Source organism: Maylandia zebra, linkage group LG9 (assembly GCF_041146795.1).
Source record: "Maylandia zebra isolate NMK-2024a linkage group LG9, Mzebra_GT3a, whole genome shotgun sequence".
Taxonomy (NCBI): Eukaryota; Metazoa; Chordata; class Actinopteri; order Cichliformes; family Cichlidae; genus Maylandia; species Maylandia zebra.
The window spans coordinates 1,059,562-1,131,650 of NC_135175.1; the positions used below are offsets into that span (position 1 = coordinate 1,059,562).

Sequence of the window (72,089 nt, forward strand, 5' to 3'; positions counted from 1 at the left end):
AGTCTGACCACCTGTGAAGGTAACGTGCTAACGTGGCTAACACTAGCATCACAGCACGTAGCCCTGTTATTTTAAGGTCATCTTAGCTTATGAAAATTTTACGTCGCAGCTGTACGAGCTAGCTACGTGTTTTGTAAGCTGCTGTGCTCTTCACAAATAAAGCTGGAAGCAGCTCAGACTATTAGAACCAACACTGAGTCCTGTTACATTTATACAGCGTTAGAGCAACGGCTGCAGCCTACAGCCTTTAAACTAGCAATTAAAATGCTGACAGTAAACTCGTCAGTCCAGATGTTACCACATTACTTTGTGATACTTAAGAGTTAAAACAACTGAGACAGGCTGATTAAAATAACAGCTGTCAGTTCTCTCATTCCTTATATCAAGACTGGAGATCACACTACTGATTTCAGTTCATTTAATATGTGAGTGCACAGATTCATTCTCAACTGGACATAAACGATGATCAAAGGTTGTATATATGATGAAGTCAAATCCCAGCCTCTAACACAGTGCGCTGAATCTTAGCTTTGAATGTCTAGTATATTCTAATCTGATTTTCACAGAGGTCTTAAAGTAGTTAAATCACTGCTGATAGTCTGGTTCTTTATATTTTCACGTTTTTGTGTCTGTAGGGCTGTTTGATGACGATTTGGACTCCTGGGAGATGAGGACACACCCACATCTGTTCCATACTGCAGCCATGGATGGTGTTACGGCTCTGAGTCAGCTTTGGGCCATCAGACGCACACACTGGAAAACCAGCACCTGGACTTCATGCAGGAGAGACGGCCTCAGTGATTTAGGTTCATAAGCAAGTTCAAACATTTCTGGCCTCTTATCAAACAGACATCAAGATGGCGCGGCCACGTCCAGACACCTTCCTGACCGCTCCGCTCCGACTATCCACTTTTCTTGTTTTTTACTTATTTTTTGCTCTGGTTTACATCCCAAAATCCTCTAGTCTTATAGTATACGACAGTGGATCACTTGTAAACATCGGTGCCAAGGTTGCACATCTAATCTTGGACACTTTTAAACCTGACCCTTCCTGGCCGCCACAGATTCTACGCGGCGCGGAGAACAACAAAGGACGGGCCGCTCATCCGAGGCGCAGAACAAAGAAGCGCCGGGGAAAACGCGCTGGTATTAGGAACAGACTGAGACAGCAGGCGCATCGCGCACCACTGCCCAGTATCCTACTGGCCAATGTACAATCCATGGAGAAAAAGCTCGATGACCTAAGAGCAAGGGTCACCTTCCAACGTGACATGAGGGACTGCAACATTCTGTGCTTCACGGAGACATGGCTGACCCCCACCGTGCCGGACCAGGCCGTAACTCCGTCGGATTCATTCTTTGTGCTCCGCGCGGACAGAACGGCAGAGTCGAACAAAACCAAAGGTGGAGGAGTGTGTTTCATGGTAAACAGAAAGTGGTGTGATGCCAGGAGCATTTCTACTCTCTCCAGCGGCTGCTCGCCACATCTGGAGTTCCTGAGCATTAAGTGCCGCCCTTTCTATCTGCCCCGTGAGTTCACCTCAGTCATCGCCACGGTGGTCTACATCCCACCCCAAGTGGACACAGGTATGGCTTTGTCCGAATTACATGATGTGCTGAGCTCGCTTCAAAACAAGGACCCGGGCGCAGCCCTCATTGTAGCAGGAAACAAAACCCCCAACAGAAAACACAGGAGCACAAGACACCAGTTCATAACAAACGTCAGGAGGCCGACCCAGGGCCCACAGGCACAAAAGTTCATGGGTCACACGGTCGGGGGGCCGACCAGACGGGCGGCACAAGAGACAGAGCTGGTCCGGAGGCCGGCCGCGTGGAAGACGGCGGCAGCAGCAGAGCGGGTCCGGAGGCCGGCCGCGTGGAAGACGGCGGCAGCAGCAGAGCATCGGGCGTACTGGTTGAGGCTTGGCGGGCACAGGACCAGACGACGCAGGACCAGACGAGGCAGGACCAGACGGCGGCATGGCAGCCACAGGCGAGGGAGCCGGACCAGGCGAAGGCGATGCGGGAGCCGGACCAGACGGTGGCGTGGCAGCCACAGGCGAGGGAGCCGGACCGGGCAACGGCTGAACGGGCCCCTCGGACCCTCCAGCGGAGACGAGGTGGTGCTGGCCGGGCTGACCTGAGCCGCCAGCGGAGACGAGGAGCGGCTGGAGAGGTTCCCCTGAACCCCTAGCGGAGACGAGGAGCGGCTGGAGAGGTTCCCCTGAACCCCTAGCGGAGACGAGGAGCGGCTGGAGAGGTTCCCCTGAACCCCCAGCGGAGACGAGGAGCGGCTGGAGAGGTTCCCCTGAACCCCCAGCGGAGACGAGGAGGTGCTGGCCGGGCTGGGCAGAGCCGCCAGCGGAGACGAGGAGCTGCTGGAGGGGTCCTCCTGAACCCCCAGCGGAGACGAGGAGCTGCTGGAGAGGTTCTCCTGAACCCCCAGCGGAGACGAGGAGCTGCTGGCCGGGCTGAGCAGAGCCGCCAGCGGAGACGAGGAGCGGCTGGAGAGGTCCTCCTGAACCCCCAGCGGAGACAGATACAGAGCCAGCAGGTGCAGAGACTTCTGGCTGAGGGGACGCCAACTGTAGCTGCACAGGGCACGCAGTCGGCTTAGGATGCAACGGCTGGGGCTGTGCAGGGCAAACAGTCTGTCCAACGTTTGTCAGCACCACGCAGTCCTCAGCTGGCGGAGAAAGCTCACATAGGCTTCCAGCTGAGGTTGGCAGTGTCTGAGCGGGTTGCTGTGCTATGAACTGAGCTGGTGACAGAGGTAATGACAGAGCTAATAGTGACTGAGCCGTTAACCAAACAGGCAATGGAGTAAGACACTGAGGTGGTAACAGAGCGGATGACTGAGTGGGTAATGGAGCCGCTAACTGTGCTAAAGACTGAACTGGTGACAAAACAGGAAACTGTGCTAATAACTGAGCTACTGACTGAGTTATGGACAGAAATGCCAGTTGAAGTGGTAGTTGCGCTTGTGGTTGAGCAGGTGTCTGACTCTTAGCTGCTCTCCTCCGGGGAACAGGAATGGGTGCTGGGCCTGGCCGAACACCAGCCATCCCCACCCGAGGAACAGATACGGGTGCAGGGACGAGCTGGGCTCTGGCTGCCTTTACCCTGGGGGCCGGTGTAGGTGCAGGAGCTAGCTGGACCTCTGTCGCTCCCACCCGAGGAACTGAGACGGGTGCAGGAGTCGGCAGGGTCACGGCTGACCTCACCCGGGGAACCGGAACAGGAGCAGGCAAAGGCTGGGTGTCCATCAACCCCACCCGAGGAGCAGGTACGGGTGCCGGGATGAACGGCGCCTCTGCCAGGCTGGGGACAGAAGCAGGGACCAGCTGGACCTCAGCCATCCTCTCCCGAGGAACTGGTACGGGAGCAAGGGAAAGCTGGGCCCGCGCTGCCCTGGTTACAGGAACTGGAGGCGGAGTGTGAAGCACAGGAACAGAAACAGACACAGGGAAAATCGAGTTAGTGGAGCTAGAAGCAGTGTTAGCGAACAGAGATTCATGGCGAGTCACTCCTGGCAACTCTGTAGGCCTTAAGCTGTCGATGTTAGGAGTAGCAGTCTCTAAAACAGTCATAGCACAGGAAGATCCAGGTTTAGCAGAGTCAGAGTCAGTAATACCGAGCACAAAGGGATCCGTTGCGGACACAGGAGCATTCACACAGACGGTTTCTAAAGATACAGGTTGGAGAGCAGCATAGTCTAGGAGTGGAGACACACCATTCACAGTCTCACACTCAGCAGGTACAGAGACCGCAGAACTGTTAACTTCACAGTGCTGTTCACAAGTATGCGGCTCAAAAACGGTCATTTGCTTCTCTACGGTCTGTGAGTTAAATGCAGCTGACCTGGGAGGAGCACAGGAAACATAGTCGCTCTCAAACACGGGCGTGAGGGTAGGCACTGCAGGACCAGAATTAACACACCCGGACTTTCCAGACACGGAGTTATTGGCCCCAGGGATGATGCGCACGGGGCTTACAGTGCCAGGATTCTTTAGTCCAGCATGAACAGCAGTCTCTAGAGGGGTGATGAACACAGTCTCGTGCGTAACAGATGCGGAGGCGAACGTAGAAACAGTATGAGGTCTAGAAACACACTCATATCCAAACTTCTTGTTTTTCTTTGGTGAGTTACGGACGTGAAAAACAGCGGACTCAGGAAACGAATACTGTCCGAGACGGTCGGACTCGGAACTCGCATGGAAAAAACAGTCAGATTCACTCACCACCGGAGCTCGCTCAGTAGCTTTAGCGTGGCGACGGCGTGAGCGTCGTGTTTCCCCGGGGACTGTGCCGTGAGTTCCCGAGGCAGTGGGTGCAGGCACTTCGGTGATGTCGGCTGGCTGAGCCGATGACGAACCAGGCTGCGCCGGAGAGACGGGGAGCTTGTGCAGCTCCGAGCGTGGAAGTCCCAGGAAGAGCGCAAAGGACTGCAGCGGAGATAGGCTGCTTGTTGGAGGCACAAGATCTCTCCTCGGCCGCCGAATAACCCTCTTCTTTGCGCGGGACGTGGGCGGTGACTGGAGAGGCGAACCAGAAGTCAAAAAGGCCGGAGGAGTTGTGGCAGGTGATAGGCTGACTCCTCCAACTCTTCTTACCGTGGGACGGTGTGGGGAAAAAGCAGCAGCGTTTGCAGTTTGGAGGCTGCGCGGCCCACCTAGAGCCAATCGAGTCCCATAGAAGGCAGACTCGCGCTCCTGGGCATGCCGAGCCTCCTGCCTTCTCCTCTCGTTAGGGAAGGCGGGGTCTGCTCGCTGCCGGTTCCGTAGGGAGTTTGCTGGGTCCATTACTGGTCGCGTTCTTCTGTCAAGGGTCGCTGTGTGGCAGGCAGGATGAGGACCCAAATGCAAAAACTCATAGACACGGGGATGAACTCGAGAAACACAGCTTTAATGCTGGCACGGCAGAATACAGGAAATACAGAACTAACTGGGAAAAAGTAAACTAACACTCGCAGGAAGACACAGGAAGATCCACACAACATGAGGGAGAACGCGACACAGAACTGAGGGAGACGCAGACATAAATACACAGAGGGTTAACGAGGGAAGTGGGAGCACACGGGGAACACAGGTGACACTGATAATAATCACGAGACATGGCAGGAGTGAACACAACACTGACGGGAGAGGTGAAACAGGAAGTACAGAGGTTCAGACAGGAGGAGAGAGAGCACGAGTAGAACACCAACATAACGGGCAGGGGAGACACGGAATAAACACGAAAGGGGACGAGGGCTCATGAATACACAGAGGGGCACACAGGGGGTAAAAGCCATGAAGGGAAAGCACTCAGGGAACAACACAACAGGGCAACTCAGGAAACAGAGCCTAAACAGGGAACTGAATACAAAGACACATGAGAACTAAGAATACTGGGCCAACATGGCCCAGGATCATGACACAGGGCTACAAAGCGGTCTCACACCCGGCTTTTGGGAAGTGTGACCACAACGCCATCTTCCTCATTCCCCAGTATAAACAAAGCATACGGAGGGAAGAAGTAACCACGAGGGAGGTAAAACGGTGGACTGCCCAATCAGAAGCTACGCTACAAGACGCACTCAACGACGTAGACTGGGACATGTTCAGAGCATGCGCAGTCGACATCAACGAGTTTACGGAAGTAGCAGTATGCTTCGTCAACATGCTAGCGGAGGAGATTATCCCCACTGCGAGAGTCACCACATTCCCAAACCAGAAACCGTGGATGGACAGATCGATCCGCACTGCAGTAAACGCCAGGACCGCCTCCTACAACGCGGGTCTCGCCACTGGCGATATGAGCGCCTACAAAGCGGCCTCATACGGCGTGCGGCGCGCGGTGAGAGATGCCAAACGCCGGTACCGGGAACGTGTGGAGTCCCGCTTCCACCAGGGCGACACACGGAGTATGTGGCACGGACTACGCACCATTACGGACTACAAAGCCAGGGACACTGCGCCGATCAACGCCGACTCTGCATTCACCAACGAGCTGAATCGGTTCTACGCCCGTTTCGAGGTTAGCCAGGCGGCTAATGCTATCTACCGCCTGACTACCGAGGACAGTGACGTCATCAGCGAGAGACCGGTGACCAGCATCGCGGAGCATGACGTCCGAGCGGCACTGAGGAGAGTGAACACAAGGAAAGCGGCGGGGCCAGACGGCATCACCGGCCGTCTGCTGCGCTGCTGTGCTGACCAGCTAGCAGGTGTGTTCACTTACATCTTCAACGAGTCCCTGGCGAAGTCTGTGGTCCCCACATGCTTCAAAAGATCCACCATCATCCCTGTGCCCAAAAACAGCAAACCCTCATCCCTGAACGATTACCGGCCAGTTGCACTGACCTCAGTAGTAATGAAGGTGTTTGAGAGGCTGCTGAAGAACATCATCTCCTCCTCCATCCCAGACACCACAGATCCGCTGCAGTTTGCCTACAGATCCAACAGATCCACAGAGGATGTCATCGCCCATGTCCTACACACCACTCTCAGCCATGTGGACAAGAAACAGGGTAACTATGTGCGAATGCTGTTTGTTGATTACAGTTCAGCGTTTAACACAATAGTGCCCTGCAGACTGTTCACAAAGCTGAGGGATCTGGGACTTAACAGCCGTCTGTGTGCATGGGTGTTGGACTTCCTCACTGGCAGAACTCAGGTGGTGAGGGTGGGCAGGTGCTTCTCCAACAGCATCACTATCAACACAGGAGCTGGTGGTGGACTTCAGAAGGGGTCAGCACAGAGACTACAAGCCCATCATCATCAATGGAGCTCCAGTGGAGAGGGTGCAGTCCTTCAAGTATCTTGGTGTCCACATCTCCTCAGACCTGACATGGGCTGCCCACATTCAGGTCCAGACCAAAAAGGCTAGGCAGCACCTGTATCACCTACGACAACTGAGGAAGTTCAGGGTCTCTCCAAAGATCCTCAGGATTTTCTATACAGGCGCTGTGGAGAGCATCCTCACACAGAACATGACATCGTGGTTCGGGAACAGCTGTGTGAAGGACCAAAAAGCTCTCCAGAGAGTGATCCGTACAGCAGAACGCTGCTGCAGGATTGCTCTCCCCCCGCTTCAGGACACCTACACCAGGAGATGCCGGACTAGAGCAGCGCAGATACTGAAGGACCCGTCCCATCCTGGCAACAAACTGTTCCAACTTCTGCAATCTGGTAGAAGGTTCCGCATCTTCTGGGCAAGGACAGAGAGACTCAAGAGGAGCTTCTATCCCCAAGCCATCCGTGCCCTAAACACACACACCCGCCCTCTCACATCATCTATAATTGACTGAGACAGGACTCTCTTCCAAACACTCTAAACCAAGGCACAATGTACATTTCAAATTCCTTTAATTTTAAATATGTTTATATTGTCTATCCTGTAAAATAGTCAGATGTCTATTCATATTAATGTACAGAATTCACCTGCTCGCTGCTACTACTGCACATTCACCCAGTGTATATACTATATGTAGATATATATAATGTTCTTCCTCTACACCCCCCCCCAATTTTTGCACATGTTGAGGAGCGTGTCGGGCTACATTTCACTGTGTGTTATACTTGTATAACTATGCATGTGACAAATAAAGAACCTTGAACCTTGAACCTTGAACTTAGATTTCTTAATCTTAAAAGTAAATGCATTTAAAGCAGGAACTGCACACCTAGCCGTCAAAAGTTTGGCAGCATGAGTATTGTAAAGTTTTGTAGGGTCCTTGTTTAAAAATTCCACAAGCACCACATTTGTCATATAAAGTTCCATTTTGTACAGTACATTGTTGAAATTATAAACTATATATTCTAGTTGTCCACTTGTCAGTAATTTTTGAGTAAATGGATGTCAGTGATAAATCAGTGGTGATTCACCTGCAAATGTTTTTAACAAACTTTATTTTTGTCATGGTCCGTGGTCCTGTGTCTGTGGAATGCGTGATGCTCGGGTAGCCACACCCCGGGCTGGGCCATCACCGGCACACCTGCTCTCCATCACGGTGACTACACAAGGATCTACTTAACCCAGCGCTGACGGATGCTCCACGCCAGTCCGTTAGTCACCCCCACAGTGGTAACTAGACTTCCACGAAAGCGTGCATTCACTTCTGGTTAGAACTGTGTTTAATCCGCCTACTTGTGTCCAGGTTTCGACTCGGCGTCTGCCACCTGCCTGTCCTCCGGCTCAACTGGATCACTCGGTGCATCTTCTGGCCCATTCGCTATCCCCACGGACTTCCTGCTCACGGACTGCCACACTTCCCTCCCGAGCTCCCACGGTCCGTTCTATCGTAAGCCCCCTACTCTAATTCCGTCCTGATGTGTTTCCCTTTCTATTGCAGCCTCCCACGGTCCCAATCCTGGCTTCCTCATGTCATTGTTTCCCCGGGTTTTTAGTTTCTTGTTTTTGCTCCCTAGTTTTCCCGGGTCGCCTTTCGTAATTACAATAAAGTGTCTTTTTCTGTTAGCGTGGAGTCTGCGTCTGGATCCTTTTGTGCACGCACACCGCGGCGCATGACAGTACGGACTGGCCAGAATGGATCCAGCAGACCCAATACGTTCAGCTATTAATAAGCAGGGTGCCATGCTCGGCCGACACGATCAGTTACTTTCATCGCTTCAGGATCAGTATCACGAGCTTAGCGAGAAACAGGGAGAGATGCGCGCTAAACAGCCCGACCCGGCATACCGCTGCGTGACGTCTCCACCGCCGGAACCCTTCCACGGCGAATTGGACCAGTGTGGGGGGTTCCTTTTTCAGTGTACCCTTTTCTTCAGTCGCTCGCCACTCGCCTTCCCCACTGACGCGGCCAAGATTTCCGACTTCGTGGGACTGCTGAGGGGAAGGGCGTTGGCGTGGGCTGAAGCCTATTTATCTTCTAACCCGATACAAAGCTGTGACTTCGATGACTTCCTCGAAGAATTCAAAGCAACTTTCTCTCCGCCGGTTTCCGAGGATGATGCCGCTCAAAAGCTACTGGCGCTCCGCCAGGGCTGGCGTAGCGTTGTTGAGTATTTAGTGGAGTTTCGCACCGCTGTTGGCTGTCCCGATTCGGTCCTAAGGGGAATTTTCCTGCGCTCCCTGAACGATCAAATGAAAGATCAGCTCGCGTTTCACGAGGCAGCTAAATCATTCGAGGATTTGATGTCACTCGCCGTAGAATTGATAAGCGTCTACGGGAGAGAGAGGCCGGATGGCGGTCCAAGCCACCGAAACCCGTGTTGCACCCAGAACTCCGCGTGTCACCGCCCCTGTCCCCATTTAGCTCTCCAGCGGCGTGCGCTCGCTCACCGTCTCCTCCTCCGCCGGAGCCCATGCAGATCGGGCGCTCTCGGCTCTCGCCGGAGGAAAGGGAACGCCGTTTTCGGGCTGGGGACTGCTTATACTGTGGGAAGCCGGGACACCGCATCGCCAGCTACCCGGTTCGCCCAAACGGACCAGCTCACCGGTAGGTTCGGGGATACGGGTGGGCAGCACATTGAATGCTATTAGACCCCGATTGGTTGTGTCCGTTGCCATAGTAACCAACAAAAAGACTGTTACATGCTGCGCATTAGTGGATTCTGGGGCGGAGCAGAATCTCATAGATGAGAAGCTGGCTAAAGAGCTGGAAGTACCACTCACTCTGTTGGAACCTCCCCTCCCTGCGTCAGCGCTGAATAAACAAGTGTTTGCTTACATCATTCATCAGACTGCGCCTGTGAAATTAGTCACTTCCGGGAATCATAACGAATCGCTTTCATTCTTTACCTTCCCGTCTCCCGACACCCCGCTCGTGTTAGGTTACACAAGCACCTGACCTTTCCTCCATCCCACCCGAGTACCATGACTTACAGGAAGTGTTTAACAAGGACAAGGCTTGTTCTCTGCCACCTCACCGCCCCTATGACTGCGCCATTGACCTGCTATCTGGAGCCCCGCTGCCCTCCGGCCGGTTGTACAACCTGTCTCGCCCCAAGAGGGAGTCGATGGAAAACTATATCCAAGAATCACTCGCGGCCGGTATCATTCGACCCTCTTCTTCCCCAGTAGCTGCAGGCTTCTTCTTCGTGGGGAAAAAGGACGGTTCGTTGCAGCCGTGCATTGACTACCGAGGCTTAAATGACATCACTGTAAAGAACAAATACCCTCTTCCTTTTTTTTTTTTTTTTTTTGCCTGTCCCGTTTGGCTCTTTTGCCATCAGAATTGTTGTCTAAAGGCAAAGAAAGATGCCCAACAGATTTAATTTACCAAATTGACCATCCCAGCCTTGCCGTAATGGTCCATTTGATTGACCTTTTATTGTTTATTTTATTTTCACTTACTGAATACGGGACAGACTTGACTGGGGGAAAGAAGGGGAGAAAGAAAGAGGGAAAGAGAAACAGCTGAGAAGAGGGACGGGGGAGAAGGGCAAAAAACATAAACCAACAGAATGAGCAGGAAAAAAAAAAAGAAATAAAAAATGCATATATCAATCACCTGGATCACCTGCTGAGAAAGAAAAAAGAAAACAAGCAGAAGAGAACAAGAGTAATAGAATAAACAGCATCACAATGATATATGGGAATATGACAGTAAATACTAAATATTAAACATTATTGTGCAGCACATAAGATCAACAGAACACAGTGTGCTTTGAGGTAGGAGCCAAAAAGGGTGTAGTTTGTGGGTGTGATCACCCGTGTGTACACCTGTGAGCATGGACGCAGCCGCGGAGCAGAAGCCAGGGGGAGTTGCAGTGACGCGCCCGTGAGCTCCGCCGGCAGCCAGCCGTGCCTGAGTGACCGAGCCCCAGGCCGAGAGGCCGGGGGCACCCCACCTCCGAAGTGGCCCGAGCGAGCCCCAGGCTCCAGGCCCCGATAAGCGGCCGTCAAGGAGTGAGCCGGTGTGTACCTGGACGCCCACCCCCGGACACAAAGAACCACCAACGCACCGATGTCTGAGGGAGTCCGCCACTGGCAGGGGAAGTGGTGGTAGGGGGAGATAGGCCTCCAAACCTTGGAGGGCCTGAGATGTCCCCAGAGAGGTGGCGCCTGACACCCAACCTGACATATAGACACAGAAATACAGGCACACACATATACAAACATCCATTCCCACCCTCATGCTCTCATATGGACTTACTCCACACTCAACCAACGTGGAGACAGACATAAAGAGACGCTGTACACACGATCACACTCTACAAACCGGGTCTAGGTACCCTTGCCCCTGGAGGGGTGAACTGCACCCAGACCCAGGTGGTGTTACCCTTTTCCCTGCGGTGGGGGGAGGCAGACCGCCCCGACTCCGCAGCAGCAGGGAGGCCCCACACTCCAGACCGCAGTCGGACGGCCAACTCCTCCTCCTAGCCCCCCCGCTCCAGCAGGTCGCAGAGAACGGGGGGGAGAGAAGACTCCAAACCTCCCTCCACCCGCTCATTGTAGTGTTGATGCATGTGTGTTCTAAGGTGCATTTAAAACCCAGGAGGGCATGGAGCTACCTGCCAGAGAGCAGCAGGTAAGCGCATAGTCCCTCCTGCTAGCCCTCAATGTCTACGTGTATTTAACCTTGAGAGGTGGGCAACGACGCCAGGGGTGGGGTGTACACCCTGATGGTACTTTGGATTCCGTGTATCGTGCCCACCCCCAAGATCCTATATGTATGTGTAATGAGAGTGTGAGTAATGTGAATGTCTAAGTTGTGGGATAAAATTGAGGCAGAGGCAGCCAGAAGGGGACAGGGGGGGGGGGGGGGGGGGGGGGGGGGAGGGTAGCCTCCTCTGCACCCTGGTGACATACCCCTACTCCAAGGTCCTGCATGTGTGGGTGGTTGTGGTGGAGCGGGAAGAGGGAGGCAGCTGGAGATGGGGAGGGAAGGAAGGGAGGGGCAGGTGACCCCTCCCTGGGGCCAGCTCCCCCGCTGACCCCAGTAGGCACCCCCATACTCCGCGACCCGCCAGGGAAAGGGGGCCCAGGCCCATCCAGACCGGGGCCCAGTGCAGCAGCGCCTCCTGGCCCCACAGAGCCCGGGACAGTCCACCCAACCCCACCACAGAGAAAACTGCACCCACCCCACCATCCACTCATCTTCCAGACTACATAAGACAATAAACACCCAGGCTGAGATCTTCCTCCACCTCTCCTGTATCTCCCCCTCCTGCAGAGAGAGCTCCCGAGGAGAGGAAAGCTCCTGCAAGATGTGACAATCTCCCCCACCAGTTGAAGAGCCCCCCAGGTGGCTCGATGCACCGGCGGCACCCTGCTCCAGGGGTGGGCCCCCATGCACCCACCCGCCCACAACCCCGGCAACACACCAACCAGGACCCAAGCCCCCGAGGCTCGGCCCGGGCCCCAGCCCAGAGACGGAGCGCCCCCAGAACCTCACGCCCATCCCGGACCCACCCAGGGGCAGCCAGGCTACCAGGTCAGTAACCCACGTCCGTCAGCACAGACCCTCCCCTAGCCCCGCTGCACGCAGCCGCGAGGAAACAGTCACCTGAGAGCCAACAGAGCCCCTAACCGGACATGACCGCTACCCCGGGTTGAGCCCCCCAAGGAAGATGCCTCCGGGGAACCCCCCCGACGCCCTAAGCCTGTCCCTACCCCCACACCATTCACAACAGTGAAGGCGGGACCAAACTATGACCCCCCACCCCCACTAGGTGATGGAGCTGATCAAAGGAGCCCAGAGCAATTGATCTGATGTGGTGGCAGAGGCTGTATCAAGACTAATGTAATCTAATAGATAATTTCTATATTGGTTAGAATTAAGATTATTTTTATTTTTCCAGTTCATGAGGACTGTTTTCTTGGCTATGCATAGGGCAGTGAAAACCATATGGGCGATATTCTTTTCTGAAGTGACATTATCTAAGCTGCCCAACAAACACACTAAGGGGGAAGTTGGAATGTTACATTTCAGACACTTCGATAAGTCTTCACATATCTCGCGCCAAAACTTCAAATATAATTGTCCGGTGAATTGGTTTGGCAGTGTGAGCAGTTGTTGGTAGACGTAAAGCCCATCTTGAACATCCAATGACCTGTATAGTGCACTCTATGTAATATTTTGTATTGAATTAATTGAAGACTGGGATTTCTAATTAGATGAAAGGTTTTTAAGCAAATCTGAGACCAGAAGTTTAGGTCTAAGTTAGCTGATAAATCCGCTTCCCATTTTGCAATAGGAAGTGATATTGATTCACCTGTTTTAGAAAGCATTCTGTATATTTTGGAAAGTAATTTGGGGGTTTTAAGAGTAAGAAATTGAACCGCACTTGGTGGTGTTTGTAGTTCAACTTGACCCGGTTTAAATTTCTTTTTTACTATGGATTTAATTTGTTGATATTCTAAAAATCTTTTCTTGTTGATCCCATATTGTGTAACTAGTCTGTCAAATGAAATAAATTCTGTTCCTTCTAGTATATGTTCTAAATATTTGATTCCTTTACCACTCCAATCTGAAAAGTTTATCATATTATTGTTTTGTAATATGTCAGGGTTGTTCCAGATAGGTGTACGTTTGCATGGGATTAATGAAGACGCCGTCAATTTTAGAAACTCCCACCATGCTGTCAGAGAAGAGCTGATGTTGATGCTTTTAAAGCATTCATGTCGTTGGATGTTTGAGCTGATAAATGGTAGGTCTGAGATCTCTAGATTATTGCAAAGTGCTTGTTCTACATCTAGCCAAGGTTCATCTAAGAGGGTATGTTTTAGCCATCCTGAGATAAACTGAAGCCTGTTGGCTAAGAAGTAGTGCTGAAAGTTAGGCAGTTCTAGTCCTCCTTTATCCTTGGTCTTTTGTAGTGTTTTTAAGCTTATACGTCGGGGTTTATTTTTCCAAAGGAATTTGGACATACATGAATCTAGAGATCTGAACCAATCTTGTGGCGGTTTAGTTGGGATCATTGAGAATAAATAATAAATTATTTTTGGTAAGACCATCATTTTTATAGCGGCAACCCTTCCCATGAGTGATATGGGTAGACATTTCCATCTAGCCAGATCATCTTCTACCTTCTTTAAAAGTGGGATATGGTTTAATTTAGTTAGATCTGCAAGCTTGGGAGAAACATTAATACCTAAATATTTTATATTTCCCGATTGCAATGGTGTAGAAGAGGAATTATGGAGGGAGCAATTAATCGGTAGAACTGTAGATTTTGACCAGTTAATTGAGTAATCTGATATTCTTGCAAAAGAGTTTATCAATTCAATCACCCCAGAGATATTGGTTTGTGAATTTTGGAGAAAGAGTAACACATCATCCGCATAAAGGCTGATTTTATGTTCCACGTTCTTGCATTTTATGCCCTTAATTACTGAATTCTGTCTAATTGCTGCTGCTAGTGGTTCAATAAAAATTGCAAACAGTGAAGGGGAGAGTGGGCATCCCTGCCTGGTGCCCCTCAAGAGACAGAAGCTGGAGGATGTCTGGTCATTTGTTCTAACACAAGCTGTTGGGGAATTATATAATATTTTTAACCAGTTTATGAAAGAGGATCCAAAACCAAATTTGTATAAAGTTGCAAATAGAAATTTCCAGTTAACTCTGTCAAATGCTTTTTCTGCGTCTAAAGAGAATATTGTAGTTTCTAGGTTTTTACTGTATGAGTAGTCTATCAAATTAAGTAATCTACGTGTATTTGTTGATGGGTGCCTACCTTTTATGAAACCAGTTTGGTCAGGATGAATTAAGAGGGGGGTTATTTTCTCCAGTCTCTTTGAGAGAGCTTTGCAGATTATTTTAAGGTCTACATTTATAAGGGATATTGGACGATAGCTTGAGGGATATACAGGGTCTTTGCCTGGTTTTAGCAGGAGATTAATGTTTGCAGAATTCATATTTGATGGAAGTCTGCCATTTTCTTTAATTTCCAACAACGTTCTGTAGAAAACTGGTGCTAGAATCGACCAGAATTCTTTGTAGAATTCTGCAGGAAAGCCGTCTGGACCTGGAGCCTTATTATTGGGCATACTTATCAGGGCTTCCTGGAGTTCACCTGGTTTCAGTGGTGAATCCAGTGCCATTGCTTGAGTGTCTAATAATTTTGGAAGAGTTATGTTGTCCAAAAACTGATCAATTTCTTTTTTAGATGGGTTTATTTGTGGTGAATACAACGTTTTATAGAAATCCCTGAAAATGTTGTTTATTTGTATCGGATCATATATTGTGTTCCCAGATGAATCTTGAACAGCACATATAGTTGTTTTTTCTTTATTTATTTTTAGCTGGTTTGCTAGAAATTGACCGGATTTTTTACCATGTTCATAATTTTGTAGGCGTAGTCTTTGTACTAAGAATTTTGTTTTTTTATCAATTATCTCATTTAATTCTAGTTTTGTTTTGCGTATTTTGTTCAATGTTTCCTGATCTTGGTGGGACGCGTAGGCTTCTTCTAGTGATTTGATGTTTTTTTCTAATTCCTGAATATTTTTGCTTTCTTTTTCTTTTTATGTGATGAGAAAGAAATTATTTTACCTCTCATCACAGCTTTCCCTGCTTCCCATAGAACAGAAGCTGATGTTTCGGGAGTGTCATTATAGTCCAAATATGAAGTCCACTCTTTTTAAAAATATTTAATAAAGTCTTCATCTTTAAGTAGTGATATATTAAATCTCTCATCTTTGGGGAACTGGTCGTTCACGCTGAAGTCCGTTCCTTTTAATTCCCTGCCGCGGCTTTTCACATGTTGCTTTTGTTTGAAGTGGCCGAATTTGGCCACGATAGGACGTGGTCTCCCGGCCGTAGCCCGAATGGGGCCGAGGCGATGTACCCGATCGAAGACGATGTTCTTCACAGTGTCCTCCGGCAGCTTCAGGTGGGTTTTGATGAAGCTTTTTACCGTGGTCTCCGCGTCATCTCCAGCGGCTTCTGGAATACCAGAAAATACCAGATTATCACGCATGCTACGAGCTTGTAGATCGATAACTGTTTCTTTTATTTTTTTATTTTCTCTATTGAGCTGGGTAACATTATCTGTGAGACATTTCACCGACTCCCTTAGCGTGGCATTTTCAGCAGCAAGCGTTTCCACCTGCTGCTGGCTGTACTCCAGGGATTCTCGCAAGCATTTAAATTCTCAGTGAAGAATCTCCACCAAGGACAGCCTTGCATCGAAACTGGACAATCGCTTGTCGATTGACTCCAGTATGTCAGCAATATCTTTGCCGGCTGGCGATGTTGAGCCGGGGGAATCTGCCGGGCGTTGTCTTTTCGACGACGGCGTCTCAGGTTTGGCCGGGGAAGCTGCACACTGGGTCTTCTTCATCACGAGATCCTGAAAGCACTGATCAATATAATCTTGGAGAGTCTCTAAACTCTCCTCATTGTTCTCCAGGGTGTTGGAGATTATTTAGACAAATAGTGTTAGTTATAAGACAATTGATAAGTGTATTTGGTAATACTGAAGTTTAAATGAATTTATTCAAATCTAAACTACCATTTGCTTTAATTTTCCGCCAAAATCTCCGGCGTCTGACGTCAGTTACAACATGAGTCGCTTACCTTGTCCGTCACTTCCGTCACTTACCTCTACCGCCGTCACTTACCTCTACCGCCTCATATGTTCTAAGTCTGTTCCTGTTCCAAATACCCTCTTCCGCTGATTAACTCTGTTTTTGGCTCTCTCCAGGAAGCCACCGTTTTCACGAAACTGGATCTGCGAAATGCGTACCATCTGGTCCGAATAAGGGAGGGGGACAAGTGGAAGACCGCTTTTAACACACCACTGGGCCACTTTGAGTATTTGGTTATGCCATTCGGCTTAACAAATGCCCCTGCGGTTTTTCAAACTCTAGTGAACGACGTGCTTCGAGACTTCCTGAACGTGTTTGTTTTTGTATACTTGGATGACATCCTCGTTTTTTCCAGGACCGTGGAGGAGCATCGCATTCACGTCCGGAGCGTCCTGCAACGGTTACTGGAGAACAGACTGTTTGTCAAAGCAGAGAAATGAGAGTTCCACGCCTCATCAGTTTCCTTTTTGGGCTATGTCTTAGCAGGAGGACAGGTGAAGATGGACCCAGCTAAGATCAAGGCGGTTCTGGAGTGGCCCGTCCCGGATTCGCGGAAGAAGCTTCAATGCTTTCTCGGGTTTGCGAACTTCTACCGACGTTTTATCCGAAACTACAGCCACGTTGCCGCGCCTCTCACACGCCTCACTTCTTCTAAGGTACCTTTCACCTGGCCCCCGGAGGCCCACACAGCATTATTTGATTTATTATTTATTAATTAATATTCACCAAATTAAAAGCATTGTTCACTACGGCGCCCATTCTACTCCACCCCGACACCACCAAACAATTCATCGTTGAGGTGGACGCGTCCGACACCGGAGTCGGGGCTGTTCCTCTCAGCGGTCTGGGCCTCAAGGTAAGCTCCAGCCATGTGCCTACTTCTCTCGCCGGCTCACTCCTACTGAAAGAAATTATGACGTAGGCGATAGGGAGCTCTTGGCCATAAAACTTGCCTTGGAGGAGTGGCGCCACTGGCTGGAGGGAGCCGAGCAGCCTTTTCTCATATGGACGGACCATAAGAATCTGATTTATCTTAGGACGGCTAAAAGGTTAAACTCCCGCCAAGCCTGCTGGTCCCTGTTTTTTACCCGCTTTAACTTCACTCTCTCGTATCGCCCAGGTTCACGGAATGTCAAGCCAGATGCGCTCTCTCGTCAGTACTCCCCAGACACGGAAACATCGTCACCAACCACCATTCTCCCCCCAACCTGTGTGGTGGGCGCCCTCTCCTGGGATGTTGAGGAGGTTATCTGCCAGGCCCTCCCGGGAGACCCTGATCCTGGTACCGGACCGCCTGGACGGCGTTTTGTCGCCGCTGCCGCACGTGGAGCGGTAATTCATTGGATCCACACTACACGTTTTTCATGTCACCCTGGCGTGAGTAGAACCATTGATCTTCTCAAACGACATTTCTGGTGGAAGACTTTAAGACAAGATGCGAGGGAGTACGTGGCTGCCTGCACCGTTTGCGCCCGCAATAAATTATCCACTAAGCACCCAGCGGGCCTGCTCCACCCGCTCAGCACGCCTCACCGGCCTTGGTCTCATATCTCATTAGATTTCGTTACAGGTCTTCCTCGTTCCTCGGGAAAGAGCGTCATCCTCACCATCATCGACCAGTTCTCTAAAGCCACTCACTTCATCCCACTAATGAAACTACCCTCTGCCTCTGACACAGCCCAAGCCCTAATTGAGAACGTGTTCCAGCTCCACGGTATTCCCCTTGACATCGTCTCAGACCGAGGCCCACAGTTTACTTCGCAAGTATGGAGGACCTTTTGTTCCATTCTGGGCGCGAGAGTTAGTTTAAGCTCGGGTTTCCATCCGCAATCTAATGGCCAGACTGAGCGGGTTAACCAGGAGCTTGAGGCTGCGCTACGATGCGTAGCGTCCCAAAACCCCACCTCCTGGGTCACCTATCTGCCCTGGGTTGAATACGCACACAACTCACTTGCCTCGTCTGCCACTGGTTTGTCCCCGTTCGAGGCCTCCCTCGGTTATCAGCCTCCACTTTTCCCTGAAAATGAACTCGATCTCGCAGTCCCCTCCGCACAGCATCATCTCCGGCGCTGCCAGCGGGTCTGGCTCAGGGCCCGCCAAGCTCTCCTGCGGACGAAGGAACAGCACACACGCCATGCCAACCGCCGTCGCACCCCCGCCCCCGAATATCGGCTGGGGCAGAAGGTCTGGCTAGCTGCCAAAAACATTCCGCTGCGTGTGTCCTCCCGAAAACTGGCCCCCTGCTTCATCGGCCCGTATGAAGTTGATGCGGTTGTTAACCCAGCAGCAGTTCGGCTCAAGCTCCCTGTTTCCTGGCGCATACATCCCACGTTCCACGTTTCCCAGGTCAAACCTGTCCGCCGCAGCCCGTTGTGCCCTCCGTCTGGGCCCCCTCCTCCCGCCCGGCTTATCGCCGGTCACCCGGCCTATACGGTCCGGCGGATCTTGGCTGAGCGCCGGCGTGGGCGGGGGTGGCAATTCTTGGTGGACTGGGAGGGGTACGGTCCTGAGGACCGCCTCTGGGTTCCGTGTTCCTTCATTCTGGTTCCGTCCCTCGTCGCTGACTTCCGCGCTTCTCTCCGCAGGCCGCAGTCCAGTCCTGGGGGCGACCGTTGGGGGGGGCGCTGTCATGGTCCGTGGTCCTGTGTCTGTGGAATGCGTGATGCTCGGGTAGTCACACCCCCGGGCTGGGCCATCACCGGCACACCTGCTCTCCATCACGGTGACTAGGATCTACTTAACCCGGCGCTGACGGATGCAGTTCGTTAGTCACCCCCACAGTGGTAACTAGACTTCCACGAAAGCGTGCATTCACTTCTTGTTGGAACTGTGTTTCATCCGCCTACTTGTGTCCAGGTTGCGACTCGGCGTCTCCCACCTGCCTGTCCTCCGGCTCAACTGGATCACTCGGTGCATCTTCTGGCCCATTCGCTATCCCCACGGACTTCCTGCTCACGGACTGCCACACTTTCCTCCCGAGCTCCCACGGTCCCGTTCTATCGTAAGCCCCCTACTCTAACTCCGTCCTGATGTGTTTCCCCCGCTTTCCAGCTCCCTAGTAATCATTTCCCCTTTCTATTGCAGCCTCCCACGGTCCCGATCCCGGCTTCCTCGTGTCATTGTTTCCCCGGGTTTTTAGTTTCTTGTTTTTGCTCCCTAGTTTCCCCGGGTCGCCTTTCGTTATTACAATAAAGTGTCTTTTTCTGTTAGCGCGGAGTCTGCGTCTGGATCCTTTTGTGCACGCGTGCCGCGGCGCATGACAGTTTTTTGTAGAATTTATCAGCAGCTGTGGAGAGATGCATTTGAATATCTTCTGGTTCCACTTTTCCTAACCTGGAAACTGAGGATGGCTGATTCCTGACAAAGACACACACCTCCGCGCTTATCATGGGTGTTTCATCCTCCGTGAGCAATTCGAAAACGAGAGAGCAACGACCACTCATTAAGACCAGCCAGAAATCTGGCCCTTTTTGGCAGCTGTGGAAACTTCCAATAAGAAAGTTTGCATTCTTAGAACAATGCTGGTCATGTGTGATGTGTCATCATATGAGGATATTACATTTTGACTTAATTCTGCTCAATTACGTGTTTTGATCGTTGATCCAGTATGGCAGCTTTGTGTTGTGCTGCAAGTTAAAACCCATTGTCCTCATGAGGACAGCATCTAACAACTCTCCTTAAAAAAGTCGATGGACTTTAACTGGACACAATGGTTTCCAGTGGGAGATACATTCATCACTCATCCGTGACACTGGAGAAGTCACCTGGATGAGTGATAAAACAATTTTCCATGGAAAATCCAGAGGAACTAAACTTTGTTGTTGTTTCTTTGGGCTCAATTTCAGCCTCAGGAGCATCTGTCAGAAGAAAACTGTTTTGCCAATAATCAGATAAAAAGATTGTTGAACCAGGTGGTATTCTCTGGAGACCAAAACTGAACTCAAACAGTGAATTGACATTAGACTGGAATTCATAAGATGAATAGAAATACTGCTGAAGCTGAATGATTCATTCATATATGATTTTTTTTCTCCAATTCACCAGGTCTCTAAAGTTCAGTATGACTGTGGCACATGATGCAAAATAATAAATACAGAAGAATAAAAACTTTATGTGAATAACTTTACTCTTCTTAAAAATAACTCATAAAACAAGTAAAATAATAATAATAATAATAATAATAATAATAATAATAATAATAATAACTAGAAAGTGCATTTTCTGAAGAAACTGCAGTGTGAATGCTTGAATCTGAATGTATGCACTGAAATGAATTAATTGCTGAATTTTGAGTTAAAAATATTGAATGAGATTTAAAAAAAACAAAAAAAAACCCGAATTTAACCTGAAAACAAAGGTGCTGAACTGCTAAAAGCTGAAGGTTACACAGAAGAAGGAGTTGGAAAAAAAACTGAAAATGTTTTAAATGTCAATTAGAAAACCCTAAGAAATGAGAAAAGAACATTTAGAGTCAGAAAACATCTGAATGAATATCAAAAGGTCATATTCTTTGAATCACTGAATGACTCAAATGTGATCCCTCCTCTTTGATCCACACAGTTTAAAAAGTTTAAATGCCTGAGCTTTGAAAGACACGGTGTTGGAAAGAGAACAATAATGGCGACAATTTGAGGGTAAAATGATGGCTGTAACACTGTGGACACAGCAGCAGTTGAAAGAGAAGTGCTTAAGATGAATCTTGGCACAGTGGCAGGCAGAGCTCGTTAAGCAGGCAGGTGTGAGCCTGGTTGCTATAGTGACTGCACCCAATGGCTCCATACACACGTACACAGACATGCACCTCACTTTTGCTGCTTAAAATGAACAGAAAAGTCAGGCCCAAACAAATTCTTCCCAAATTAAAAGTACATGTCGTATTGACAAAATTCTTTCACCGTGAGCGACAGCCATGTCTAGTCTACCTAATTCTCAGTTTTCATGCCTGTGGAGTTTATTATATGGACGTGGTGACAGTGGAAAGACACCATGCTCTTCTGATTTTCAAACGAACCTTCTGAGCCATTTTAACATTAGAGTCTATGGAAGAGTTGGAGGGAGGAGGCTGTGCATTGGTGACATTTATGAAAGAACCATAACACCTAGTACAATAGTAAACACATTGGATGAAAGAGGACAGCCATGGCTACGTTTTGAGGGTAAAATCATACCTGTAGAGCAAACGCTGTGGACACAGCAGCAGTTTTAAAAAAGATTTTAAGATTAATTTTTTTGCTCCTCTCACTCTAGCAGTTGAGCTGTCTCACTCTAGCCCCAACATTCCGTCCCATACACACCCATTATAAACTCTGAAACGGGTGAAAAAACATCATGAAAGTTAAACTGGAACTGAAGAAAAAGTATAATAGATATTGAAAAGATAAATACAAGTTGAATAGTTGAATGTCTTGTCTTCGTTTTAAAGTTTGAATGGTGGCTCTATGTCAATGTATGTGGAAGTAGTAAGAGTTTAAAAATGAGTAAGTTGAATGAGGATTTGAAGGGTCTCCCCATTGAAATACATTATAAATTTTTGTTGAATAAAGTTGAATAAAATTAAAAATATAAATGTTAAAAATATGAAAAATAGAAGCAGTCATGTCCAAAAGAATAGGAATCTAACGGTGTTTGAATGGTTTTTCTAAGTTGAACGGTTTTGAAGGAGTAGGATTACAAAAAACGTACGGAAAAATAAAATATAACTAGAAAGTGCATTTTCTGAAGAAACTGCAGTGTGAATGCTTGAATCTGAATGTATGGACTGAAATGAATTAATTGCTGAATTTTGAGTTAAAAATTTTGAATGAGATAAAAAAAAAAAAAAACAACAACCTGAATTTAACCTGAAAACAACAGTGCTGAACTGCTAAAAGCTGAAGGTTACACAGAAGAAGAAGTTGGAAAAAAGCTGAAAATGTTTTAATTGTAAATTAGAAAAACCTAAGAAATGAGAAAAGAACATTTAGAGTCAGAAAACATCTGAAAGAATATTAAAAGGTCATATTCTTTGAATCACTGAATGACTAAAATGTGATCCCTCCACTTGGACCCACACAGTTTAAAAAGTTTACATCTCTGAGCTTTGAAAGACAAGATGTTGGAAAAAGAACAACGATGGCGACGTTTTGAGGGTAAAATGATGGCTTTAACACTGTGGACACAGCAGCAGTTGAAAGAGAAGTGTTTGAGATCAATCTTGGCAGAGAGAGAGAGAGAGCTCGTTAAGCAGGCAGGTGTGAGCCTGGTTGCTATAGTGACCGCACCCAATGGCTCCATACACACGTACACAGACATGCACCTCACTTTTGCTGCTTAAAATGAACAGAAAAGTCAGGCCGAAACAAATCGTTCCCAAATGAAAAGTATAGGTCGTATTGACGAAATTCTTTCACCGTGAGCGACAGCAATGTCTAGTCTACCTAATTCTCAGTTTTCATGCCTGTGGAGCTTATTATATGGACGTGGTGACAGTGTAAAAACACCATGCTCTTCTGATTTTCAAACGAACCTTCTGAGCCGTTTTAACATTAGAGTCTATGGAAGAGTTGGAGGGAGGAGGCTGTGCATTGGTGACATTTACGAAAGAACCATAACACCTAGTACAATACTAAACACATTGGATGAAAGAGGACAGCGATGGCTACGTTTTGAGGGTAAAATCATACCTGTAGAGCAAACGCTGCAGACACAGCAGCAGTTTTAAAAAATATTTTAAGATTAATTTTTTTGCTCCTCTCACTCTAGCAGTTGAGCTGTCTCACTCTAGCCCCAACATTCCGTCCCATACACACCCATTATAAACTCTGAAACGGGTGAAAAAACATCATGAAACTTAAACTGGAACTGAAGAAAAAGTATAATAGATATTGAAAAGATAAATACAAGTTGAATAGTTGAATGTCTTGTCTTCGTTTTAAAGTTTGAATGGTGGCTCTATGTCAATGTATGTGGAAGTAGATACAGTTTAAAGAGGAGGAAGTTGAATGAGAATTTGAAGGGTCTCCCCATTGAAATACATGGGAAATTTTTGTTGAAAAAAGTTGAATAAAATTAAAAATATAAATGTTAAAAATGAGAAAAATAGAAGCAGTCATGTCCAAAAGAATAGGAATCTAATGGTGTTTGAATGGTTTTTCTAAGTTGAACGGTTTTGAAGGAGATAGATTACAAAAAACGTACGGAATCCATAATAATAAAATATAATAAAATAGAATAAAGATTAGAAGAACAATACTGTGAATGCTTTTCAAGCATTCACACTAATAATAATAACTAGAAAGTGCATTTTCTGAAGAAACTGCAGTGTGAATGCTTGAATCTGAATGTATGCACTGAAATGAATTAATTACTGAATTTAAGTTAAAAATCTTGAATGAGATAAAAAAAAAAAAAACCCCGAATTTAACCTGAAAACAAAAGTGCTGAACTGCTAAAAGCTGAAGGTTACACAGAAGAAGAAGTTGGAAAAAAGCTGAAAATGTTTTAATTGTAAATTAGAAAAACCTAAGAAATGAGAAAAGAACATTTAGAGTCAGAAAACATCTGAATGAATATTAAAAGTTCATATTCTTTGAATCACTGAATGACTAAAATGTGATCCCTCCACTTGGACCCACACAGTTTAAAAAGTTTACATCTCTGAGCTTTGAAAGACAAGATGTTGGAAAAAGAACAACGATGGCGACGTTTTGAGGGTAAAATGATGGCTTTAACACTGTGGACACAGCAGCAGTTGAAAGAGAAGTGTTTAAGATGAATCTTGGTACAGTGGCAGGCAGAGCTCGTTAAGCAGGCAGGTGTGAGCCTGGTTGCTATAGTGACCGCACCCAATGGCTCCATACACACGTACAAAGACATGCGCCTCACTTTTGCTGCTTAAAATGAACAGAAAAGTCAGGCCGAAACAAATCGTTCCCAAATGAAAAGTAAAAGTCGTATTGACAAAATTCTTTCACCGTGAGCGACAGCAATGTCTAGTCTACCTAATTCTCAGTTTTCATGCCTGTGGAGCTTATTATATGGACGTGGTGACAGTGGAAAGACACCATGCTCTTCTGATTTTCAAACGAACCTTCTGAGCCATTTTAACATTAGAGTCTATGGAAGAGTTGGAGGGAGGAGGCTGTGCATTGGTGACATTTACGAAAGAACCATAACACCTAGGACAATAGTAAACACATTGGATGAAAGAGGACAGCGATGGCTACGTTTTGAGGGTAAAATCATACCTGTAGAGCAAACGCTGCGGACACAGCAGCAGTTTTAAAAAAGATTTTAAGATTAATTTTTTTGCTCCTCTCACTCTAGCAGTTGAGCTGCCTCACTCTAGCCCCAACATTCCGTCCCATACACACCCATTATAAACTCTGAAACGGGTGAAAAAACATCATGAAACTTAAACTGGAACTAAAGAAAAAGTATAATAGATATTGAAAAGATAAATACAAGGTGAATAGTTGAATGTCTTGTCTTCGTTTTAAAGTTTGAATGGTGGCTCTATGTCAACGTATGTGGAAGTAGTAAGAGTTTAAAAATGAGTAAATTGAATGAGAATTTGAAGGGTCTCCCCATTGAAATACATGGGAAATTTTTGTTGAAAAAAGTTAAATAAAATTAAAAATATAAATGTTAAAAATGAGAAAAATAGAAGCACACCATTCCAAAAGAAGAGGAATCTAATGGTGTTTGAATGGTTTTTCTAAGTTGAATGGTTTTGAAGGAGATAGTCGGCGAAAAATGTACGGAATAGGAAAAAATAATAATAACTAGAAAGTGCATTTTCTGAAGAAACTGCAGTGTGAATGCTTGAATCTGAATGTATGCACTGAAATGAATTAATTACTGAATTTTGAGTTAAAAATATTGAATGAGATTAAAAAAAAACAAAAAAAAAAAACGAATTTAACCTGAAAACAAAGGTGCTGAACTGCTAAAAGCTGAAGGTTACACAGAAGAAGGAGTTGGAAAAAAACTGAAAATGTTTTAAATGTAAATTAGAAAACCCTAAGAAATGAGAAAAGAACATTTAGAGTCAGAAAACATCTGAATGAATATTAAAAGGTCATATTCTTTGAATCACTGAATGACTCAAATGTGATCCCTCCACTTTGATCCACACAGTTTAAAAAGTTTAAATGCCTGAGCTTTGAAAGATACGGTGTTGGAAAGAGAACAATAATGGCGACAATTTGAGGGTAAAATGATGGCTGTAACACTGTGGACACAGCAGCAGTTGAAAGAGAAGTGCTAAAGATGAATCTTGGTACAGTGGCAGGCAGAGCTCGTTAAGCAGGCAGGTGTGAGCCTGGTTGCTATAGTGACCGCACCCAATGGCTCCATACACACGGACACAGACATGCACCTCACTTTTGCTGCTTAAAATGAACAGAAAAGTCAGGCCGAAACAAATCGCTCCCAAATGAAAAGTATAGGTCGTATTGACGAAATTCTTTCACCGTGAGCGGCAGCAATGTCTAGTCTACCTAATTCTCAGTTTTCATGCCTGTGGAGTTTATTATATGGACGTGGTGACAGTGTAAAAACACCATGCTCTTCTGATTTTCAAACCAACCTTCTGAGCCGTTTTAACATTAGAGTCTATGGAAGAGTTGGAGGGAGGAGGCTGTGCATTGGTGACATTTATGAAAGAACCATAACACCTAGGACAATAGTAAACACATTGGATGAAAGAGGACAGCCATGGCTACGTTTTGAGGGTAAAATCATACCTGTAGAGCAAACGTTGTGGACACAGCAGCAGTTTTAAAAAAGATTTTAAGATTAATTTTTTTGCTCCTCTCACTCTAGCAGTTGAGCTGCCTCACTCTAGCCCCAACATTCCGTCCCATACACACCCATTATAAACTCTGAAACGGGTGAAAAAACATCATGAAACTTAAACTGGAACTGAAGAAAAAGTATAATAGATATTGAAAAGATAAATACAAGTTGAATAGTTGAATGTCTTGTCTTCGTTTTAAAGTTTGAATGGTGGCTCTATGTCAATGTATGTGGAAGTAGTAAGAGTTTAAAAATGAGTAAGTTGAATGAGGATTTGAAGGGTCTCCCCATTGAAATACATTATAAATTTTTGTTGAATAAAGTTGAATAAAATTAAAAATATAAATGTTAAAAATATGAAAAATAGAAGCAGTGTTGTCCAAAAGAATAGGAATCTAACGGTGTTTGAATGGTTTTTCTAAGTTGAACGGTTTTGAAGGAGTGAGATGCCAAAAAACGTACGGAATATATAATAATAACTAGAAAGTGCATTTTCTGAAGAAACTGCAGTGTGAATGCTTGAATCTGAATGTATGCACTGAAATGAATTAATTGCTGAATTTAAGTTATAAATTTTGAATGAGATGAAAAATACAGAAATTTTCACCTGAAAACAAAAGTGCTGAACTGCTAAAAGCTGATATCCACACAGAAGAAGTTGGAAAATAGCTGAAAATGTTTTAAATGTAAATTAGAAAAACCTAAGTAATGAGAAAAGAAAATTTAGAGTCAGAAAACATCTGAATGAATATTAAAAGTTCATATTCTTCTAATTGAAATGAACTTAAAAGATGAACAAACATTCTGCAGAAAATACAAACTTTAATATACAGCATGATGTTTTTCAGACATATACACATGTGTATATCATGTTTAATAGTATTACATACATCAATTTGTTTTGTATGTCATAGAAAATAACATAAAAATCTTAAGTCATATTTTACAGCTTCTTTCTGAAAAGGACTGGTAGAATAAAGAAAAATAACAAAATTAAATAACTAAATAAAAAATAATGAGCAACATATGAAATACATGAAAATTCAACTTTTAAAACCACAATCCTGAACCTTTAAATTGTGTTGGTTTCTTAGAACATGGCTGAACAGCTTTTTCTATCGGTCTACTTAATCTTCTGATCTGTCTACACATCTTTTTATTACTCATTCTTTTTTATGTTTTAATGTAAACAGAGTCCACACAGTGGTAAAAGAGAACTGTATAGAGATTTGTAAGTAAACTCAAATGAAAGCCTAAGGTGGTGACACAGTTTAACACATGCAAATAATCAAATAAACACATTAGTCCTTTTTGTGAACATGGATAAATAAGTATCAATACAGCATTGTTCAGCCATGCCACTAAATGCTTTTTTACACATTGTTTTAACCTGGGCTCAGACACAAAGTCCCAAATTTAGTTAGTCCCTGACTTTGAGTTGTGGTTATGACTAATTATTATACACAAGGCTTTATCTATCTAAACTCTAAGGACACAAATATGAAAAAACCTATACTTACCAGCTGATACCCCACACTACACACTAGGTGTGCCATGTGACCTGAAACTTTGGTACAAAATCATCATAATCATTCTGTTAACACTGTTTTTTAACACTGTTTGTGTTGCTGTTCAGCAGTTTAAAATGTTTTAGATTGGATTACATGGAATGAATTTGAATTTTCTTGGGGGTTTTTGTATGTGTTTCGTTCTCAGCAGATTTTTTCTTCCATACTGTTGAATTCCAGTTACCACATTTCTGGTCATATGACATCCCAAGTGCCCACTTAAAAAAATCCCCACAGTTAATTCAACATTAAAACAAAATAAAAAAAATGTTAAATAAATAAAGGTTTGCTCTGTGATGAAATATTAAATAAGCATACATTGTACAGAGCACTAACAATGAAAACAATCCTTTAGCCTGTTGATCAGAGAGAGGCAGTCATTATGTCCATTTAAAACCTGTAATCACAGAGCACAATGTTTCTGTGAAACTATGAAGTCCCATATGATCCTCATCACGTCCAGTGACTTCAGAGTGGATCCTCCCTGTCATCCGGCCAGTGTTTGATGTGTGGCAAGCAGCACAGAAGCAGGATAGCTGAGGACTTTAAAAGAAGAGCAGAAAACGGGAACATATGTAGTTGTAAATGTAAATATCAGTGATACTTGTCTTGTCAAAGGGAATAAAATAATGAAAATGTTAACTTACACACTCATTTAGAGAGGATCTTGACACTGCACAGAGGAGGCACAGTCAGTCTGACAATGATGGTGATCTCCAGGGATGTTTTCCTGCAGCAACATTCCTGCCAACTGGCCGTATGATCCAGAGTAGTTGGTTTGTAATGAACAGAAAGGTGTATATGTTAGGTAGTGTGCACTCAGAGCTGGTCCTAAGAAACAAACACATCCTGTAATAAACTGAATACCTGTAGTAGTGCTGCTGCAAATATGAAGCCCTTCTATCATGAGTGGTTTCAAAGAAGGTGTTTTGGAGGCTCGGTCACAGAAACTGTGCAGTCTGTTCAGTCCTGAGTGTCTCAGCTCTGATGGGGATGGATCACAGAGGGAAACACCTGAGTACAGACATTACAATACACTCTAACACTCCTAAGGTCAAGTGAAAACACAATTTAAACACTTCACAAAGAATGAATACATGTTTTCATGGAAATAATGTCATTAACCCTTTTTGTTGTGAGTAAATCTCACCGACTGCTTGTGGGACAAGCTAGAAGGAGGACTTATCACAGAATGTCTCCTGTGCTCCAGATGTGAAGTCTCACGCTCTGATCGTACGGCGATGAAGATGGTGATGATGAAGCCTCTCTGATCTGTGGCATTACAGTTTCTAGCTGCTATGTGCTTCACACTGTTGGATCTTACATGTGAAGCTTGGAGAAGACACAGGAGGACTGTGTCTCTCTTAAAAAAGAAAAAAGGAAACCTAACACCCCCCCCCCCCCTCAGCTCCCACCGTAAACCCCCCCCCCCCCCCCCCACTCAACTCCCCAACCTCACACCATCCAATGTCTATACAAATGTAGGGTATCAGCTGGTAACAGAAAGCAAGTGTTACATATGTACTACTTATGTAACACTGCTGAAACATTTCTGGCCAGAAATGTGCAGTTATCAACCCAGACCCACCCTGATGATTGCACTGGCCGAAACATGATAAAAGCTCATAAAAATGTATGTTTCATCGAAAGATTTGTCCAAAAATATAATCGTATACTTTTGAAAAAGTTTAAAGTTTATAACAAACCAAAATAATAACATTTTTGTAAATAGTATTTCAAAATAGAGGCACACATAAAGTGGCTTAACTGTCATTATTGCTGTAATTAGGTTTGTTTGTTTGTTTGTTTGTTTGTTTGTTTGTTTGTTTAAAAAGCAACCTTTAGTCATTGTTGTTCTCTCAGAAACAATGAAGAAGCTGTTGAACATTTATGTGTTGTGTAGGCAATCCTCTGGTCCACCCTCCCTCCCTCCCAGCCACAGTGAGACTGGGGCAGCCTGGCAGGATGTTGAAGCCTGGCTGCAGAGAGGATATGCCTACACTATTCATTTTAAACTGCTATATTTGATTTTTCTGACATTTATAGGTTACTGTTAGTGAATTTTAGATTTTCTGTGATAAATAAAATTGTCATCTTTTACTGATATCATTACTTAATTCATGTAATTGTATTTTATGTAAACAATTCAACCATTATACTGCAATGCAGAGCGTCAACTTTTAAATATCGCTCTACTTTCTTAAGTCATTCAAAAATATAGAAATTACTTACTGTATTCAAAGATCTAGATCATGAATCATCACAGGACAATACACAGTATACTGGGTCATGGTAACTATGGTAGGTCTTCATGACTCCAGAATGGAGACATCGATCTGACTGAGAAATGAAAATTAGGTCAAGCAGTGTGTTCTTCTCTGTGGTAGGGGCAGTGATGACCTGTGCGTATCCCCTAGACTCAAACAGCTCCAGGATTGGTTTGTTTGCACTGGATAAAACATTCTCATTAAAATCACCACAAACTATGATGGGATGACAGTCCATGATCTCCAATGAGTCTAATAGGCTTACCAGGTTTTTCAGGAATGGCCTCAGAGTGTAGTCTGGAGGTCTGTATACAACTGCAATCAGAGCACTGACTGGTGCTTCAACCTTTAAAGCCAGAAATTCAAGGTCAGTTACATTATGGATGTACTGTTTTTCATGCACTTGAATGTCACTTTTCACATAAACAGCAACTCCACCACCACTTCTGTTTGCCATCTGGGGAAAGTTTGTGTAGGACAGGTGTCTGTTGCGTTTGAACAAATTGTAATTTTCCAAGTGGAGACTCTCTGCGACAAAAGAGCCCCGCAGGTGTGTTTCTGTTAGGCACAAAACATCTGCTAGACACAATTCATGGTGACTTTTGATGTCATTAATGTGAGCTGGCAGTCCCTCTGTATTATGATGAACAATGGTGAAAACCTCTGACCTGCTCAGTGTTTGCCTCACGTGTAGAAGAGGCATCATGTCATCAAGGTTGGCTTGTCTCATGTTCTCAAGCGCTGCAGTGATTTCTGGGTTGGTGAATATTTTTTTCTCCTCCATATCAAGAAGATACAGTCCACTGAGAGACGTCACTCTACTGACAGCTACGTAGGCCATGCCGGGCTCAAAAATGCTCTTAAGAGAGACAACAGCTGATGTAGTTGTCATACCCTGTACCTTATGTATTGTACATGCAAAGGCCAGCTTCACTGGGAACTGTCTTCGTACCACTCCTTTCTGCTTCAGATTCTCCTCTGCTCTCTCAATGTACACCATGTCGTCTGCTGGTGTGCGGTTATTCTTTCCAGATGTCTCATTATCCATTTTAAGTCCAAGCTTGATGATGTGTTGGTCGTTTTCAGAGTGAACTACTCTAAGTAGTATTCCAAAAGCTCCATTAACCAAACCATTTTGTATGTCAATGTTTCTGGTGAGCATGACACGAGCTCCTTCTGCAACTTTCAGTGTGTCTGGTAACTCGTTTTTACCTCCTTTCAATGGTCTGTCTTGAAGTGCCATTCTGCCAGTTCTAGGATCTTTTCTATAATCATCTGCATGGATGTCAATGATATGAGTGTGGAGCAGAGCCAGTGTTGCAGAGTTGTGTGCATCCACTTCTTTATTAGTTGCAAAAATGTGCAACGCATCAGTTGGACAAAGGGCTGGTTCAGTTATGGCCTGTGACAACAAATTTCTATCTGCTTCGCAAAGCTCATCCAACTTTCCTTTCACACGAATTCTGTTCAGCATCTCTGCAAAGACAACATCATCTTTCTGACGCATAATCTCAGTCAGAGTGATCATCTGAAAATGCTCCCGCCACAGGTCGATCTCAGACGGGTCGTGCACACAGAGAGGTTTAGACTGTCGCACTGGGGGTAGCTGATAGAAGTCTCCGACAGCAATGACTGACATGCCTCCAAAGGGTCTCCGAGTCCCTTTGATCTGTTTGAGTCTTGCATCTACATATGCAAAGAGATGTCTTGACACCATAGACACTTCGTCAATGACGATTATTTCAGCATTCAAAAGTTCTGATCTGACTTCATCCAGCTGATTGCCAAGTCCCTGAATGGGAGGTTTTAAGCTTCTAGGCAGCTTGAGAAGAGAATGCAGTGTTGTTCCAGAAATGTTAAAAGCTGCAGTCCCAGTGAAAGCAGTTAACAGGACAGTGGGTTTTGATATGTCAACGTCGTCTGCATATCTGGGCACTTTGCTCAGTATCTTAGATGCTTCTGAGTAGATGCATTTGATAAGATGTGATTTTCCTGTTCCAGCACCACCATTAATATAAAAGAAAAACTGCTCTGGATTTAGAGCACAGACTCTTTTAATGCACCAGTCTCTAACTGCATAAAATATGCAGGCTTGCTTCTTGTTCAGATTCTGAAACATCTGACGTAACAATGTGGGATCAATAGCAGGGGGTTCCCTGATGGCTCTGACTTCTGTTGAAGCATCAGCCTGACGGCTGTAGTCGGGCACATCTTCCTGTTCATTTTCATTGTCTCGCTCTCTTTCTTGTTCGACAAGTGGCAACCTTACGAGATCTGATTCAGGTGCCAGATTACACCATTCGTCAGTCACACCTCTGTTCTGCTCATATTCCTCAACAGCGCTCTCGATCTCCTCACTGTTTTTCTCATATTTTTCTCTGTTTCTTTTGACAATGTGTTGCACGTACTCAAGATGGTCAGTACCTGGTAGCTGTACACAGCCAGCACCATAGAAAGCCTGATAGGTTGGCAACGATGGTGTTTTCAGTTCGTGGTCTGAACGATGAGGAAGGTACAGTTTAAGCAGTCTTCCGTAATATTGCTCTGGATGTTTTTCTTGTGAGCAGCGGTGAAATCTGATGATAGCAGGCTTATTGTTTTTGCGCCTTTGCACAAACCCCATCTCATTGAGAAGGGGCAAAACATCTTTACCTTTTTTCTGTTGGCCATAGACAATCCTGCAAGTAGCAGCAAAGTCTGCCATGCACATCTCCTCATACTCTGGTGTTTCAGGTCTGGCTTTGTATTTGTCATTCAAAGATGTCATCCAAACATTGGAAGACTCAGGTGTTGTGTTGTCCAGAACTGACAGGGGACGACTCATTTTCACAGGATTATCATCAGTTGGAATGAATATTACAGCACGTGAGCATTGCTTCATGTGAAGACCACATGCACGAGCAACACACTCCTGTGCACTGATCTCTCGCTTCTTTGAATATGCCTGCATGACGGCTCTCATTTCATCGCACTCATTTACACTGTCCTTATGGGAGTTCTCAATGACAGTTTTCAGGTACTCAGATAGCCCGCCCTCTTTTTTTGATATATATTTCATTAAATAATTTGCAGCACCAAAAGCATCTAAAACAAAGCTTATGTCGATATTACTGTTCCAGGCTTCAAGCAGATGTGGATTATAGCCGTTTATCCAAGAGTCTTTTGGATCACGCTTTAGTATGATCGTACTCCTCATGTTCATTTTATTCAGGTATCTCTGATATTCTGCATGTGTCAACTTGCATCTTTCCAAGAGCTGCTCTAAACTCATGGAAGCAGTTTCAGGTTCATTCAGCAGCTGGTTCAGTGGTCTGAGCTTGTTCTTTGCCGTTTCTACTTCCAGTGCATCATCCTCACTGGGTCTTGTGATCATTGTCTCATTGCAGGGTGGTTTGGGAAAACCAAAACGGCACCCGGAGCTTAAACTCCTAAAGCACGTCTTTGTGTGGTTCTTACTGTGTTTTTGCACTTCTGTTACTTTTTTGTACAGTTCAGGTTGTTTATGTGGATCAGGCAGCTGAGCTGTGATGTATTTGTTTATAAAATCAAGAACAGTTTGCTCATCATCCTCCTCAAACACAGGAGCACCTTCTACCCACAGGAGGCAGTGTATGTGTGGGCTTCCTCTGTGCTGAAACTCAACTCTGTAAAAGTAGTCAATGACTTTGCCAAGTGGCTCTGCGGGAGATAAGAGTAAATCTCTGAATAATGCTTCAACTCTCTTGTCAAACATGCGCATTGTTGTGACAGGATTGCTTCTCAGGATGTCACACTTTGCTGACCAGTCGAGTCCTTCAAAATTCACTTGTTCACCTTGCTGCCTTGTTATTGCCTCGATCACTTCAGGCCAGCGCATTTCAGCAGCTGAAAATGTGCAAAAGAACGTGGGAGTTCCCAACTGTCTGATCATGGCAAAAAGATCTCTTGTTGTTTTCTCCCAATAGGCTGGGGTTCCTCTCAGAGGCTGCATGAATCTCACTGCATCTTTATTTCGCACCAGTTTCTCCACCTCATGTTTATCTTGTAACATGCCTGAGGTTATTTTTCTACCATCTCTGGTCAGAGGCTTTGCCTTCCTTAACTGTACTGTCATGCTGGATGTAGCCAAGTGTATTTCAGTCACAAACTGTGCAAAGAATAAATAGTTTGTGTCTTTGGCAAAACGATCATCAATGCAGAAAAGTCTTGATTTGAAATACCCACTGGGGGATACTTTGATCAGCCTTCTTTCATCAAGTGTGTTTTGGCCTGTAGGAAACTGCACAGGGAAGGCCATGGCCTCCAGTTTAGGTGTTTTGAAAAAACTTATTGGATTGTTTCTCTCTGCAGGAGCAACAGAGTAGATTCCTTCACTGAAACATAATATCTCCTCAGCCACATCAGGGGGCTGCAAACAGGACTCGAGTGCAAAACCACCATTAGTCAGTCCATCTTCTTGCTCTGAATCATCTCTCATCTGTTCATGTGATTGTTCACCATCACAGGGTAACATGTCAATATCCTGTTCATTTTTATTTTGTGCTTCACTCAGTGCATTTTTCTCACAGCTGTCAATTTCCATTAAATCAGCCTCATCATAATCGTCCTCATTCATGTTTTCATCATCATCATCATCTTCATCAGGAAGTGTTGGGTCACACAGCTCAGGATCATCTCTGATGCTCACATCCTTATACTGTGGATGAATCTGCTTGAGTTTATGCAGTGCTTGCACAAGTTTAGACCAGCTTACAGTCTGAAACAGCTGATGACCTTTGTAAGACAAGCGTCTCTTCAGTTTTACTCTCATGATCTGAGAATTAATTCTTAATCGAGGCAACGCTTCAACAGTTTCCTGTACCTCTGATGGGACACAGACCACATTTCCTCTAATTGCTCTTTGTCTGCCTTTGGGAAGAGGAATGATCTTGGCAAATGGTATGCACTTGGCTATGAGATGTCTCTCCAGTATGTTGAGATCAGACAGTTCAGGTGGAGTATCAGCAAGATCCAGTTTATTGGCAACAGCAAGCGCTGGCATGGATCCATTTTTAAGATGATTGTGGCAGGTGTGACAAATCCACTCTCTCTTTCTCTCATCGGGAACATTGCACTGCTCATTTCTGCAGTTTTCATCACAAACATGAACAAATCTTCCAGTCAAACATGTTGCAACTACATGTGGGTTTTTGACATACTTTGACCTTGTGCAGGGTCGCACTTGGTTTGGAAATGAAGCCTTGAAGCATACAGTACATGGGTATGATGGTCCAGCTTTGATTTGTGATTTGAACACAGATATGGCCTCGTTGATCACACTGTTGTCACTCTCTTGGGTTTGTCTGTTCACCCATCTGTATTTCCTTTTTATTTTCATTGCACATCTCATGTTGTGCATAATCCTGAATGCAAGATTACTTTGATACCTGTCTCGCATTAGTTGTTTCATTAGTTGTCTGTGTCTTACTCTGAATGCGTTATCACGTGCATAACGCTGAGTCACTCGAGATCTCTGTCTCTCTCTGAATTCAGGGTTTTCTTGATACCTTTTAGTTATATAGTTTTTTTGTTTTTGTCTAAATTCAGCATTGTCACAGTAGCGTCTTTTAATATATTGTTGTTGTTTCTTTCTAACTGTAGCATTCTCAGAAAAACGTTTTTTAACATATTGTTTTTGTTTCTTTCTGAATTCATCATTTTCACAGTAACGTCTTCTAATATATTGCTGTTGTTTCTGTCTGAATTCATCATTTTCACAGTAACGTCTTCTAATATATTGCTGTTGTTTCTGTCTGAATTCATCATTTTCACAGTAACGTCTTCTAATATATTGCTGTTGTTTCTGTCTGAATTCATCATTTTCACAGTAACGTCTTCTAATATATTGCTGTTGTTTCTGTCTGAATTCATCATTTTCACAGTAACGTCTTTTCATATACTGTTGTTGTTTTTGTCTAACTTCAGGATTGTTTTTATATGTCTCGCTTGTGCAAGATTTTTTCTTTTCTTTGTAATCTTTATTTGAAGCATACTTTTGTCGTTCTTTCCTTTTTTGGTTTTCTTTTCTCTGATTTCTGGGTTTCTCTGATGCCATTAATCTTCTTTTCCTTTTTTGCCTTTGTTGTTTATTAACTTTTTTCACTTTTTGTAAAACTATATCAGAAAGGTCACAGGCAGCAACATTTGTTATGGCAGCATTTGATTGACATGAAAAAGCATCACTTGATGGAAGGAAACTTAATTCACTGCATAGTTCTTCAGTTGGTATATTAGGAGGTTCATTCTGATCTTCATATGATGTGAACTGAGTCATGTGGACTTCTTTTTGTTTCACCAGTGGCGTACAAATGGACATTTGACAAAAGATATTTTCAGTCGGATCAGTGGTTGTGTTTCTCCTTGGAGTAGAGGGGTTTGCTTCATCAACAGTTGTATCAGAGTGAGTAGGTGCCACAGCAGTGGCAGCTGTTGGTCTGCAGACTGTGTCTGTGATAGTATCACTCAGGTTGACTGTGCTCATACTGTAGAACTGCACAGGCTTCAGTTCATAGTTACAAGAGGGTGATATCTCCATCATTTCATAAGAATCTTGGAGCCTCTTAATCATGTCACTGAGGAGTGTGAATTTCAGCATCACAGCTGTACCACGATTACGTGACTGTAGTAGTAGAGGAAGACCAATGGGTGTTCTGGGGTGTGGGTCAAAGAAACCATATATGCCTGATGTGGATCTGAACACTGCGATACACAATCCACTCATAATCAGTAAGGCATACTGCACATCTGACAACAGGCAGCTCAGTCCTGCTTCTAAGCTCAGAAAGGTATCTACTGCCTCCTCTGGAGGTTCTTCAAATGTCCCATACCGGGAAGGCTGTGTCATGTTGACATGATACATAGACCTGCGAGCATCAACTTTGTCTGGCAGCTCATCGGTTGCCAAATGAATATTTTTAGGAAATCTTTTCTTGGCCTCTTTGTACATCACATCACCTTTATCCAAGACCAGATTAAGGTCAGCTGTAGTCATGTTTTCATTCTCATGAAGGAAAGCAAGAAATGTGAGTGAGTTACATGTGCACTGCTTGTTTCTGGAGTCTCCATATTTAGGATGAGCCTGGCTGCGAGATGCACAGACATGTATAACAGAGGGCTGGTTTTCAAGGTTCAGTCTTTCTGCATGAGATGGTCCTGCCACATCACTGTGACGGCCTCTTTTCACAATATCAGCATAACCCACCTGTGGGGCACTTGAAACCTCATGTTGGTCTCTGTGGTTTACCAGATGTTCATTAAATTCATGCTGCAATCCAGTCTTCACAGCATCTGCATAGGATATCTGTTGTACATGTGCAGGAACATGTTGACCTGCCTGTTTGACACCATCAGCATTGGTCTTTGCAGACACAAAGTCTTCTGCAGAGCTCTGAGGAAAATCACACTCAGCTTGTTCACATGTTGGTACTTTTTGAAACTCATGGAACTTCTTCCAGCGTTGTTTTGCAGCTTGTGACTTTTTCTGCTTCCTTGGCATTTTTACACAAGTGTTTCTCTTAGTCTTTAGAAAATATGTTTATAAAATAAGAGTGGCACAGAGCAGGAGATGTTTTCTTTGTCTTTATATTTCAGTTTTTATTTCTCAGAAACAGATGTCTTTGTTTGTTTGACAGTTTGTCAGTCAAGAGAATAATATGCACTCTCTTTATTGGCTTGGCACAACTTAGCAGCAAGCGCAAAGTGAAAAACAGCTAGAGAGAAAATTTAGAAGAGAGAACAGACAGAGCAGGAGAAACACGGCTGGGAAATCACAATCAAACCGTGAATTAGAGTTTTCTTTATTTGTTCAGTTTGTTCTCAGGTAGAGGCAATATGCACTCTTTATTGCTTTAATGGCTTGGCATTTTTCAGCAGCAAGCCAAGAGTGAAAAACAGGTAGAGAGAAAATTTAGCAGAGAGAACAGACAGAGCAGGAGAGACACGGCTTTAAATCAAACCGCAGAGTTTTCTTTGTTTGTTCAGTTTGTTCTCAGGTTGAGGCAAAATATGCACTCTTTATTGTTTTATTGGCTTGTGCATTTTTCAGCAGCAAGCCAAAGAGTGAAAAACAGGTAGAGAGAAAATTTAGCAGAGAGAACAGACAGAGCAGGAGAGACACGGCTTTAAATCAAACCGCAATAAGATTCTTGGTTTGGCAAAATTTCTCACAAACCACAGGGTGAAATACAGATGGAAAGAAGGCAGAGACAACAGGTGGAGTAGGACAGAAGATAGAGGGGTTGGGGGGTTGGGATGTGAGATAGAAGACTGGAGATCTGGTCCTTGTTCTTCTTCTGCACACTGTGAACAAAAAACAAGAAAAAAAAATAATTTTAATAAAATTATATCACATGGTAATTGTATGAACTAATTGTGACTACTGAAAAAGGACAAAACAAATATTCAAGCTAAACTGTTGTCGGCTGCCATGTGCAAAAAGTTGCACAATTTGGCACTTTTTAAAAGAATAAATATTTAATTAAATTCAGCAATAATATTTTTAAATACAAATATGATTGAGTGAATTGTTAACTAATCACATGTAATGTGCAAAAATGTACAAAAAAAATATTTTAGCCCAATTGTTAAGCTGAACTTATGTGTATTTATTATAAAAATGTGTTTAAAAGGTCTAGCACAAAGTTTGAACCCATCACTTTAAAGCTTATATTAGTCAGACTCTTTTTTTTTTATTTTGGTGTACTTCTCTAACAGTATGTGCACACCTACCAGGCAAAGCACAGATGTGAGTCAAGTTCCTGAAAGTGTAAGACGAGAAATAACATGTTAGTTGTCTGTACAGTGTTATCAGACTAACAAAAAAACAAAGCCCACACGACATGATACACTGAACTTATAGTCAGCAGGGTAATTATAGAGTAATATAGCACACCAGCTGATACAGCAGCCATTTTATAATTCAAACTAATTAACTGAAGTATTTATTTAAGTACTTATATAAGGCTACTGTTAGACTGTTACTAGCCTTAGCATCGCTGCTAACGCTAGCATTCCTGCTAGCGTTAGCACTTCAGTTAGTGTTAGCACTGCTGGTAGAACTAGCACTCTTACTGTTAAAACTGAGGCACAATGGCAATAATAAAGCTCATTTGTTACTTTTGTCTCACTGACCGCCAATAAATATCACAGGAATATCACAGGAATATTCTTTTTGTCAGTTAAAAACTGCTAAGGCTAGTGTTGGCACTATAGCTAGCGTTAGCATTGATGCTAGCATTAGCATCGAAGCTAGCATTAGCACTGCTACTAACAGCAAAAGTCATGAAGTACTCTTACTGTTAAAACTGAGGCACAATGGCAATAATAAATCTCATTTGTTACTTTTGTCTCACTGACCGCCAATAAATATCACAGGAATATCACAGGAATATTCTTTTTGTCAGTTAACAACTGCTAAGGCTAGTGTTAGCACTATAGCTAGCATTAGCATTGAAGCTAGCGTTAGCATTGAAGCTAGCGTTAGCATTCCTGCTACTAACAGCAAAAGTCATGAAGTACTCTTACTGTTAAAACTGAGGCACAATGGCAATAATAAATCTCATTTGTTACTTTTGTCTCACTGACCGCCAATAAATATCACAGGAATATCACAGGAATATTCTTTTTGTCAGTTAACAACTGCTAAGGCTAGTGTTAGCACTATAGCTAGCATTAGCATTGAAGCTAGCGTTAGCATTGAAGCTAGCGTTAGCACTGCTGCTAACAGCAAAAGTCATAAACCTATATAAATGGTAGCAAAGGTTATTCTTTTTTTGCTTTCTTTATTCTTTGAACTCTGTTGAACTTTAAAAAGACTTGATATGTGAGTTTAAATGTCAAACATGTATTTTTACCATCATAAAATTAAAACAGTGCTGTACTGAATGTATTGTACTTACCACAGCAGAGAGCAAAGCGGAATGACAACCGTTGGTGTAGTGATTAGTTAAAGACCGATGAGGCGTTCAGGTGGTGCTTGGAAATTTGAGCATCAGTTTGAACATCAATAATGAGCATATATATTTCTCTGTCATAGAGAGACAGAGAAAAAAATACACAAGACTCACCAGCATACAAATTGGTACTTTTTCTCTTTATGTCACTCATTCGCTTATACTCAGGAAAGAGGGCAACTGGCATTAAATGAGCAAATAAAAAGTCATCATCTTGAACTGTTTTATGGATTTTATTTTAAGACTACTTTGAGCGTATTTGTGGGGAGATAAACTATACAGACTAAAAACAGAGACATTAAATGAGATTAGATTATTTAAAATGTGGGAAAATACACTACAGACAGGTAGATGCTGTGAGCTTTAATTATCCAGTCAGAAAAGATTATTTTAAAGTCATCAACTGACTCAAACTGCCCAGATCTGAAAAACCTGTGTGGAGAAGACAAGTCCACCAATACACAATCAACTTGAATTTAACAGGGCAATAATTCAGGGCTCTATTCAGTTAGCCTATACTAACTACTGACATACTGTTAATCTCTGGCAAAAGCCTGTCAAACCTGTCTTATTGTACCTATTGAAAAAGTTAATCTTACTACAACTGCTTAGATATAACACACATTTTTGATTTAATCTTGGCAGAGAGAGAGAGAGCTCGTTAAGCAGGCAGGTGTGAGCCTGGTTGCTATAGTGACTGCACCCAATGGCTCCATACACACGACACAGACATGCACCTCACTTTTGCTGCTTAAAATGAACAGAAAAGTCAGGCCCAAACAAATCGTTCCCATATGAAAAGTACAAGTCGTATTGACGAAATTCTTTCACCGTGAGCGACAGCAGCTTCTAGTCTACTGAATTCTCAGTTTTCATGCCTGTGGAGTTTATTATATGGACGTGGTGACAGTGGAAAGACACCATGCGGTTCTGATTTTCAAACGAACCTTCTGAGCCCTTTTAACATTAGAGTCTATGGAAGAGTTGGAGGGAGGAGGCTGTGCATTGGTGACATTTACGAAAGAACCATAACACCTAGTACAATAGTAAACACATTGGATGAAAGAGGACAGCGATGGCTACGTTTTGAGGGTAAAATCATACCTGTAGAGCAAACGCTGCGGACACAGCAGCAGTTTTAAAAAAGATTTTAAGATTAATTTTTTTGCTCCTCTCACTCTAGCAGTTGAGCTGTCTCACTCTAGCCCCAACATTCCGTCCCATACACACCCATTATAAACTCTGAAACGGGTGAAAAAACATCATGAAACTTAAACTGGAACTGAAGAAAAAGTATAATAGATATTGAAAAGATAAATACAAGTTGAATAGTTGAATGTCTTGTCTTCGTTTTAAAGTTTGAATGGTGGCTCTATGTCAATGTATGTGGAAGTAGATACAGTTTAAAGAGGAGGAAGTTGAATGAGAATTTGAAGGGTCTCCCCATTGAAATACATTATAAATTTTTGTTGAAAAAAGTTGAATAAAATTAAAAATATAAATGTTAAAAATGAGAAAAAATAGAAGCAATGTTGTCCAAAAGAATAGGAATCTAACGGTGTTTGAATGGTTTTTCTAAGTTGAACGGTTTTGAAGGAGTAGGCTTTCAAAAAACGTACGGAATAGATAATAATAATAATAAAATATAATAATAAAGATTACAACAACAATACTGTGAATGCTTTTCAAGCATTCACACTAATAACTAGAAAGTGCATTTTCTGAAGAAACTGCAGTGTGAATGCTTGAATCTGAATGTATGCACTGAAATGAATTAATTGCTGAATGTTAAGTTAAAAATTCTGAATGAGCTGGAAAATACAGAAATTTTCACCTGAAAACAAAAGTGCAGAACTTTTGAAAGCTGATGTTCACACAGAAGAAGTTGGAAAAAAGCTAAACATGTTTAAAATGTAAATAATAAAAAGATGAGTAATGACAAAAGAAAATTTAGAGTCAGAAAACCTCTGAATGAATATTAAAAGTTCAAATTCTTCTAATTGAAATGAACTTAAAAGATGAACAAAAATTCTGGAGAAAATACAAACTTTAATATACAGCATAATGTTTTTCAGACATATACACATGTGTATATCATGTTTAATAGTATTACATACATCAATTTGTTTTGTATGTCATAGAAAATAACATAAAAATCTTAAGTCATATTTTACAGCTTCTTTCTGAAAAGGACTAGTAGAATAAATAAAAATAACTAAATTAAATAAGTAAATAAAAATAATAAGCAAGATATGAAATACATGAAAATTCAACTTTTAAAACCACAATCCTGAACCTTTAAATTGTGTTAGTTTCTTAGAACATGGCTGAACAGCTGTTTCTATCGGTCTACTTAATCTGTCTACACATCTTTTTATTACTCATTCTTCTTTATGTTTTAATGTAAACAGAGTCCACACAGTGGTAAAAGAGAACTGTATAGAGATTTGTGAGTAAAGTCAAATGAAAGCGTAAGGTGGTGACACAGTTTAACACATGCAAATAATCAAATAAACACATTAGTCCTTTTTGTGAACATGGATAAATAAGTATCAATACAGCATTGTTCAGCCATGCCACTAAATGCTTTTTTACACATTGTTTTAACCTGGGCTCAGACACAAAGTCCCAAAATTAGTTAGTCCCTGACTTTGAGTTGTGGTTATGACTAATTATTATACACAAGGCTTTATCTATCTGAACTCTAAGGACACAAATATGAAAAAAAAAAACCTATACTTACCAGCTGATACCCCACACTACACACTAGGTGTGCCATGTGACCTGAAACTTTGGTACAAAATCATCATAATCATTCTGTTAACACTGTTTTTTAACGCTGTTTGTGTTGCTGTTCAGCAGTTTAAAATGTTTTAGATTGGATTACATGGAATGAATTTGAATTTTCTTGGGGGGTTTTGTGTGTGTTTTGTTCTTAGCAGATTTTTTCTTCCATACTGTTGAATTCCAGTTACCACATTTCTGGTCATATGACATCCCGAGTGCCCACTTAAAAAAAATCCCCACAGTTAATTCAACATTAGAACAAAATAAAAATATCCATCCATCCATCCATCCATCCATTCGCTTCCGCTTATCCTTTCCAGGGTCGCGGGGGGCGCTGGAGCCTATCCCAGCTGTCATAGGGCGAAAGGCGGGGTACACCCTGGACAGGTCGCCAGTCTGTCACAGGGCCAACACACAGGGACAGACAACCATTCACACTCACATTCACTCGCACATTCACACCTAGTGACAATTTGGATTAATCAATTAACCTATCCCCACAAATAAAAAAATAAAAATATGTTAAAGAAAAAAAGGTTTGCTCTGTGATGAAATACTAAATAAGCATACATTGTACAGAGCACTAACAATGACAACAATCCTTTAGCCTGTTGATCAGAGAGAGGCAGTCATTATGTCCATTTAAAACCTGTAATCACAGAGCACATCGTTTCTGTGAAACTATAAAGTCCCATATGATCCTCATCATGTCCAGTGACTTCAGAGTGGATCCTCCCTGTCATCCGGCCAGTGTTTGATGTGTGGCAAGCAGCACAGAAGCAGGATAGCTGAGGACTTTAAAAGAAGAGCAGAAAACAGGAATATGTAGTTGTAAATGTAAATATCAGTGATACTTGTCTTGTCAAAGGGAATAAAATAATGAAAATGTTAACTTACACACTCATTTAGGGAGGATCTTGACACTGCACAGAGGAGGCACAGTCAGTCTGACAATGATGGTGATCTCCAGGGATGTTTTCCTGCAGCAACATTCCTGCCAACTGGCCATATGATCCAGAGTAGTGGGTTTGTAATGAACAGAAAGGTGTATATGTTAGGTAGTGTGCACTCAGAGCTGGTCCTAAGAAACAAACACATCCTGTAATAAACTGAATACCTGTAGTAGTGCTGCTGCAAATATGAAGCCCTTCTATCATGAGTGGTTTCAAAGAAGGTGTTTTGGAGGCTCAGTCACAGAAACTGTGCCGTCTGTTCAGTCCTGAGTGTCTCAGCTCTGAAGGGGATGGATCACAGAGGGAAACACCTGAGTACAGACATTACAATACACTCTAACACTCCTAAGGTCAAGTGAAAACACAATTTAAACACTTCACAAAGAATGAACACATGTTTTCATGAAAATTATGTCATTAACCCTTTTTGTTGTGAGTAAATCTCACCGGCTGCTTGTGGGACAAGCTAGAAGGAGGACTTATCACAGAATCTCTCCTGTGCTCCAGATGTGAAGTCTCACGCTCTGATCGTATGGCGATGAAGATGGTGATGATGAAGTTTCTCTGATCTGTGGCATTACAGTTTCTGGCTGCTATGTGCTTCACATTGTTGGATTTTACATGTGAAGCTTGGAGAAGACACAGGAGGACTGTGTCTTGCTTAAAAAAAAAAAAAGAAAAAAAAAGGAAACCTAACAGGAAAGGAAACCCCCCCCCCCCCTCAACTCCCACCGTACCCCCCCCCCCCCCCCCCCCTCCCACTCAACTCCCCAACCTCACACCATCCAATGTCTATACAAATGTAGGGTATCAGCTGGTAACAGAAAGCAAGTGTAACATATGCACTACATATGTAACACTGCTGAAACATTTCTGGCCAGAAATGTGCAGTTATCAACCCAGACCCACCCTGATGATTGCACTGGCCAGAAACATGATAAAAGCTCATAAAAATTTATGTTTCATAGTAAAATTGGTCCAAAAATATAATCGTATACTTTTGAAAAAGTTTAAAGTTTATAACAAACCAAAATAATAACATTTTTGTAAATAGTATTTCAAAATAGAGGCACACATAAAGTGGCTTAACTGTCATTATTGCTGTAATTAGGTTTGTTTGTTTGTTTGTTTTTTTAAAAAGCAACCTTTAGTCATTATTGTTCTCTCAGAAACAATGAAGAAGCTGTTGAACATTTATGTGTTGTGTAGGCAATCCTCTGGTCCACCCTCCCTCCCTCCCAGCCACAGTGAGACTGGGGCAGCCTGGCAGGATGTTGAAGCCTGGCTGCGGAGAGGATATGCCTACACTATTCATTTTAAACTGCTATATTTGATTTTTCTGACATTTATAGGTTACTGTTAGTGAATTTTAGATTTTCTGTAATAAATAAAATTGTCATCTTTTACTGATATCATTACTTAATTCATGTAATTGTATTTTATGTAAACAATTCAAACATTATACTGCAATGCAGGGCGTCAACTTTTAAATATCGCTCTACTTTATGTCTGTGAAGGTTCTCAGTCATCCAGGTCATCGTAGTCAAAGGAGCTTGCAAAGAAAAGCGTCTGGACTTCTTTCTGGAGTTCAAGCATCGCTCTACTTTCTTAAGTCATTCAAAAATATAGATATTACTTACTGTATTCAAAGATCTAGATCATGAATCATCACAGGACAATACACAGTATACTGGGTCATGGTAACTATGGTATGTCTTCATGACTCCAGAATGGAGACATCGAACTGACTGAGAAATGAAAATTAGGTCAAGCAGTGTGTTCTTCTCTGTGGTAGGGGCAGTGATGACCTGTGCGTATCCCCTAGACTCAAACAGCTCCAGGATTGGTTTGTTTGCACTGGATAAAACATTCTCATTAAAATCACCACAAACTATGATGGGATGACAGTCCATGATCTCCAATGAGTCTAATAGGCTTACCAGGTTTTTCAGGAATGGCCTCAGAGTGTAGTCTGGAGGTCTGTATACAACTGCAATCAGAGCACTGACTGGTGCTTCAACCTTTAAAGCCAGAAATTCAAGGTCAGTTACATTATGGATGTACTGTTTTTCATGCACTTGAATGTCACTTTTCACATAAACAGCAACTCCACCACCACTTCTGTTTGCCATCTGGGGAAAGTTTGTGTAGGACAGGTGTCTGTTGCGTTTGAACAAATTGTAATTTTCCAAGTGGAGACTCTCTGCGACAAAAGAGCCCCGCAGGTGTGTTTCTGTTAGGCACAAAACATCTGCTAGACACAATTCATGGTGACTTTTGATGTCATTAATGTGAGCTGGCAGTCCCTCTGTATTATGATGAACAATGGTGAAAACCTCTGACCTGCTCAGTGTTTGCCTCACGTGTAGAAGAGGCATCATGTCATCAAGGTTGGCTTGTCTCATGTTCTCAAGTGCTGCAGTGATTTCTGGGTTGGTGAATATTTTTTTCTCCTCCATATCAAGAAGATACAGTCCACTGAGAGACGTCACTCTACTGACAGCTACGTAGGCCATGCCGGGCTCAAAAATGCTCTTAAGAGAGACAACAGCTGATGTAGTTGTCATACCCTGTACCTTATGTATTGTACATGCAAAGGCCAGCTTCACTGGGAACTGTCTTCGTACCACTCCTTTCTGCTTCAGATTCTCCTCTGCTCTCTCAATGTACACCATGTCGTCTGCTGGTGTGCGGTTATTCTTTCCAGATGTCTCATTATCCATTTTAAGTCCAAGCTTGATGATGTGTTGGTCGTTTTCAGAGTGAACTACTCTAAGTAGTATTCCAAAAGCTCCATTAACCAAACCATTTTGTATGTCAATGTTTCTGGTGAGCATGACACGAGCTCCTTCTGCAACTTTCAGTGTGTCTGGTAACTCGTTTTTACCTCCTTTCAATGGTCTGTCTTGAAGTGCCATTCTGCCAGTTCTAGGATCTTTTCTATAATCATCTGCATGGATGTCAATGATATGAGTGTGGAGCAGAGCCAGTGTTGCAGAGTTGTGTGCATCCACTTCTTTATTAGTTGCAAAAATGTGCAATGCATCAGTCGGACAATGGGCTGGTTCAGTTATGGCCTGTAACAACAAATCTCTATCTGCTTCGCAAAGCTCATCCAACTTTCCTTTCACACGAATTCTGTTCAGCATCTCTGCAAAGACAACATCATCTTTCTGACGCATAATCTCAGTCAGAGTGATCATCTGAAAATGCTCCCGCCACAGGTCGATCTCAGACGGGTCGTGCACACAGAGAGGTTTAGACTGTCGCACTGGGGGTAGCTGATAGAAGTCTCCGACAGCAATGACTGACATGCCTCCAAAGGGTCTCCGAGTCCCTTTGATCTGTTTGAGTCTTGCATCTACATATGCAAACAGATGTCTTGACACCATAGACACTTCGTCAATGACGATTATTTCAGCATTCAAAAGTTCTGATCTGACTTCATCCAGCTGATTGCCAAGTCCCTGAATGGGAGGTTTTAAGCTTCTAGGCAGCTTGAGAAGAGAATGCAGTGTTGTTCCAGAAATGTTAAAAGCTGCAGTCCCAGTGAAAGCAGTTAACAGGACGGTGGGTTTTGATATGTCAACGTCGTCTGCATATCTGGGCACTTTGCTCAGTATCTTAGATGCTTCTGAGTAGATGCATTTGATAAGATGTGATTTTCCTGTTCCAGCACCACCATTAATATAAAAGAAAAACTGCTCTGGATTTAGAGCACAGACTCTTTTAATGCACCAGTCTCTAACTGCATAAAATATGCAGGCTTGCTTCTTGTTCAGATTCTGAAACATCTGACGTAACAATGTGGGATCAATAGCAGGGGGTTCCCTGATGGCTCTGACTTCTGTTGAAGCATCAGCCTGACGGCTGTAGTCGGGCACATCTTCCTGTTCATTTTCATTGTCTCGCTCTCTTTCTTGTTCAACAAGTGGCAACCTTACGAGATCTGATTCAGGTGCCAGATTACACCATTCGTCAGTCACACCTCTGTTCTGCTCATATTCCTCAACAGCGCTCTCGATCTCCTCACTGTTTTTCTCATATTTTTCTCTGTTTCTTTTGACAATGTGTTGCACGTACTCAAGATGGTCAGTACCTGGTAGCTGTACACAGCCAGCACCATAGAAAGCCTGATAGGTTGGCAACGATGGTGTTTTCAGTTCGTGGTCTGAACGATGAGGAAGGTACAGTTTAAGCAGTCTTCCGTAATATTGCTCTGGATGTTTTTCTTGTGAGCAGCGGTGAAATCTGATGATAGCAGGCTTATTGTTTTTGCGCCTTTGCACAAACCCCATCTCATTGAGAAGGGGCAAAACATCTTTACCTTTTTTCTGTTGGCCATAGACAATCCTGCAAGTAGCAGCAAAGTCTGCCATGCACATCTCCTCATACTCTGGTGTTTCAGGTCTGGCTTTGTATTTGTCATTCAAAGATGTCATCCAAACATTGGAAGACTCAGGTGTTGTGTTGTCCAGAACTGACAGGGGACGACTCATTTTCACAGGATTATCATCAGTTGGAATGAATATTACAGCACGTGAGCATTGCTTCATGTGAAGACCACATGCACGAGCAACACACTCCTGTGCACTGATCTCTCGCTTCTTTGAATATGCCTGCATGACGGCTCTCATTTCATCGCACTCATTTACACTGTCCTTATGGGAGTTCTCAATGACAGTTTTCAGGTACTCAGATAGCCCGCCCTCTTTTTTTGATATATATTTCATTAAATAATTTGCAGCACCAAAAGCATCTAAAACAAAGCTTATGTCGATATTACTGTTCCAGGCTTCAAGCAGATGTGGATTATAGCCGTTTATCCAAGAGTCTTTTGGATCACGCTTTAGTATGATCGTACTCCTCATGTTCATTTTATTCAGGTATCTCTGATATTCTGCATGTGTCAACTTGCATCTTTCCAAGAGCTGCTCTAAACTCATGGAAGCAGTTTCAGGTTCATTCAGCAGCTGGTTCAGTGGTCTGAGCTTGTTCTTTGCCGTTTCTACTTCCAGTGCATCATCCTCACTGGGTCTTGTGATCATTGTCTCATTGCAGGGTGGTTTGGGAAAACCAAAACGGCACCCGGAGCTTAAACTCCTAAAGCACGTCTTTGTGTGGTTCTTACTGTGTTTTTGCACTTCTGTTACTTTTTTGTACAGTTCAGGTTGTTTATGTGGATCAGGCAGCTGAGCTGTGATGTATTTGTTTATAAAATCAACAACAGTTTGCTCATCATCCTCCTCAAACACAGGAGCACCTTCTACCCACAGGAGGCAGTGTATGTGTGGGCTTCCTCTGTGCTGAAACTCAACTCTGTAAAAGTAGTCAATGACTTTGCCAAGTGGCTCTGCGGGAGATAAGAGTAAATCTCTGAATAATGCTTCAACTCTCTTGTCAAACATGCGCATTGTTGTGACAGGATTGCTTCTCAGGATGTCACACTTTGCTGACCAGTCGAGTCCTTCAAAATTCACTTGTTCACCTTGCTGCCTTGTTATTGCCTCGATCACTTCAGGCCAGCGCATTTCAGCAGCTGAAAATGTGCAAAAGAACGTGGGAGTTCCCAACTGTCTGATCATGGCAAAAAGATCCCTTGTTGTTTTCTCCCAATAGGCTGGGGTTCCTCTCAGAGGCTGCATGAATCTCACTGCATCTTTATTTCGCACCAGTTTCTCCACCTCATGTTTATCTTGTAACATGCCTGAGGTTATTTTTCTACCATCTCTGGTCAGAGGCTTTGCCTTCCTTAACTGTACTGTCATGCTGGATGTAGCCAAGTGTATTTCAGTCACAAACTGTGCAAAGAATAAATAGTTTGTGTCTTTGGCAAAACGATCATCAATGCAGAAAAGTCTTGATTTGAAATACCCACTGGGGGATACTTTGATCAGCCTTCTTTCATCAAGTGTGTTTTGGCCTGTAGGAAACTGCACAGGGAAGGCCATGGCCTCCAGTTTAGGTGTTTTGAAAAAACTTATTGGATTGTTTCTCTCTGCAGGAGCAACAGAGTAGATTCCTTCACTGAAACATAATATCTCCTCAGCCACATCAGGGGGCTGCAAACAGGACTCGAGTGCAAAACCACCATTAGTCAGTCCATCTGCTTGCTCTGAATCATCTCTCATCTGTTCATGCGATTGTTCACCATCACAGGGTAACATGTCAATGTCCTGTTCATTTATATTTTGTGCTTCACTCAGTGCATTTTTCTCACAGCTGTCAATTTCCATTAAATCAGCCTCATCATAATCGTCCTCATTCATGTTTTCATCATCATCATCCTCATCATCTTCATCAGGAAGAGTTGGATCACACAGCTCAGCATCATCTCTGATGCTCACATCCTTATACTGTGGATGAATCTGCTTGAGTTTATGCAGTGCTTGCACAAGTTTAGACCAGCTTACAGTCTGAAACAGCTGATGACCTTTGTAAGACAAGCGTCTCTTCAGTTTTATTCTCATGACCTGAGAATTAATTCTCAATCGAGGTAGTGTTTCAACAGTTTCCTGTACCTCTGATGGGACACAGACCACATTTCCTCTAATTGCTCTTTGTCTGCCTTTGGGAAGAGGAATGATCTTGGCAAATGGTATGCACTTGGCTATGAGATGTCTCTCCAGTATGTTGAGATCAGAAAGTTCAGCTGGAATATCAGCAAGATCCAACTTATTGGCAACAGCAAGTGCTGGCATGGATCCATTTTTAAGATGATCGTGGCAGGTGTGACAAATCCACTCTTTCTTTCTCTCATCGGGAACATTGCACTGCTCATTTCTGCAGTTTTCATCACAAACATGAACAAACTTTCCTGTCAAACATGTTGTAACTACATGTGGGTTTTTGACATAATTTGACCTTCTGCAGGGTCGTACTTGGTTTGGAAATGAAGCCTTGAAACATACAGTACATGGGTATGATGGTCCAGCTTTGATTTGTGATTTGAACACAGATATGGCCTCGTTGATCACACTGTTGTCACTCTCTTGGGTTTGTCTGTTCACCCATCTGTATTTCCTTTTTATTTTCATTGCACATCTCATATTGTGCATAATCCTGAAGGCAAGATTACTTTGATACCTGTCTCGCATTAGTTGTTTCATTAGTTGTTTGTGTCTTACTCTGAATGCGTTATCACGTGCATAACGCTGAGTCACTCGAGATCTCTGTCTCTCTCTGAAATCTGGGCTCTCTTGATACCTTTTAGTGATATAGTTTTTTTGTTTTTGTCTAAATTCAGCATTGTCACAGTAGCGTCTTTTAATATATTGTTGTTGTTTCTTTCTGAATTCATCGTTCTCACAGTAGCGTCTTTTAATATATTGTTGTTGTTTCTTTCTGAATTCATCGTTCTCACAGTAGCGTCTTTTAATATATTGTTGTTGTTTCTTTCTGAATTCATCGTTCTCACAGTAGCGTCTTTTAATATATTGTTGTTGTTTCTTTCTGAATTCATCGTTCTCACAGTAGCGTCTTTTAATATATTGTTGTTGTTTCTTTCTGAATTCATCGTTCTCACAGTAGCGTCTTTTAATATATTGTTGATGTTTCTGTCTAACTTCAGGATTGTTTTTATATGCCTCGCTTGTAGAAGATTTCTTCTTTTCTTTGTAATCTTTATTTGAAGCGTACTTTTGTCGTTCTTTCCTTTTTTGGTTTTCTTTTCTCTGATTTCTTGGTTTGTCTGATGCCATTAATCTTCTTTTCATTTTGCGCCTTTGCTGTTTATTAACTTTTGTCAGTTTATAGATTTTTTGTATAACTGTATCAGAAAGATCACAGTTAGCACCATTTTTTATTGCAGTCCTTGACTGACAGGAAAAAACATCATTTGATGGAAGGAAATTAAAGTCACTCGATAGTTCTTTGGTAGTTATAAAAGTAAATTCATTTTGAGGAGCTTCGTGTGATGTGAACTGAGTCATACGGACTTCTTGTTGTTTCTCCAGTGGTGTACAAACAGACATTGGAGAGATCTCAGTAAGATCAGTGGTTGTGTTTCTCCTTGGAGAAGAGGAGTTTGCTTCATCAACAGTTGTATCAGAGTGAGTAGGTGCCACAGCAGTGGCAGCTGTTGGTCTGCAGACTGTGTCTGTGATAGTATCACTCAGGTTGACTGTGCTCATACTGTAGAACTGCACAGGCTTCAGTTCATAGTTACAAGAGGGTGATATCTCCATCATTTCATAAGAATCTTGGATCCTCTTAATCATGTCACTGAGGAGTGTGAATTTCAGCATCACTGCTGTACCACGATTACGTGACTGTAGTAGTAGAGGAAGACCACTGGGTGTTCTGGAGTGTGGATCAAAGAAACCATATTTGCCTGATGTGGATCTGAACACTGCGATACACAATCCACTCATAATCAATAAGGCATACTGCACATCTGACAACAGGCAGCTCAGTCCTGCTTCTAAGCTGAGAAAGGTATCTACTGCTTCCTCTGGAGGTTCTTCAAATGTCCCATACCGGGAAGGCTGTGTCATGTCGACATCATACATAGACCAGCGAGCATCAACTTTGTCTGGCAGCTCATCGGTTGCCAAATGAATATTTTTAGGAAATCTTTTCTTGGCCTCTTTGTACATCACATCACCTTTATCCAAGACCAGATTAAGGTCAGCTGTAGTCATGTTATCATTCTCATGAAGGAAAGCAAGAAATGTGAGTGAGTTACATGTGCACTGCTTGTTTCTGGAGTCTCCATATTTGGGATGAGCCTGGCTGTGAGATGCACAGATATGTGTAACAGAGGGCTGGTTTTCAAAGTTCACTCTTTCTGCATGAGATGGTCCTGCCACATCACTGTGACGGCCTCTTTTTACAATATCAGCATAACCCACCTGTGGGGCACTTGACACCTCAGGTTGGTCTCTATGGTTTACCTGATGATCATTAAATTCATGCTGCAATCCAATCTTTACAGCATCTGCATAGGATACCTGTGGTACATGTGCAGGAACATGTTGACCTGCCTGTTTGACACCATCAGCATTGGTCTTTGCAGACACAAAGTCTTCTGCAGAGCTCTGAGGAAAATCACACTCAGCTTGTTCACATGTTGGTACTTCATGAAACTCATGGAACTTCTTCCAGCGTTGTTTTGCAGCTTGTGACTTTTTCTGCTTCCTTGGCATTTTTACACAAGTGTTTCTCTTAGTCTTTAGAAAATATGTTTATAAAATAAGAGTGGCACAGAGCAGGAGATGTTTTCTTTGTCTTTATATTTCAGTTTTTATTTCTCAGAAACAGATGTCTTTGTTTGTTTGACAGTTTGTCAGTCAAGAGAATAATATGCACTCTCTTTATTGGCTTGGCACAACTTAGCAGCAAGCGCAAAGTGAAAAACAGCTAGAGAGAAAATTTAGAAGAGAGAACAGACAGAGCAGGAGAAACACGGCTGGGAAATCACAATCAAACCGTGAATTAGAGTTTTCTTTATTTGTTCAGTTTGTTCTCAGGTAGAGGCAATATGCACTCTTTATTGCTTTAATGGCTTGGCGTTTTTCAGCAGCAAGCCAAGAGTGAAAAACAGGTAGAGAGAAAATTTAGCAGAGAGAACAGACAGAGCAGGAGAGACACGGCTTTAAATCAAACCGCAGAGTTTTCTTTGTTTGTTCAGTTTGTTCTCAGGTTGAGGCAAAATATGCACTCTTTATTGTTTTATTGGCTTGTACATTTTTCAGCAGCAAGCCAAAGAGTGAAAAACAGGTAGAGAGAAAATTTAGCAGAGAGAACAGACAGAGCAGGAGAGACACGGCTTTAAATCAAACCGCAATAAGATTCTTGGTTTGGCAAAATTTCTCACAAACCACAGGGTGAAATACAGATGGAAAGAAGGCAGAGACAACAGGTGGAGTAGGACAGAAGATAGAGGGGTTGGGGGGTTGGGATGTGAGATAGAAGACTGGAGATCTGGTCCTTGTTCTTCTTCTGCACACTGTGAACAAAAAACAAGAAAAAAAAATAATTTTAATAAAATTATATCACATGGTAATTGTATGAACTAATTGTGACTACTGAAAAAGGACAAAACAAATATTCAAGCTAAACTGTTGTCGGCTGCCATGTGCAAAAAGTTGCACAATTTGGCACTTTTTAAAAGAATAAATATTTAATTAAATTCAGCAATAATATTTTTAAATACAAATATGATTGAGTGAATTGTTAACTAATCACATGTAATGTGCAAAAATGTACGAAAAAAATATTTTAGCCCAATTGTTAAGCTGAACTTATGTGTATTTATTATAAAAATGTGTTTAAAAGGTCTAGCACAAAGTTTGAACCCATCACTTTAAAGCTTATATTAGTCAGATTATTTTTTTAAAATTTTGGTGTACTTCTCTAACAGTATGTGCACACCTACCAGGCAAAGCACAGATGTGAGTCAAGTTCCTGAAAGTGTAAGACAAGAAATAACATGTTAGTTGTCTGTACAGTGTTATCAGACTAACAAAAAAACAAAGCCCACACGACATGATACACTGAACTTATAGTCAGCAGGGTAATTATAGAGTAATATAGCACACCAGCTGATACAGCAGCCATTTTATAATTCAAACTAATTAACTGAAGTATTTATTTAAGTACTTATATAAGGCTACTGTTAGACTGTTACTAGCCTTAGCATCGCTGCTAACGCTAGCATTCCTGCTAGCGTTAGCACTTCAGTTAGTGTTAGCACTGCTGGTAGAACTAGCACTCTTACTGTTAAAACTGAGGCACAATGGCAATAATAAAGCTCATTTGTTACTTTTGTCTCACTGACCGCCAATAAATATCACAGGAATATCACAGGAATATTCTTTTTGTCAGTTAAAAACTGCTAAGGCTAGTGTTGGCACTATAGCTAGCGTTAGCATTGATGCTAGCATTAGCATCGAAGCTAGCATTAGCACTGCTACTAACAGCAAAAGTCATAAAGTACTCTTACTGTTAAAACTGAGGCACAATGGCAATAATAAATCTCATTTGTTACTTTTGTCTCACTGACCGCCAATAAATATCACAGGAATATCACAAGAATATTCTTTTTGTCAGTTAACAACTGCTAAGGCTAGTGTTAGCACTATAGCTAGCATTAGCATTGAAGCTAGCGTTAGCACTGCTGCTAACAGCAAAAGTCATAAACCTATATAAATGGTAGCAAAGGTTATTCTTTTTTTGCTTTCTTTATTCTTTGAACTCTGTTGAACTTTAAAAAGACTTGATATGTGAGTTTAAATGTCAAACATGTATTTTTACCATCATAAAACTAAAACAGTGCTGTACTGAGTGTATTGTACTTACCACAGCAGAGAGCAAAGCGGAATGACGGCAGTTGGTGCAGTGATTAGTTAAAGACTGATGAGGCGTTCAGGTGGTGCTTGGAAATTTGAGCATCAGTTTGAACATCAATAATGAGCATATATATTTCTCTGTCATAGAGAGACAGAGAAAAAAATACACAAGACTCACCAGCATACAAATTGGTACTTTTTCTCTTTATGTCACTCATTCGCTTATACTCAGGAAAGAGGGCAACTGGCATTAAATTAGCAAATAAAAAGTATGTCATCTTGAACTCTTTTATGGATTTTATTTTAAGACTACTTTGAGCGTATTCGTGGGGAGATAAACTATACAGACTAAAAACAGTGACATTAAATGAGATTCGATTATTTAAAATGTGGGAAAATACACTACAGACAGGTAGATGTTGTGAGCTTTAATTATCCAGTCAGAAAAGATTATTTTAAAGTCATCAACTGACTAAAACTGCCGAGGTATGAAAAACCTGTGTGGAGAAGACAAGTCCACCAATACACAATCAACTTGAATTTAACAGGGCAATAATTCAGGGCTCTATTCAGTTAGCCTATATTAACTACTGACATACTGTTAATCTGTGGCAAAAGCCTGTCAAACCTGTCTTATTGTACCTATTGAAAAAGTTAATCTTACTACAACTGCTTAGATGTAACACACATTTTTGATTTAATCTTGGCAGAGTGAGAGACAGAGCTCGTTAAGCAGGCAGGTGTGAGCCTGGTTGCTATAGTGACCGCACCCAAGGGCTCCATACACACGGACACAGACATGTGGACTGAAATGAATTAATTGCTGAATTTTGAGTTAAAAATTTTGAATGAGATAAAAAAACAAAAAAAACAACCTGAATTTAACCTGAAAACAACAGTGCTGAACTGCTAAAAGCTGAAGGTTACACAGAAGAAGAAGTTGGAAAAAAGCTGAAAATGTTTTAATTGTAAATTAGAAAAACCTAAGAAATGAGAAAAGAACATTTAGAGTCAGAAAACATCTGAAAGAATATTAAAAGGTCATATTCTTTGAATCACTGAATGACTAAAATGTGATCCCTCCACTTGGACCCACACAGTTTAAAAAGTTTACATCTCTGAGCTTTGAAAGACAAGATGTTGGAAAAAGAACAACGATGGCGACGTTTTGAGGGTAAAATGATGGCTGTAACACTGTGGACACAGCAGCAGTTGAAAGAGAAGTGTTTAAGATGAATCTTGGCAGAGTGAGAGAGAGAGCTCGTTAAGCAGGCAGGTGTGAGCCTGGTTGCTATAGTGACCGCACCCAATGGCTCCATACACACGGACACAGACATGCACCTCACTTTTGCTGCTTAAAATGAACAGAAAAGTCAGGCTGAAACAAATCGTTCCCAAATGAAAAGTAAAAGTCGTATTGACAAAATTCTTTCACCGTGAGTGACAGCAATGTCTAGTCTACTGAATTCTCAGTTTTCATGCCTGTGGAGTTTATTATATGGACGTGGTGACAGTGGAAAGACACCATGCTCTTCTGATTTTCAAACGAACCTTCTGAGCCATTTTAACATTAGAGTCTATGGAAGAGTTGGAGGGAGGAGGCTGTGCATTGGTGACATTTACGAAAGAACCATAACACCTAGGACAATAGTAAACACATTGGATGAAAGAGGACCGCCATGGCTACGTTTTGAGGGTAAAATCATACCTGTAGAGCAAACGCTGCGGACACAGCAGCAGTTTTAAAAAAGATTTTAAGATTAATTTTTTTGCTCCTCTCACTCTAGCAGTTGAGCTGCCTCACTCTAGCCCCAACATTCCGTCCCATACACACCCATTATAAACTCTGAAACGGGTGAAAAAACATCATGAAACTTAAACTGGAACTGAAGAAAAAGTATAATAGATATTGAAAAGATAAATACAAGTTGAATAGTTGAATGTCTTGTCTTCGTTTTAAAGTTTGAATGGTGGCTCTATGTCAATGTATGTGGAAGTAGTAAGAGTTTAAAAATGAGTAAGTTGAATGAGGATTTGAAGGGTCTCTCCATTGAAATACATTATAAATTTTTGTTAAATAAAGTTGAATAAAATTAAAAATATAAATGTTAAAAATGAGAAAAGTAGAAGCATTCATGTCCAAAAGAATAGGAATCTAACGGTGTTTGAATGGTTTTTCTAAGTTGAGCGGTTTTGAAGGAGTGAGATGCCAAAAAACGTACGGAATATATAATAATAATAATAATAATAATAAAGATTAGAAGAACAATACTGTGAATGCTTTTCAAGCATTCACACTAATAATAATAATAAAGATTAGAATAACAATACTGTGAATGCTTTTCAAGCATTCACACTAACTAGAAAGTGCATTTTCTGAAGAAACTGCAGTGTGAATGCTTGAATCTGAATGTATGCACTGAAATGAATTAATTGCTGAATTTTGAGTTAAAAATCTTGAATGAGATTAAAAAAAAACAAAAAAAAACGAATTTAACCTGAAAACAAAGGTGCTGAACTGCTAAAAGCTGAAAGTTACACAGAAGAAGGAGTTGGAAAAAAACTGAAAATGTTTTAAATGTAAATTAGAAAACCCTAAGAAATGAGAAAAGAACATTTAGAGTCAGAAAACATCTGAATGAATATTAAAAGGTCATATTCTTTGAATCACTGAATGACTCAAATGTGATCCCTCCACTTTGATCCACACAGTTTAAAAAGTTTAAATGCCTGAGCTTTGAAAGATACGGTGTTGGAAAGAGAACAATAATGGCGACAATTTGAGGGTAAAATGATGGCTGTAACACTGTGGACACAGCAGCAGTTGAAAGAGAAGTGTTTAAGATGGATCTTGGTACAGTGGCAGGCAGAGCTCGTTAAGCAGGCAGGTGTGAGCCTGGTTGCTATAGTGACCGCACCCAATGGCTCCATACACACGCACACAGACATGCACCTCACTTTTGCTGCTTAAAATGAACAGAAAAGTCAGGCCGAAACAAATCGTTCCCAAATGAAAAGTAAAAGTCGTATTGACAAAATTCTTTCACTGTGAGCGACAGCAATGTCTAGTCTACCAAATTCTCAGTTTTCATGTCTGTGGAGTTTATTATATGGACGTGGTGACAGTGGAAAGACACCATGCTCTTCTGATTTTCAAACGAACCTTCTGAGCCATTTTAACATTAGAGTCTATGGAAGAGTTGGAGGGAGGAGGCTGTGCATTGGTGACATTTATGAAAGAACCATAACACCTAGTACAATAGTAAACACATTGGATGAAAGAGGACAGCCATGGCTACGTTTTGAGGGTAAAATCATACCTGTAGAGCAAACGCTGCGGACACAGCAGCAGTTTTAAAAAAGATTTTAAGATTTTTTTTTTTGCTCCTCTCACTCTAGCAGTTGAGCTGCCTCACTCTAGCCCCAACATTCCGTCCCATACACACCCATTATAAACTCTGAAACGGGTGAAAAAACATCATGAAACTTAAACTGGAACTGAAGAAAAAGTATAATAGATATTGAAAAGATAAATACAAGTTGAATAGTTGAATGTCTTGTCTTCGTTTTAAAGTTTGAATGGTGGCTCTATGTGAACGTATGTTGAAGTAGTAAGAGTTTAAAAATGAGTAAGTTGAATGAGAATTTGAAGGGTCTCCCCATTGAAATACATGGGAAATTTTTGTTGAATAAAGTTGAATAAAATTAAAAATATAAATGTTAAAAATGAGAAAAATACAAGCAACCATGTCCAAAATAATAGGAATCTAATGGTGTTTGAATGGTTTTTCTAAGTTGAACGGTTTTGAAGGAGTAGGCTTTCAAAAAACGTACGGAATAGATAATAAAATATAAGAATAAAGATTAGAAGAACAATACTGTGAATGCTTTTCAAGCATTCACACTAATAATAAAGATTAGAAGAACAATACTGTGAATGCTTTTCAAGCATTCACACTAATAATAAAGATTAGAAGAACAATACTGTGAATGCTTTTCAAGCATTCACACTAATAATAAAGATTCGAATAACAATACTGTGAATGCTTTTCAAGCATTCACACTAATAATAATAATAATGGATACTTTATTGATCCCCATGGGGAAATTACTTGTTTTTCTCTGCATTTGACCCATTCACTCAGTGAAGCAGTGGGCAGCCCACTAAGCAGGCGCCCGGGGAGCAGTGTGTAGGGACGGTACCTTGCTCAGGGGTACCTCAGGGTAGCCATTAAGTGGATTCGAACCGCCGACCTTCCGATCATGGGGCGAAAAGTACAAATGTGTACAAGTTAGAGACTTTCTCACTAGGTTTACACTCTTTTGGAGTGATTTTAATTGTGTGTTAAAGAGAAAGAGATTAGAGGTAAAGTAGAGGATGCAGAGTCCATCATCACTGAGGGTGTCTCTCCTGCATGAAGTCCAGGGGCCCGTTCTTCGTACCTCGCTAAGTAAGTTAGCTGGATTTGATTGTTGACGATTTCGCGTGATCTTGGATCGTTCGGTTCCCCGAAGCTCATCCGGGACTTGCTGTCATAGCAACAGAGCCGTAAGCGTAAACCTGCTCGGGAGCAGGTTTACTTTATGTAAACAGGATTAGATCGCGGCCACGCAGGTATGTCCGCTTCATTTATACGAAAGCAACAGCGATATTCCACCACTGTTTCACCATAAATAAATAACATCAATGTAACTAAAGACAATGCAGCACTTGATCCTTTTATTGATGTCACACAGATACATACAGGTCATTTCCTACATACAGATGTAATTCATATTTCAGAGTAGCAATTGCAAATTACTTTGTGTAATCAAGATGAGAGACCACGGCTATAAAAGCGAAGGTGGATTTGGGAAGCCTGTCGCAGCCATGTCCTGTCCGTATACGCGAGCCACCCATTGCGGAAGGTGCAAGATTGATAAGGAGAGTTTTCAGAATTCAGCGTATATTGCGGGATAGACAGGATCCTTTAGCTCAGCGCGACAGTGTGCTCATAGAGAGATATCGATTTTCCCGTGAGGATATTATTTACTTAACCAACTTGTTGACGAGGGGGTGCAGGACCACCACCTGTCTTTTTTTTGCTCTGCCCTTTTCTTGGTTGCTGTTATAAACAAACAGATCATTCCAGGGTCTCTTTTCAAGAGACGAAAAGCAATATAAGTGATAAATATTACCATTCTGTAGAATATTCTTATATTTCACTTTTACCTGTTCCCATGTTCTAGTGGGTCCTGTTGTGGCTCTAATGTGAAAGGGGATATAATATAACATATTATAATATAATATAATGTAATATAATATTGGATAATATAGTGTGATATGATAAATCTACCCTACCGCCTACTGGTGTTGGCCAGAGGGGCCGATGGCGCGATATGGCAGCCTGGCTTCTGTCAGTCTGCCGCAGGGCAGCTGTGGCTACAACTGTAGCTGCCTCCACCAGTGTGTGAATGTGAGAGTGAATGAATAGTGGCATTGTAAAGCGCTTTGGGTGCCTTGAAAAGCGCTATATAAATCCACTCCATTATTATTGTTATTATTAAATTACTTACGAGTTTAATTTGTCAGCAACTTTCTGCCAGCCCTCTCTCCTTGCTTTTGCAGCCTTTGCAGTGTTCCCTTGCGTTCTGATTAAACTCTGAAACTCCTGAAATCCCTCACTCAAGAGTTCTTGCTCTGCTGCCAAAAAATACTGAGCCGAGCGCGCTCCGTCAATATTTTCGCCGACCAATCAGAGGGTTGCCGATCAATGTTTCCACTATCGATGCGTAGCCCCTTTTACGACACCCAGTGATGTCACATTACTGCGTCCAGCTGTACTAATCGTCAACAGCAGGTGTGTTCGGGGAACCGGATTAGCGAGCTCACGGTTAGCGCGATGGTTTGGTCTTGGATGTGTCATTTGATCTTGGATGTAGTGAGCGACGTTCGAAGAACGGGCCCCAGGTGCTGGTTTTCCAGTGTGTGCGTCTGATGGCCCAAAGCTGCCTCAGAGCTGTAACACCATCAATGGCTGCAGTATGGAAGAGATGTGGGTGTGTCCTCATCTCCCAGAGGAGTCCAAATCGTCATCAAACAGCCCTACAGACACAAAAACGTGAAAATATAAACAACCAGACTATCAACAGTGATTTAACTACTTTAAGACCTCTGTGAAAATCATTTACAGTATATATCACAGAATTTAAGGCCTTTAAAATCACAGAGCACACAGAGAAAAGTACTAAACTGAATCAATTTCAGCTTTTGTTTTTCATGATGTATATTGTATTATTAATTAATTTTCATTATCTGTATCTTTACCACACATTTGCCACACAGGTGTAGATACTGTAGGTTCGGTGAATGCTGAAATTGCACTGATTAGAATATAATGGACATTCAAAGCTAAGATTCAGCGCACTGTGTTAGAGGCTGGGATTTGATGAATTCATCATATATACAACCTTTGATCATCGTTTATGTCCAGTTGAGAATGAATCTGTGCACTCACATATTAAATGAACTGAAATCAGTAGTGTGATCTCCAGTCTTGATATAAGGAATGAGAGAACTGACAGCTGTTATTTTAATCAGCCTGTCTCAGTTGTTTTAACTCTTAAGTATCACAAAGTAATGTGGTAACATCTGGACTGACGAGTTTACTGTCAGCATTTTAATTGCTAGTTTAAAGGCTGTAGGCTGCAGCCTTTGCTCTAACACTGTATGAATGTAACAGGACTCAGTGCTGGTTCTAATAGTCTGAGCTGCTTCCAGCTTTATTTGTGAAGAGCACAGCAGCTTACAAAACACATAGCTAGCTCGTACAGCTGCGACGTAAAATTTTCATAAGCTAAGATGATCTTAAAATAACAGGGCTACGTGCGGTGATGCTAGCGTTAGCAATGTTAGCACGTTACCTTCACAGGTGGTCAGACTGCATGAACAGGCACTCAGTCAGAGGTTGGGCTCTCCGTTTCGCTGCAGGGTCCCTTCATTCTTCACATATCCGTGTCGAGCCGAATGTAAATCCCGAGGCTGAACCGCCTTTGTACAAGCATACAGGCTTCTTAGCAGGGCGAAGCTATGAGCTAGAAAAATCCAGGCAGACAGCCTGTGTCTGACCAACCAATCAGAGAGCTCCTTACATCCCACGGTGTGGCTAATTTGAATAGCAGCAGGATTTTTAAAATGAAGTTGTTAATCCAACTGCTAATCCACATGTTAATTCCTGAGCGAACAGGAAAGGGAAATGGATTTTGAAATGCAGTTTATTAAAGTGCAATTCGAAAAGGGTTTTTGAAATGCAGTTTATTAAATTGGAATTCAAAAATAAATTTACAAATGCACATTATATTCTACAATTCATTATTCAAGCACAGAATTTTTTACTTTGATGGGCGTGGCTCTTGTGGTCCTCCATAATTAAAAGGCTCTAATGCCTGGGTCTCAATCTCGCAGCCCATGTCACCCCTACTTGCGGTACGCATAATGACGTGATGAAATATTTTTTTAATTAGTATTCAAAAATGATTTAATATGAAGGCAATAAGCAGAGTGTTACAAGGCATAGTCCTATAGAATGTAGTCTCATGGGCAGTGTAGTCCGTGCTGCAGGGAGAGTGGACTGCCATACCCATTATGTGTCTGCAGTATTGCCAACTCACACCTCTGGTGTGGATAAAAATGTTGTGGTAGTGTTGTTGCTCAGGTATGATTGGATGAAGATGTTTTTCCATTCATACCAACTATCACCTGTCAAGGTCTGTGTGGAGGGAGGCATGAAAGGACCCAAAATACAGACTCAAACGTAGAGGCCAGGCTGAAACTCAAAATGGTGGCTTTATTGCTGCACACTGGAAAAACTAAACTAAACTAAACTTGACAATACAAAATAAACTTGGCAAGCTTTGCAAACAGAACACACAGACATATATGAGGGAGGACGCCACACTGAGCACAGGAAGACAAAGGACTTAAATACACACATGAGGTGATCAGGAGAAGTGGCAACACATGGGGAAACAGCTGACACACATGAACATAACGACATCACAGGGGAAACGTAAAACTAATCACAATGAACACAGGACTTCTTTCAAAATAAAACAGGAAACATAATGAAACGCAGACCTGACAACACGAACTTAACAAAAGACACGCAGACATGAAACACATGAAGGGCAAGGGAGACTTAAGGGTTAGGAAGACACAAGGGGAATCTAATAACAAAGAACTGAAATAACAACCCAGGCATAATAGGAATGAACTTAGAAAACATAAAGGACTTAAACATAAAAATAAACTAAAACTCAAAATGCTGGGTCAGAAGACCCAGAATCGTGGCATCACCAGAGAGTTCCACTGTGTTGCTGCTTCAAAATAAGCATACAAAACGGAGTTCTGATAAATTCTGAGTTGAACCTTTCCAGTGTGCCAAGAATGTTGGAGAATTCAACGATGGGAGTCCCTGTGCATTTATTAAGAACTGTTATGATGATTCTTCTACACCTCAGCATTTTCTTCAGAAGTACACTGGGAATATGACATCTATCCATCTATCCAATTTCCTCAGGGAAGTTCCCAAATTCCAAGACAACACGTTCTCACTCCCGAGGCAGTTCAGCCTGTGTCATTCAGTACCTCTCACTCTTGGACTGCAACAGGTTGCACAGGCTGCTGGAGGGAATAGGGGCACCAGAAAGGTGGAGGCAGACGTGAAGCTTTATCTTTACTAAATACTTCCTGTAAATCTTGATATCAGGAGGAGGTGAGAGCTGAGGAATATGAGTGAGGGTTAGACTGGACCGACAATAATATTAAGTCCTTGAGTTTGTTCTATCTGGCTATGTGAGGGGTGTTTTTCCAACCATGGGAAGCCAAGAATCAAAGGTGTGTCAGGAGAAGTGAAGGTGTAGAATGTGATGGTTTCCTAATGATTCCTGGAGGCAACTAAATGGACAGGTTCAGTCTGAGCATGCATGACCATGGCAAACACTTGATTATTTAAAGGCGTGGAAGGAATGGTAGGGTCAAGAGGTTACAGGGGCAGGGCCAGTTGTTTTGCTAATTTTAAATTAATGAGATTCTGCTCTGCTCCAGAGGGCGATGAGGGTGTAAAGGGGCTGAGAGACTTGGTTATAACAAAGCATGAGTGGGAGCAATAGTCTTAGCGAGAGAAGAGGAGTCGCCCACCCACACCCCAAAACTACTGCTGGGGAGACTTTGGTCGCATGAGACAACAAGTGAGAAATTACATTAGGCATATTTGGGCTTTCAATGTCGCCCTTGTCCATTCTGTCACCTCCTTGAGATGATAGCCTCAATGAAATACACCCAGGGTTATGTGGTCCCTGGAATGGTTCACTTTCTCTGTTAAGGCTCAGCTGTGGGGGGAAGTGTCTTTTGCACATATTCCATGTTCTTTGCGGGGCCTTGGAAGTCTTTATCTTTATCTCCATATGTTATCCGTAACCTCGATGGGTACAGTAACCCGTAGCGGATTCCCTTTCGGCCTCTTAACAAACACAGGTATCATCTGATCTACAGGTTCATTTCATGGACACTCTGTGAAGAGAGGAGCTGAGCTCTCAACTGATCAAAACATGGTGGTGAGTTGGATCAGGTACCACGGGAGGACGCTGGACATACCTGGCATGCCCACATTTATTGTGAGGGTGTGATAGGAATATCTGGCAGAGGCATGAGATCTTCTATCACCACCTCAACAGAAATTCCAGATCATTTCAAGAGAGACTGGACACACTGAGTATGAATGGACACTGTTCTGCACGTCCATTGCCAGAGCAGCTTCACAGAGCTGGGGCTGCAACGTTGAGTGCCTGTTTTCAGGCTATGCTCTCAGCCAGAGAAGGATGGAGTTCTCCACATGGAGAAGCAACTCATCCCTGGCACAGAGTGGGGAGTTAATCTAACTCAGGGTCCTACTCATGAGTGAAAGCAGAGCAGTGGGAGACTGACAAACAATTGGTGCCACATCTGCAATGATGTAGGCACTGCTGTTATGAACAGGGAGCTGAGTGTAAAAGCGAAATTGTCAGTTTACAAGTTGACCTATATTGTCAACCTTACCTCACCAAAAGCTGTGGATAGTGAAAAAGAATGGAATCGGCAACATGCGTGTTATGAAAGAATTTTCTATGACTTGTGGCTAGGCTTGCTTTTGGTGATAGAATGAGTTCACTATTTGGAACCAGTTGAAGTGGCTGCGCTATAAGATTACTCAGTGTCGACTACCACCAATCACATTGTACGTTATATTGCGCTGATCACTTGCTCCTTACATTGCACCTGCTCCTTTATATGGCTTATATTGTATGTACTGTATCTCACAAAAATGAGTACACCCTTCACATTTTAAATATTTTTTTATATCTTTTCATGGGACAAGATTGAAGATATGACACTTTGTTATATAAGCTGTAGACTGACTACTTTACATTGTATCAGTGTAAATTTGCTGTCCCCTCTAAATAACTCAACACACAGCTATTATTGCCTAAACCAGCGGTCCCCAACCCCCGGGCCTTGGACCGGTACGTGAGTCGTTTGGTACCGGGCCGCGAGAGTTGAGGCACAGGTGTGAAATGTTTAGTTTTCAGGGTTTTTATCAGTTTTCAGCGTTATTTTGTTATCGTTTTTATCGTTAACTCTGTTTTCCTGGGTCTTTTCACATATGTTATGAATAAATCTTCTTTTTTTCGGTACCGGTATTAGTTTTATTTTGTTGTATTTATCCGCGACACCTTAAAGATCGGTCCATGAAAATAATGTCGGGCATAAACCGGTCCGTGGCGCAAAAAAGGTTGGGGACCGCTGGCCTAAACCACTGGCAACAAAAGAGAGTGAAAATGTCCAAATTGGGAGGGAAATCAGGGAGGGAAAATGGAAAATTGTGCCCAATTTTCCATTTTCCCTCCCTGATGTCATGTGACACATTAGTGTTACAAGGTCTTAGGTGCAAATGGGGAACAGGTGTGTTGAATTTGGTGTTATTGCTCTCACACATACTCATACTGGTCAGTGGAAGTTTAACATGGCACATCATGGCAAAGAATTCTCTGAGGATCTGAAACAAACAATTGTTACTCTGCATAAAGATGGCCAAGGCTATAGGAATACTGCCAACACCCTGAAACTGAGCTGCAGAACGGTGGCCAAGACCATACAGCAGTTTAAAAGGACAGGTTCCACTCAGAACAAACCTCGCCATGATCGACCAAAGAAGTTGACTGCACATGTTCAGCGTCATATCCAGAGGCTGTCTTTTGAAAACAGATGTGTGAATGCTGCCATATATCGTACACTGCATCACATGGCTGTCACCCAGAAGGAAGCCTCTTCTAGAGATAATGCACAAGAAATCCCACAAACAGTTGCTGAAGACAAGCAGACTAAGTTCATGGATTACCTCTGGTCTGATGAGACCAAGAGAAACTTGTTTGGTTCAGATTGTGTCAAAGACGTGTGGCAGCAACCAGGTGAGGAGTACAAAGACAAGTGTGTCTTGCCTACAGTCAAACATGGTGGTGGGATGTCATTGTTTGGGGCTGCATCAGTGCTGCTGGCACCAGGGAGCTACAGTTAACTGAGGGAACCAAGAACGCCAACATGTACTGTGACATACTGAAGCAGAGCATGATCCCTCCCTTCAGAAACTGGGCCACAGGACAGTATTCCAACATGATAACAACCCCAAACACACCTCCAGTGCTTTGCTAAATAAACTAAGGGTAAAGGTACTTGACCGGGCAAACATGTCCATCCATCCATCCATCCATCCATCTTCATCCGCTTATCCGAGGTCGGGTCGCGGGGGTAGCAGCCTAAGCAAAGAGGTCCAGACCTCCCTCTCCCCAGCCACCTCCTCCAGCTTGTCCGGGGGAATACCAAGGCGTTCCCAGGCCAGCCGAGAGATATAATCTCTCCAGCGTGTCCTGGGTCTGCCCCGGGGCCTCCTCCCGGTGGGACATGCCTGGAACACCTCGCCCAGGAGGCGCCCAGGGGGCATCCTTGCCAGATGCCCGAACCACCTCAGCTGGCTCCTTTCGATGTGGAGCAGCAGCTGCTCTACTCTAAGCCCCTCCCGGATGGCCGAACTTCTCACCCTATCTCTAAGGGAGAGGCCAGCCACCCTTCGGAGGAAGCTCATTTCCGCCGCTTGTATCCGCGATCTCGTTCTTTCGGTCACTACCCACAGCTCGTGGCCATAGGTGAGGGTAGGGACGTAGATCGACCGGTAAATTGAGAGCTTCGCTTTTACACTCAGCTCCCTCTTCACCACGACTGACCGGTGCAGCGTCCGCATTACTGCAGCCGCAGCCCCAATCCGTCTGTCGATCTCCAGCTCCCTTCTCCCATCACTCGCGAACAAGACCCCGAGATACTTGAACTCCTCCACTTGGGGCAGGAACTCATCCCCGACCCGGAGTGGGCACTCCACCCTTTTCCGGCTGAGAACCATGGCCTCAGATTTGGAGGTGCTGATCCTCATTCCCGCTGCGTTACACTCGGCTGCGAACCGCTCCAGTGCGAGCTGGAGGCCCTCACCCGATGAAGCCAACAGAACCATATCATCCGCAAAAATCAGAGATGAGATTCTGAGGCCACCAAAGCGAAAGCCCTCCGCCACTTGGCTGCGCCTAGAAATCCTGTCCATAAAAATTATGAACAGAACCGGAGACAAAGGGCAGCCTTGGCGGAGCCCATCACCCACCGGGAACGAGTCCGACTTATTGCCGGCAATGCGAACCAAGCTCTTGCAACGGTTGTATAGGGATTGAATGGCCCGTAGCAATGGGCCAGACACCCCATACTCGCGCAACACCTCCCACAGGACGCCCCGAGGGACACGGTCGAATGCCTTCTCCAGGTCCACAAAACACATGTAGACTGGTTGGGCAAACTCCCATGCACCCTCAAGTATCCTCGAGAGGACAAAGAGCTGGTCCAGTGTTCCGCGACCAGGACGAAAACCGCATTGTTCCTCCTGTATCCGAGGTTCGACTAGCGGACGAACCCTCCTCTCCAGCACCCTGGCATAGACTTTCCCGGGGAGGCTGAGGAGTGTGATCCCCCTGTAGTTGGAACACACCCTCCGGTCCCCCTTCTTGAAGATGGGGACCACCACCCCGGTCTGCCAGTCCACAGGTACTGCCCCTGATCTCCACGCAACATTGCAGAGACGTGTCAACCAAGACAGCCCTACAACGTCCAGAGCCTTCAGGAACTCGGGGCGGACCTCATCGACACCAGGGGCTCTGCCACCAAGGAGTTGTTTAACTGCCTCAGTGACCTCGCCCCCGGAAATCGGTGGGTCACACCCCTCATCCCCAGACTCTGCTTCCTCCCCGGAAGACGTGTCAGTGGGATTAAGGAGGTCCTCGAAGTATTCCTTCCACCGCCCGACAATTTTCTCAGTCGACGTCAACAGCGCTCCGCCAGCACTATACACAGTGCAGGTAGAGCACCGCTTTCCCCTCCTGAGACGCCTGACGGTTTGCCAGAATCTCTTCGAGGCAGTCCGAAAGTCTTTTTCCATGGCCTCTCCGAACTCCTCCCACACCCGAGTTTTTGCTTCAGCCACTGCCCGAGCCGCATTCCGCTTGGCCTGTCGATACCTGTCGGCTGCCTCCGGAGTCCCACAGGCTAACCAAGCCCGATAGGCCTCCTTCTTCAGCCTGGTGGCTCCCTTCACCTCTGGTGTCCACCATTTGGTTCGGGGATTACCACCACGGCAGGCACCAACCACCTTGCGGCCGCAGCTCAATGCAGCAGCTTCGGCAATGGAGACGCTGAACATGGTCCATTCGGACTCAATGTCCCCAGTCTCCCTCGGAATGCTGTTGAAGCTCTGCCGGAGGTGTGCGTTGAAGATCTCGCGGACTGGGGCCTCTGCTAGACGTTCCCAGCACACCCTCACTACGCGTTTAGGTGCACCAGGTCTGTCCAGCGTCCTCCCCCGCCACCTGATCCAACTCACCACCAGGTGGTGATCAGTTGACAGCTCAGCCCCTCTCTTTACCCGAGTGTCCAGAACATATGGTCGCAGGTCTGGTGATACGATTACAAAATCGATCATCGACCTACGGCCTAGAGCATCCTGGTGCCACGTGCACTTATGGACACTCTTATGTTCGAACAGGGTGTTCGTTATGGCCAAACTGTGATTAGCACAGAAGTCCAATAACAAAGCACCGCTCGGGTTCAGATCAGGGAGGCCGTTCCTCCCAATCACGCCCCTCCAGGTCTCGCTGTCGTTACCCACGTGAGCATTGAAGTCTCCCAGCAGGACAACAGAGTCTCCAGGTGGAGCACCTTCCAGCACCCCCCCCAGGGACTCTAAGAAGGCTGGGTACTCCGAACTGCCACTCGGCGCATAAGCGCAGATGACAGTCAGGACCCGTTCCCCGACCCTAAGGCGCAGGGAACAAACCCTCTCGTCCACCGGGAAAAACCCCAACGTACCGGCAGCAAGCCGAGGGGATATAAGAATACCCACCCCAGCCCGCCGCCTCTCACCAGGGGCAACTCCAGACTGAGACAGAGTCCAGCCCCTCTCCAGGAGACTGGTTCCAGAGCCCAGACAATGCGTAGAGGTGAGCCCAGCTATATCTAGCCGGTACCTCTCAACCTCACGCACCAACTCAGGCTCCTTCCCCACCAGAGAGGTGACATTCCATGTCCCTATTGCCAGTCTTGGCAGCCGGGGGTCGGTCCGCCAGGGCCTCCGCTCCTGGCCGCCACCCGGCTCACAATGCACCCGACCCCTATGGCGCCTCCTGCGGGTGGTGGGCCTGCGGGAGGATGGGCCCATGTCTCCTCTTCGGGCTGTGCCCGGCCGGGCCCCATGGACTAAGGCCCGGCCACCAGACGCTCGCCCTCGGGCACCCTCCCCGGGCCTGGCTCCAGGGCGGGGCCCCGGTAACCCTATCCCGGGCAGGGTAAACTGTTCCCTCGATATTCTTTTCATGGGGGTCTTCTGAATCGCTCTTTGTCTGGTCCCTCACCCAGGACCAGTTTGCCATGGGAGACCCTACCAGGGGGCAAAAGCCCCCAGACAACATAGCCCCTGGGATCCCTGGGACACACAAACCCCTCCACCACGATAAGGTAGCGATTCAAGGAGGAGGCAAACATGTCTCCAGACTTAAACCCTAATGAGCATTAGTAGGGTATCCACAAATGGAAGGTGGAGGAGCGTGAGGTCTCTAACATCCACCAGCTCCATGATGTCATCATGGAGGAGTGGAAGAGGATTCAGTGGCACCCTGTGAAGCTCTAGTCAACTCCATGCTCAATAGAGTTAAGGCAGTGTTGGAAAATAATGGTTGCCCCACAAAATATTGACACTTTGGGCACAACTTGGACATTTTCACTTAGGGGTGTACTCACTTTTGTTGCCAGCAGTTTACAAATTAATGGCTGTATGTTGAGTTATTTTGAGGTGACAGCAAGTTCACGTTGTTATAAAAGTATGTTATGCAATATGTTTAAAGTAGCAAGTGAATAAGTATAAGCGAACCCGTTGTAAATACTAGCAATTCTACATCAATTACTCTCATGTCACACAGTGCAAGTGTCTGTGAAAAGTGAATACTGAAAACAGGAAACTTCAAGAACTCCAGTCCTCAACCGTGGCTATGCTCCCATGTAAACAACATTCCACTCCTGATACCTAATGAAGACAAAAACACACTGAGATGACTAGGCTATCCTTCTTATAGCGAAGGTTTTCCAAACAGCAGATGACGACTGTACTGACAAATTTGACTCAAGAATCCAGCGCCAACTATAGCTCAACCACACTACTAAATAGGGAGCTCCTGACGAGGCCGCAGGTGGTGATGGCTGACAACTGGCAGGTGTGGCTGCCTCCAGTGTGGGGACACTTCTGGGTTGCAATCCCTCGGTGACCAAAACATTCGGGAGTGCAAACGTAAATCACACCCACACCCACAGGGAGACAGGGAAAAAGGCGGGAGAACAACAAAACACCACACATGGAAATTGACCTTATTTACACAGACCCCCAGGCAGGAAGATCAGTGAGGATTGCCAGCCCGGGTAAACACAAAACATCTACACAAAGCACCCTTGGTCCCCACACCCAGGCCCATGACAGAAACCATTGCAATCAAAAGTTTAAAATGACTTCTGCTTGACTTCACCTACATAAAAGTATTAAGCAACTTTTCATCAGAGTAATCTGTGTGACAACTTCATGTGACTGAAAAAAATGCTCCAGCATTAAAAAAACAAAAACTAAACAAACTTCTATCTATGTTCCTTCTTCCTCCTTTTTCCTTCTAATAACTTTTGCTTAGACATTTATTTCATCAACTTCAGGAGGAAAAAAAAACCCCTTTTTTCCCTTCAAGTATGTTATTTTCAGCTTTCATGTGTCACAACATGTAATATAATAAATGTCACTGACAACAGATGTAGTCAGGACGTTTAGAAGAAAAATTACTTTCTTAGCCGTGCTGTCGCTAAGGTAACTGGCTCATGATAAATGTTGAAAACCTTTAAGCACATCTCAGGCATCAATTTAGCTCTCAGAGTCTCACTGGATTAAAAAAAAAAAAGCTTTACCCACGCTTTCAAGTTACAGCACTGTCTTGTTCTTCTTCATATCCCAGCACTTTTAACATAACTTATAACATCAAATAAAAACTTGATATCTACTGCGTCTTATCAGTCATAACACAAAACTGCATGCTAGTGTAAAGAGAAAATTCTTTCTAAAAGAACATTACCTATTTCATCACCAATCAGATTATTTTATAATTTAGCAATAAACAAAGTACAATTACAATGTTTGTTTTGTTTTTTATAAACAAGAACAAAAACTAGGGGGGAGATCATCCATTGATCCAGAAATCCATTTTCTGCCATTTATCCAATTCAGGGTCAGGAAGGTGGGGAGGGTGGTTGAAATAAAGGGAATACTCATTTAATCACTTTTAAGTTATTGCATACTCATTCTGTGATCTT

General features: G+C 43.4%; 4 long non-coding RNA genes across 4 annotated transcripts; all 4 read right to left on the bottom strand.

The window, feature by feature from the left end:
- Positions 1–27,502: 27,502 nt before the first annotated feature.
- On the bottom strand, positions 27,503–29,193 carry LOC143420207 (uncharacterized). The gene is made up of 3 exons (XR_013100023.1): positions 28,692–29,193; positions 28,472–28,575; positions 27,503–28,367 (listed from the first exon to the last, which is right to left on the bottom strand). It is a non-coding gene; the product is annotated as an uncharacterized LOC143420207 (long non-coding RNA).
- A 9,108-nt stretch (positions 29,194–38,301) lies between these two features.
- LOC112436047 (uncharacterized) lies at positions 38,302–40,573 on the bottom strand. The gene is made up of 2 exons (XR_013100024.1): positions 38,837–40,573; positions 38,302–38,407 (listed from the first exon to the last, which is right to left on the bottom strand). It is a non-coding gene; the product is annotated as an uncharacterized LOC112436047 (long non-coding RNA).
- A 1,826-nt stretch (positions 40,574–42,399) lies between these two features.
- Positions 42,400–44,490, bottom strand: LOC143420208 (uncharacterized). The gene is made up of 3 exons (XR_013100025.1): positions 43,964–44,490; positions 43,744–43,847; positions 42,400–43,641 (listed from the first exon to the last, which is right to left on the bottom strand). It is a non-coding gene; the product is annotated as an uncharacterized LOC143420208 (long non-coding RNA).
- Positions 44,491–53,642: 9,152 nt separating this feature from the next.
- On the bottom strand, positions 53,643–55,369 carry LOC143420209 (uncharacterized). The gene is made up of 2 exons (XR_013100026.1): positions 54,178–55,369; positions 53,643–53,748 (listed from the first exon to the last, which is right to left on the bottom strand). It is a non-coding gene; the product is annotated as an uncharacterized LOC143420209 (long non-coding RNA).
- Positions 55,370–72,089: the final 16,720 nt, after the last annotated feature.